We start from the raw sequence: 61,485 nt of genomic DNA, 5'->3' as shown, positions 1-61,485 counted from the left end.
AAGCAGGGCGGGCACAGTCGTAGGCTACGCGTTCTAGCGCCACCGCCATCATAGGAAGCTCTATAGCGCAGTGCCAATTCAAAGCTTATGACAACACATGTGCCGGTATACTGGTGCAGGTGTTTGGTATGGTACGGTATAGTATTCCTTATGCGTTGGCGCACACTCACTGTGGGGGATTGGCCGAGATTTGGATGAAATTAGGCAATCTTTATGAAATACTAAAATTGGTAAAGCTAACTGGAGGAAATGAACAAAAATAAAATGTTTAAGAATTCAAGACAATCTCTTTGTAGCAATTATAAATTCCTCCACGGTTGAGAAAATATCCCTGTGGCACATGTACAGGTGTTTTCGGTTTCATCACCAGTATACTGATGATGAAGCTGAGAAAATGCTTCACATTAAGCCGGTAATGTGCACATTAGATTGCGCGAAAGAATTCAATTTTGTTTTTCCCCTTCCGACAGCTAAATCGAGCGTCTTTTATGCAGGTATGTTGTTGCTATTATCCAGCAAAAAAAAAAAAAAAGAAGAAAAAAAAGTGTGGCTCATACCCACTACGCGAGGAATTGACAAATAATTAGATGGATTATTCCGAGTGATAATATAGAAAATATGTTTTCAGGACTTGCAGGGAATAAATAATCTGGAATAGCAAAATTACCTGTTATAATGACAAGAACAGCAAAACAGTAAGAATCACTCATCAATAATTGAAGAGTGCAAAGAGAAAGACAAGAGATGCAAATTTAACGCGACAATCAGTTGGACTCAATAAGGAATACCTGGATGGCGCAGCAAGCATCCCAGAATCGAGGGTCCAAATGAAAAAAAAAAAACAGTCTGTTAAGTCCAGGCTAAGCCTTAGAAGGGGGAAGTGCCACTATTCTTTTTTTCTTTTTTTTGCAACAGCGAAGCAGCGAGAATATCGAATGAATTATTGAATTCTTGCACCCTCATCCCCAAAACAGCACGGAAGGGTGAGTACCAAACCTAACCTGGCAAGCAAAAGTTCAGGGAAGAAATCCGGCAACGTAATTTTCTGAAGACCGCAAGCCTTCTAGTGTTGAAGAATTCGCTACACCAGGGAAATAAGAGGCGCTTGAAATCTGGAGAGGAGGTGAGTACTTGGTCTGATAACGCTCGCCTAACTTGTTCTTATTCTTGTGTCCAACCACTAGAGCAAGAACACTGCATTCTAGGTCTGCTTCTAAGTTAACGGCTTTCTTCTTCTTTGTCTCTTACGCGCATATTCACTCACCCGATGGAGGTCCTTTCTGATTCCGTACTAATCGTACTGAACGGAGTGCCTCGCTGAATGGCGTAGCAACGATGCCTTGCCAAGCTTTTCTCTTTTTGTTATTCGAATCATTCTCCAACGTTTGCCGTCCGAGTCGCATGTATAGCATTTCACAGCGCTTATGTGCAAACAGACGAGAGTATAGCAGCAACAGCGCAGGAGGATGGTCAGCCACTCTGGTATCGGCTTTCGGTGGAAAAGCAGCGTCACCAGCACTATGTCAGGTCGCCACAGCCTCTGGGAACTGAGTGGGCTACCCCGGTCGCGAAAGTGCCTCTTCATATTTGGCGTCGCATGTGCGATCGTCCTGCTAGCAGTGGTCTCTCAAGAGAGCGAGGTAAGCGACATTACTGACACTGCGCCTCTAGCTGGCCGTGCTGGGTGGCTTCGCACGTTTCCAATCGCATACGCGTGTCTACAACATACCGTGTTTTTTTTTTATTTTAGCTGCACTAATTTTTATTTAGACTGCCTATAGCAGATAGCACAATTCTGATCTTTGATCTAAATAACTCGATGGGGCGGCACGTTACTCGTGCGAGAAATCAAAATGTTCGATTGGTTAATTAACGTAATTACACTAATCGACCTTTTAATTATTTGCTTTACGCCACATATTTCAACGTACTAATTATAGATGCTGAGTTCACACGGCGTATCCCCTTGGAACGATCTCTCTGGACAGCACCAATTACGAGATATTAATTTTCAAAATGTCGGACGAAATGCATTGGCGTTCCAGTTACTTTTGTGCTTTAAAGGGACACTAAAGGTTACTATGAAGTCAAGTTAAAGTGATAGAGCAATGCTCTAGAACGTCTAAGGCGTCAATATAATCGCGAACAGAGCTTTAGTAACCGAGAAATTGAGGTAAATGCATGGCACGATTTGAGACCCCCCAGCGACATTCCGGTACTAGCCCGATGACGAAGCGAAGGCACTCCTCATCATAATTTGTCACTAGTACTTAACTACTCGTATTAAAAAGATCATTTCATTAGGTTATACGACGGAAGAAAATCTACTTGTCTACTTCTATTCGATTCTAAGATGAAATAACATTCTCGCCTTACCCTACAGTAGTATGGGTGGTCGAAAGGTTTCGTTTTCGCTCGACTCTGCGCCGCGCGTGCTTTGGAGTTTCGGTTGTTTCGTTATCGTGTCGTGCTGCGCTGGTTCTACTGGCTTGCGAAACTTCCATTTGGAACAAGCAGCGAGAATGCCACGTCCATGTGATGTCGTGGTATGTTCGAATGGTCCGCGGAACTTGGCTAAGGACAGTTGCAGCGGCGAATCCAGCGTTACTTATCACTGTGTGCCAACGAGTGAACCTCTCCGTTCGAAGTGGTTAAGTGCCTTACCTCTGCCTCAGCGCGTTGGCAAAGAGCCGAAAAAATCGCATAGTGTGCTCGCTGCCCTTTCGTCCAGAGGATTACGAGTTCAACGCCGACTTACTTAAGTCGTGTGGAGTGCCTTGCAAAACAAAACTTTCCCGTAGCGCTGTTTTGTCGGTCTTGCCTGCATTCTCCGAAGCGCAAGAACAACTGCAGGTCGAAGACGGGGCGGTGAGTGCAGCATTTGGATTTCACGAAGGAAAAGCTACAAATGTGCGAATATGTACAGCCATGACATACAGTTGCCGTCGTAGTAGTACGCAACGACGCCGGCAGCGCGAGCCCTCAGCAGCAGGTCACGTTCATCAGTGCTTAAATAGCTGAAGTCGAGCCCAGCATCGCGAGCCAATGTGTCGTTGTTAGGGTCGTCCATTGCAACGAGTGTCAAAGTTGGCGTCATAAAATAAAGAACCAGCGTATCGTCGCGCGCTTTCCCTTCCGCTAGCCACCATAGTTCCGCTTTCGCGCTGCTGTCGGCTCAGTCTTGGCTCTGTTTCTGGCCGCGCGTTTGCGTTTTGCGCAGAAAAGCCGTAGCGCCGTCTGCGGGCACCGTTTCACTCACCGACTGCGCGACGTCACTATGAGATCATGACGTCACCACTCCTCAATCGGAGGGTGGGCGAATTGAACTCCGCTAGAGGTACGCGGACGCTTCAAAACGTATTTTCTCTTAAAATAAGTCTCTTCTTCGAATGAAACAAGCTTTTCGAGGTTTCTGGGATGGTATTGCAACAGTGCACGTTGACTTAATATTAACCTTTAGTGTCCCTTTAATTATGAAACAGCGGTTTCTCAAAAGAGCTTGTTGCTTACGCTTGTTCCTTATTCTGGAAAGCGCTAAACAAACATTGTAGAACAAGGAAATAAGTTTCTTGTTAGTGTCTGTTTGTAGCGCACGCGGCCTTATAACAACTTTAAGGGAAGTAGTTCGCCGGAATAGGAAAATAATTACGAACAGCTTAGCTTGCACATTTACTTCAGCTAGTTGGTGGGACGTTCTAAGTACATAAAGCATGAGCAGACGAGGACAGAGGGGCGAGCGCAATGTCTACCATTATGCGTCTCTCAGCCATCAACTCCTTGAAGTATAATGGACAGAATTCTAGAGACAGTGTATACGAGTGTAGCTACAGTTTACGTGAAACTGGGGCGTTTTCAGTCATAATTAGGCAGCGAAAAGCTTTTTTTTTTTGTATTTTCACCGAGGATGAAGTTGAAATAAATAGTAGTGTTTTTTTTTTCCGTGTTTCGTAAATGGTAATCTATAGTACGGACGTCGAAAAGAACAGGCGAATTCAACTATATATGTGCGCTGGGAAATTAAGAAACACATGAAAATTTCGGAACATTTTTGATTAATATCTTGACATGTTATAATTAATTAAAGGATTGAAACAATATTTGTTCACTAAAAAATAATTGCTCATAAACACTTAACGCACTCTTTTTGAAGCTAAATAAATGCGAATTTTACGCTCACCTAGTCATGTAAGGAATTCTAAAGACGTAAGTTAATTAAAAAAGCTGCTATGAGTAATTTACCAATCTTTCTTTCGTGCAGACTGAACGCAGTGAATTAATGTTTCTGGTTTAGCTTTGTCTTCTTTTCTACACCAGGATGCCCGTTCCGCATACTGCTTGGTCTCGGTGACTGTACTATTGCTGACAGAAGCGCTGCCCACTCAAGTCACAGTCATGATGCCACTTTTTCTCTACATGGAACTCGAGTTGTTCGGGGAGGTGACTGACTACTTCCCGGTAGGTGCTGTACGTAAGGTGCTGTACGCACGCTATTTCAATGCCGGGTGCCTAGGCCTTTGGCCGCAGTGTTGTTCTTGCGGTACAAAAGCGACTTCTTTTCCCGTTAAGCTGGATTCACAGGAGGAACCTAATTCCGCGGACGAGCATGACGTGACTCAGTGCCGCCCAATCACGCCGCACACAAGCACGGAGCAGATAAGCTGGTGGCAGCGCAATTTGCTTGCCGCTCAGCCACGTCTCAGTATCCCGCGCACTTAGCTCGGATTCCTGCTTTACCGGCCAAATAAAGACACAGAGACTGCAAAGAGCGTGTTTCCCGCCGTAAAACGCGCAAGTTGCGTCCCTTGGTATCACCGTATGCGGTTATTGATCCTGCTCGCTGGTAGCCAACCGTCCGATGTTGTCGCCGTGTTGTGAAGGGTTATCATTCGGACGACCGGCTTCGCTACAGATGCGAACAGTTACGGACAAGAGGTCTATGGGGACACCCTGGGGCGATGCATAGCGTGTGCGACACATACCACACGATGCCGGCTTGACGCATGGAAAGGGCTTGATGCAGTCGGCTCTTAAAAGCGGCCCCGCAAGCTCGTCACGATGCCATGGGTACATTTTCTGGTCGTAACGGCCTTGAGTGGGACGAGGCAGAAATGAGGCAGAAAATTGTGCAATAATAACCATTTATTTATTTTATTGTCTGGGACATGTTCAGAAAATTATAAGGCATGCTTGGCGTGTGTGCATGTGTGTGTGTAGAATAGGAGGGGAGGGGGGCCAAATGAACTATGACCACCTGGGCTGCTTTAAAGGGCGCCTAAAGTTAAGTATAGACGAACGTTATCGTATTTAACGTGCCCTCGGTATACTCCCACTTCCGCTGCCCGGAATCGAGCCTGCAACAGAGAGCTGTGCAACAGAACGCCATGCCAACTGAACTGTGCATTGTAGCAAGTGATATTTGGGTGCAATGTTATGAACTGAACGCTGTGCCGAATAATGCGCAGCCCCAGCACAAAGTAGACACCTCCTACCGTCGCTTTAGCTTTAGCAAATTAAATGCACTGCCACATTAAATGAAGCTGACGCGCCCGTCCTTAGTGTTTCACGCTGCAAAGCGTCGAAGCTTAGAAATTCCTACAATGTGTTATGCGCTTAGTTTAACAAAGAAGAGTCGACAATGAGGTGCGAAAAATTTTGTCATCTCTTGCGTATCCCTAAATTGAATCTCTAACGTTAAATAACGCAAATATGACCATATTATATTATTCGAAATTTTGTACTGGCCAATACTTCAGGAGCTGGTAACTTGCCGTAACAGCATAACTGCGTTAATGAATGAGCGTTCGGCGTCGACTGCAAGCAAAATTCTCTGCTTCATCACAGCTATCGTCAGAAAGCAAGCCATTGAACACGATAGGTCTATAGGAGCAACTTCTGCCGGCCAATAAGAAAGAAGGTCCCCGCTCGTCGCAATGGAGGAGCCTGCCCTCGCTGCAGGCAGTCCTAACGGCAGACACTGTTCACCATGCCTGTGAACGCTCTCGCGCGAGCACGGCGTCACCGGCGCAGCGCAAATGTGAAAGACGCTAGATTTCGGCGGCTGGAGATATGGAGTGCTTCTGGTGGCGAGTGACTCGCGCTACGAACACTCGCCGTCTGTTCAACCTCCTGCGATTTCCCTGTCAAGGGCTCCGTCCTGCACCTCCTGGCGGTCGTTCTGATGATGGCGTCCACGGACTCCACCACGCTGGCTACCCACGTCACCTTCTTCGTGCTCAGCATGAGTGGGACGCGGCTTCGCAACCTGCAGCTCACCTGCCTCGCGCTCAGCTGCTTCCTGTCGCTCCTGCTGGAAGAGACGCTGGCGGTGCTGCTGATGGCCAGGCTCATCTGGAAGGCGGTCGAAGTGCTGCAGCAGGAGAGCGTCCAGGTGCTGCACCAGCGCGAGCTCTTCCGCAAGACGGTCACGCGCACGCCCGCCCTCAGCGCCCGGCTGGATATCCGGGAGTCCCTCCTGAGGAACGTAGACGACACTGGTGAGCGATGAAAGCGCTCGAGTTTGACCCCCGATTGCGCAATGCTTCGTGTGCGAGTTACTGTGGGGAAGCATGGCACCATAATGTCCACGCGATGCGCCGATGAGGGGGTTCAACGGTTCGACTGGGACGAGGATGGCGGGAAGTCCGCAGCTCTTAACGGAGTCGCCTGTGAACGACTACTGGTATAGTTCGTGATCAAAGATACGCTATGTCGCGATATTAAAACGCGTTTCTTCACAAAAATAGACACTTTTCACAGCCCCCGGCAACGTATAGCGTTTAGCACTCGAAACCCGCTTACCTCCGGTCACTATTGCTTCGAGCGTGTTTGGTAAACTGGGGACACGCGCTTACTATGGAGATGTCGCCTAATGAACTGCATATTTAGTAAATAACGCTGCATTTTGGCGATTTGGGAGATGAAATGGAACCTATAGATGTAAAAGAAAAGCAAAAAAAAGCAACCAAAGGGAGATAACTTGGCTTAATAAATTAAACGCGTTAAATTACCGTTTCATGATTTCTGAAATTCTTTTCACCAAATACCGTTAACTAATCTCTCTTTATGAAGATCTAGAGTTGCCGGCAAGCACAAGCAGAGACCTTCCTGCTTCTAGAGCGTCTTTGTCACTACTTGAGACTGGTGAGAAGCCTTCAACATCGTCTGGGCAGCGGACCTCTAATTCGGACATCCAACGGCCCGCATCGCTGCCGGTCCTCAACGAGACTGCGGACCAAAAGGCTGTTATCGGGCCAGTCGACAGAGACACCCAGGCCCTAGAGTCGTCTTTGTCGGCCGACAGCAGCTTTCTGACGGGCGAAGATCTTTCGTTTCTATCTGCGACAGCGCGTTCTGACAGAAGATGCACGAAAAACTGCAGTGCCGAAGATGACCTGTCCACGAGCCTGTCTGTTGGCCCGTCACTTTCCGCGAAGCCATTGCGCGTCGTGGACGGCGCCATTTCTGCAGGGGAAGGGGCAAGCTCCGCGGACGTGGACTACAAAACATGCGAGACGGAAAAATCTGTCTCAATCCAGACGCCTGCGGAAGCGTCGGTCTGTACCGTGAACGACAAGGCGTGCAAGGATGACAGTTCCTTCTGCCAAAAGCCGTCAGAAGGCACGAAGGATTCTCAGGCAACGGGCTTGCAAGAGATGGAAGGGTCGAAGGCCGACCGAAACAGGAAGGTCACCTGGAAGCGCATGTTGGGCAGGATGGGACACAGTGCGGCTGGAGCGTTTCCGCCACTGCGTTCGCTGATGGAGAGGTCGATGCTCTCCGAGCCCATCGCCCCCGTGCCGGTGCTGGTGGAGAGCGGCGTCACGGACGGCAGCGCTCTGTCGGCGTCCGCCTCGGTGCGAGGACCGGCGCTCAAATCCGCGCTGCTGTCCCCCAACCGCAGCAGGACGCGCAAGAGGACCACGCTGCTGGAAGACGGCAAGATTTTCTACCCCGGCGAATCTTCGCCGCCGAAGAAACCAGACCAAGAGAAGAAGAGTACGTCTCTTTCCGGGTCTCTTCATTTCTCTTTCGTCCCGTCGAATGTTGTGGCAGATGCGTAAACGTATAAACACGCGTTAGCATAGCCGAACGTGTTTGCTGTACCGTGAGTGTGGATAAATCTGTGACTCTCCGTAGGAATGCGACGAGCTATCGCTGATGCTTTATGACTATAGTTGCAGGAATGAAACCGCTGGATCCGTAATAATGGCTCAGGAATCCCAGGGGGGCGATGCTTTTTGTTTGTAATTATTTGTATGTTTGTGTGCCACAATATGCCGTGCATCTTATGCGAGTGGATGGGTAGAAAAGAAGAAAAAGACACAAATATGCACAAACACCTGGAGCTGTTGTATTCCTCTGTGTCCTCTGTTGTATTTCTCGGTATCCGTCTGAGCTACATGAACCAACTAGACCCATTTATTGCTTTGATAGATTATCGGGAAATGGTGCCAGATGTCCCGTGAAGGAGAGATAGCTACTAAATCTTACGTTGGCACTGGCGCTCTGTTTCAATAGAATGTTCAATATCGCTACATTATTTGGAAACTCACAGTCAAAACGATGCTCTCTTTAGAAGACGGAAACCTTTACTACAGTTAAAACAGGTTCCACTTGAGGAGCGTAGGTGCTCGTTGATTTTATATTAAAAGCACTGTTGGAGCTAGGAATTGTTATGATAGCTTGCTAGGAACTGGTCACGGCAGCCAAATGTTTTATTCGCAAACAGTTTTTACATACCTATTTTAGATTGTGTAACGCAGCATTGACTCTCAAAATTTAACCCTTGCATTTCCGACTGCGCTCGTAAATCAATTTCTGGGAGCAATTTTCTAGCGGTAGCCAGGGCGTGTGTTAAATACTCGTGTTGCAAGCGAAACATCAAATGGACTGTACAATGCATACGGACTTTTTGACGCAAATAAAACCGACCATTTAAGGTGGTAGACAACACAATCTTTTTTTTTTTAATCGGAAGTCAGGATTTAAACAACTTTTCTTTCCCGAATACGTATGTCCTATTTAGCTTAACAAACTATTTAAAGTGCAGAAAATGGTTCATCTTATATTTTGGCAGGTAATATTTTGTCATAAAATTTGGTAAAAGTGCTAGTCGTGCCAGCAGTGATACATAACTAACAAATTTCTGGATTGAGTAAATCTTTGGCATTTCTGTAGCTTAGTGCGAGACCTGTGAAATAAAATAGGATAAACGCATGTGATGAATATTGAGAAAGTAATGTTCGAAAAATTAAGCAAACTGAAAAAAATTGCCAGTTTTTGACAAAATTTATTTGCAAAGTGAGCTGTAAATGGAAAAATATCGCATAATTTATTTTATTCTAGGTCGTTGCACCTATCTCTATGTGATGTGAGTGTACAAAATTTAATATTAAAATGTTCATTAAAAAGTTTATCATAGTTTGCGTAACATGAGGTGTAGCAAACTCTTGTTTTGAGGAAAACGTTAACAAATGTGAAACCACGTGAAAGATTTCAAAAACTACACAGAGGCCGGAAATGCGCCAGCGTCGTAGCTGGAGCTCATGAGATGCACTAGAGTCTCCTTTTGTTTGTGTGCCTGCTCGGCGACAACATAAAATGAAAAATGTGTTTTGAATCATATTTATGTAAAAGAAATAGTACTACATGATTTTCGAATTCGCACTACGAGGGTATGGGTTGGAAAACTCACTGCCACTCCCGATGTAATAATGATAGGAAGATGATTTTTGGCGACACGTTGCTGAATGTTACAACATAGATAAAATGCAAAAACAAAAATAAATTTTGTGAAAAAAAATTAACTTTTGAATGTGGCCTACCACCGTAAGTAAACTAGTATTTCGTACACGAATGTGAACTATAGCGTATCGCCGGCGGTCGACTTGAGCTCTCATGATGCTTTTTGCAGTGCATTTCGTAGGCTAATTAGTTGAGTTTAATTATTCAAACTCTTGAACAGGCGTTCGAAAGCGTAAGTATTGTTCAAAAAAAGAAAAAGAGTGGTGTAAGGGCTTCTCAGAAACACCTGATGCAGCTCTTCATTTTTCAGTGTTTCAGAGAGAGCCCATAAATTCGAAAAGGTAACGTTGCTACAGTGTTACGTTCATGTAATGTAGCACATTTAGGAGCCTTTCTGAAGAATGAAGCTCTCAGCAGAGCCACGAAGAGCCGCCAATGCAGGCACCCAGCTTAAGCAGCGCAATGGAGACAGCCACGCAGGGAAACTTGTCTGTGAAGACAAACAGCCACGATAATCGCAATTCATAGGGGAAACAGTGGAAAGCTGAAGTACTCATGTTCACTTCTCTTACGGTCAGTATGCGGACGTCGTTCGCGAAAACCGGCCTTAATAGCCCTGCTGTCGAGGCGCGCAAACGATTAGTCACAACACGTTTTAGTCATATTTGGCAGGCTTTCTGAACAACCCCGAAATAAGTGGCACATAAATGACCGTACTTTAGTATAGACTTCTAGTCGAAGCCGCCACGGTGTTACATTATAGTACCAACTGCACCGAATGCTTCTGAACACGCACTTCTTCCAGTGGAACTCCTGTGCTAAAATTAAGATTGCTTCTTGTTGGCCTAGTTGGTTCATATTCACAGAAAAGATTAATGCGCGGGAAATTAAGACGAAGACAAGGTAAGAAAGATGAAACAACCGCCTAGTCTACTATTTCTAGCCCTGTCTTCGTCTTCATTTCGTGTTCATTAAAGGCCAACTGCAGCGAAATTTCCAACCGCGTAAAAGGCTTAGTTCAATACAGTGCACACGTATTCTCGCCTGCGTGCTAAATGCGACGTTTGGTAGACGAGCGGAAGCTTCACGAAAAGCTCGCGAAAATAGCCGTCTCGGATACTGAAACTTAAAAGAAAAAAAAAAAAGCTGCCATTACTAGGTCTCGCCGGAAGTGACGCATGACTTAGGGTGCGCGGCTTCTCAGCATGACCTCCAAGATCAGGCCGCGCCCGCGACTATCTGCGGTGCACTGAAAGATCTCGGAGGCCGTATGCTGGGACTTACGTCATAGCGACAGCCACCAGGTGCACGCGCCGTTTGTTTAGGTGCTTTTTAGAGGCTGTTAATAGGCAAACTTTGCAATAGCCAGTTTTGCCTCTTTGTCGAGATTGTTTATCGTATATGTGCTCATTCAGAACAAGTTTAACCAAAGAAAAATTTCGTTGAAGTTGGCCTTACTCTTTCCCTGAAACTAATATACAAAACATTGCATAATTTATCCTAATTTCAATTTCTCAGTTATTAGTACCTTGTGGGCCTGTAGTTTAAAAAGGAGGGGGGGAAATGAAATTTACCCAATAGTTTTATATATATAGTCCTCAAATTGGATGAATGGGAATGCAGCATGACGTGGGGTGAAAAGCAGTTTCAGTTCTTCGCTGTTTATATAGGATCCAAATTGAGTGCGCCGAAATGCGAGCGGGCTGGGATACGGAGTTTTGGGGTAGCTCCCAAACTTGACGGCTGGTTCACAGGGAATCGAAGATTTGAAGTGACCAACCGAGCACGAACGAGGCACACTTGAAGCTGGTGCCAACCTATCGAAAAAGCTTGTCCAAACGTTGGCGCCAGCTTCAAGTTTCCCATAATTAAGTAAACTAAATTATGGGGTTTTACGTGCACAAACCACGATTTGATTACTAGGCACGCCGTAGTTGGAGACTCTGGAATAATTGGAACTACCAGAGGTTGTTAACGTGCACCCAAATCCAAGTACACGGGTGTTTTCGCATTTCGCCCTCATCGAAATGAGGCCGCCGTGGTCGGGCTCAAGTTTCCCTTGTTCGTCCTCAGTTGATTAGTTGGGGTGGCTTGTGCGATGAGCTGATGTGATGAGCGGAAGACCAACCTGTGAATGATAAATTAGTGCAATTATGGGAAACATGAAGTTTGCTTGGAATTCGCTTGGGCAAATAAATGAGACATTTAAAGCGCGTCCCACGTAACTTTAGCCAAACATTCACAATATGCAAACACCACGTAGCTGGACAGAACAAAGCTAATGCTGTTTGCCGTCACTTGCAGATACTCATATTATTTTTTTGCATTGAGGCTAATTACATAACTGGTCTTAATTAACCAATGAGCTTCTCAAATATTGTAATTAGATAAAAAGTGTCAGCGAGAACATTGCAGAGCATCATGAAAAACTCCCGATACAGCTTTCTGTCGCTAAATACGTGCTACATAGAAGTGTTTTTCCGAACGGGAAATAAGCCCGCGAATACACGCAAAATTCCCGCGCGACGGCCCGCTCTAGGCAGTTTGCTTGTATTCGCGGACTTCTTTCACGCTCGGAAAAACACTTTTATGTAGCACGTATTGAGCAGCAGAAAACTTTATCGGGATTTTTTCATGTTGCTCTACAATTTTCTCATTGACACTTTTCGTCTAATTGTAATGTTTGAGAAGTTGATTAATTAACGCTAATTAAGTACTTAGACGGAATGAAAAAAAAATAATCTGAGTATCTCCAAGTGACGGCAAACAGCATTAGCTTTGTTCTGTCCAGCTATGTAGCATTTGCATACGTTTAAAGTTTGGCTAAAGTTACGTAGGGCATTTTGTATATTATTTGACATATGTGTGTAATACCGCTCGCAACCAAATTTCCTGAAAAACAGGAGCAGTTTGTAAATGAGAAGCAGCTCCTTTCGGGTATCCGGGTCACCGATGCAATGACACTCAAGAAAAAGGGGAACAAACATCACCAGATGCGCATGCTATGTCGTATTCGTTCGATGCGTTCGTATTCGACAGATGCGAGAAGGAGAGGTGCAACACCGCGCATTGTTTTTAAGGGCTGCAGAGATGGTGAGACTGACCATATAATTAAACAAAACAGTTCGTGTATAGGCTGCATAAATATAGAGACAATTATTATTAAATGACTGGACATTTTGGAGCAGGAGTAAGCAGTCCCGTGTTTGAGCTCAGATTTAATACTTTCCATAATTCTTTATTATGTTTTGAATACTGTAGGAGAAAAGAAAGAAAGCTGCTTAGAATTAGTTGTTTAGAATTAGAACTTCATTTCGGCCGCAATATAGTTACCTGTGCACACATGCTGTTAGGAAGTTTGGCCAAATAGCTCCTTTCGCTTATCGTTAAGGCGTCTTAGTGTGTTGTTATACCATGGGGAAAATCACCGTTCGCTTACCGTGACATAGCGAATGTAAGTGCTCCGTGAGTTCCGCGAAAAAAAGAACCAGTTGACTTCCACGGACTGTTTTGAAAGCTTAAAGCGAATGAAGTACAATATTTTGGAGGTTTGCTGTTTCTGCTCTGGTATAGTATTGTACAGGCTAATGGTAGAGGCTGACAAGTTTCTCAACCTTTGATGGGCTCGACGAACTAAACGACGAGCTAGACGAACCTTGGAGAACATCGCTAGGGCCAGGCAAATGAACGAGTGGAGACGCATTGTCGAGACGCGAAGAAAACACGAGATCGAGCGCACTAGTTTATTTTTTTTTCTCTCTAGCCGCATACAAGCTCTTTGAAATTGAATGTAAGGCACGTAGAGACGATATTGCTCCCGATAACATCATTTGAGGTTGCTGATGCCAGATCTAGCCATTGGTCAATACTCAGTGCTCAATAAGTGCTCAATACAAGTATTTCAAGTAATTTGACAGGACTAAGGGCGATGTGCTTTTAATCACTCATGGCTACAGTCTACCACGTAAAAAAATCTGGTTCTATAAACGCGAAACACCCTGCATAGTAATGATATCAAATGGTTGGCTACTATCACGTAGCCTAGTGATTAGTCGAATAAACAGCATCACGTCCACCTTTTTTTTTTCAGCGTCCACTAAGTCGTTGGGCTTATCTCCATTTCAGGAAAACTGTTCGTGCCTGAAGAGGACCGACATGAAGTGAGGGAAATATACTTTTGGAAAAAAGAGTAAGCATCGAAAAATTGCTCCATCTCTTTTGTAAAACTCGGGATGCCTTTTAATTTGGCGTGTGCATACGATCCAAAACGAAGCAAATGTACGACACTGACTTTCGGTGATTTTACGGTTCTTTGGCTCCGGTGTTCCGCTGTTCTTGAATATGGAATGAAAGAGACTGGCATTCTACCGGTAATGTCAAGCACGAGCACACTGTGTCCCTTCCCGTTTCCTGGAGCGATGCAAATCTTTTAGGATGAAATGTGCACATCAACGCTTCCTCCACAATATAACAGAATTATGTTCACGAATCTTAGGAGCATTGATTATGTACTGAACTGGTCGGCAACTGATTCCGTGAGCGATCGATTGGATGATAACTGGGCCTATAATGACTCCTAGGTTCACTAGGCATACATGCGCTACATTTACTCATGTTTCATTAAAAAGATCAGACTGCTCTCGCTGAGTTCAGTGAAAATTGGTTCATTATTTTTTTTTTGCAAATTTTGGACGCATTTCACGAAGTATTGAGATGCGGAATGACGTAAACGACCCTTGCACGTTTTCGCGGCGCCAATCACCTATAGAATACTATTATGACTGCCTCAGAAGCTCGCCGTTATTCCTTGAAAGGCTTTGCAACTTGAAAGACCGGTAATTAGGGAAAAGGGAAGGGTTTGGTGACGGTAATTAGGTAGGAATACCCGCACGCTTTGCTTTGTTGCATGTAGAAATGCCATGCTGGACACTATTTCTTTAGCAGCATGAGGATAAAAAATAACCATAACGCATTACTGGATACAACAAAAGAGGCGCAGAAGCGAAGGACCTGATTAAAAATTGTTGTTTGGATTGTTGCGAACGCAAAAAGTCAACAAAGTTGATGTCCCGTGTTTCCCGTACTCTATGACGTACTTTTCAGGCGGTATCACACTATACACAAAAAGCTTCTCCTCAGTGTGGTCGTCATGTGCGGTCTGGCATCTATAATGAACCTGACGAGCAATGGAGGCAACCTCGAATTTTTGCTTTACTTCAAGAGGTAGGTCATTGCTATGCATCTTACCTACACGACATCTTTTCTGCCTGCCACCTTGAAGTATACGCTATATGTATTGTATTGTTTGGTCCCAATGTGCAATGTGCTCGACAGTATCGTTGACAAACTCAACCATTACTGGTCTACATAAGGGTATTGTTTAGTACGCCTAACCCAGTCGTGTATAGAAAAAAATTTATTTATTTATTTATTTATTTATTTATTTATATGCATTACCTCAAATATCTGCTGGATAAACTTTATATAAAAGTGACGCCGAGTACACAAATGAACAGAAACGCAGAATAACCTCCAGCAGCAAGCTCAGAAATCAGTAACTTATCAAAACAGCAAGATAAAGAAACGCAGAAATCGGCCTCTATACAACGTTTGAAATAAAGAAAAGTAAAATGAAAACAAGAAACAAAGAAATAAGTATTGGATATGGAAATCGACAAGGACGGAATGTATTGTACAGAAAGGGTGGTAACAAGTTAACAGGTATATAACTTGGTAAGTAAAAAGGCGCAGAACTTCATAAACAACACTATATCACCGGCAGAAACATGGCAAAGAAAATGCCTCAGATATTGCAAGCAGATCACGTAATCAGGCGAGAAGTGATTCGGTGACAGACTTAAGACGTGCAGAATGAACGTGAACAATGATTCCGATAATAATTGCTCCGATAAGAATGCACACCGGCCATGTATAGGATGCATGTTGGTCATTAAGATCGCCTAACATGTGCGAAATACTGCGGGGACTACTTTTAATTGGCGCCAGTTCAAGGGACACTTTTCCACGACACGTGACAATACTGAGACTGAACACCCACTGATCTCTACCGTTATGCTGATACTGTAGGTGCAGAGGCCGAAGAAGCTGAAATAGGTACACTTGTGACAAATAGTAGCAACTGGTAGACGCAACCAGCGAACGTCAATGAAGTTTAGAGCAAGTAAAGGTATCTGAAAAATGGTTGTTAGCAGTGCTTGAATCTTTCGTGTGACTTTGGCAAGGTTTGGTGCTTTGTGCATTTGGTTTGCCAGTGTGGCTGAATATGCAGTTTTGAGAAGGTATAAGCATTGCAAGCAAGCGCTCACCAGTTATAGGCAAGTATTTATTTCCCGTACTGGATATGTGGATATGTATGCATGTCCTATTACTGCATCAGTTTCTGACCTATTTGGAGCATGCTCATGACATGTATGACGTGACGTGGCGGGCGAATATTAGAAGTTTCGAATAGGAACCGAAAATTAAATCCTTAACTATTCGTATTCGACAATGAACTATTTGGTACTTCTGAATATTTGAAACTAACCAAATATTTAGCGACAACCGACTCCTAATGTATGGTTACTGTTCTCCATCTTCTAAACAAAGTACCGCACATTATCAGAAGAGAAACAAAGAGAAATATTCTTTCGAAGGAATGCAGAAACAAGATGGATAATGCAAGTTTTGTTTACGATTTCGCGGCAGAAGTCTACGTGACATTCTGAGAGTATTGGTTGTAGCCTTTCACTTAATGATTTGGCAGTCTAGTCATGTAGCAGTTTTATCTTTTATGCGAAGACCAGATATGTTTTTTTCTTACAACTGACCCTTTCACGTGTGCTTACGGCACACAAGTCCTTCGGCAGCATTGCTTTTTTTTTTAACCACAACTTTCCGTTTTATTTCCGGCAACCATTTACTTAGCGCATTTGTAAAGCTCTTTTCTATACAGCAGCCATTCATTCGAAAGCGTGTTTGCGAGCATGCTCTAAAGATACTGAGAGACTATTCGTGCACTTTTTAATGACAAGTAGTAACTTTGTGTTTAAATCTGATTCTTTGTTCCTGATAGTACGCTGTTGCTATTTTTTCTTTAGTTTTTTTTATGGGAGGGGCGGGGAGGGCTAGTCAGTACAGGTGCCGTACTTAAGTAAGCACCAAAAAAGTTCCTGCTGTTAATATGCATATACGTCTGCGGCTGACTATTCGATAGTCGATTCGATGTTCGATAGCTACTATTCGTATTCGATTGGTTTTAGGAAACGCGGGTCTTCGCTCGACTCTAATAGATAGCTAACAAGTGGAGTGGGTGATTAGTTACCCTCATGTGCACTTACACCGTAAATGTAACACACTAATGTCCTGCAATAACGAGTACAATTTACCAGCGCTTGAACCTCACCTACCGACTTTAAAATCCGTAGTTAGTGGATATAATCCGGTAATCATATTGAGGACCCTTACCCCTGTGTGAGATAAGTAAACATACGTTACAAATACGGCGACTTCCTTGACAGAGACATAAAACGTTAGGAAATACAATGGCTTCCTCTGTACAATCACTTGTGAGGCTAGCGACTACTGGTTATTAAAAAAAGGGGGAAACAGAAAAGGGAAAACGAAAGACACTCAGTCGCGCGCTTGAATATGGTCAGCCTTGTTGAATTTTGTTCTCTCGCTGTATCTGCTTACCGAGTAGTGCATCCGTACCTTGAGAGAGTAGCCACTTACGCACTCCCGAGTGACATGAACTAGTTCAACTGGGCCGATGACTTAAGCATGTGCCCATACAGTTATTAGTCCAGCTTGTCAAGTTGCCCTGTAAAATGCCTCATGACCGTGGCTATAAGAACTTGAGCGGTGTTGCCTCTCCTAGTCTCAATGAAGCAGCTTTTGCTCTTGTCTTACCAAGATGTGAGCTGTGAAATACGATGACTGCTTAGAATCACCACGCTGATTTTCCTGTTCAGAAGCTTTCATGCGCGTATTTCTTGAACAGTAGCCAACTGGCATGAAATGAAGTTATGGCTTGCTGCTCCATACCACACACAAATGGCAAGATGCAGTCTGCAATATTTGCTACATCGGGGGAGAGCACGATGCCAGTAGTCGATAGTCGACTAACGTTACACCGTTATATAACCATCCGTCAATAATCTATATCGATAGTCTAATCACGATACCCTGAAGTGATCGCTACAAGCCGTGCTTTCCGAAAGATGGCCTCAACTTCTCTCTTCCTAAGCTTGCGAGTCATCGTTTGTAAAAACTATCTGAGATGGGTGAAACCTAGATAATGTGAGTCAAAGTAGGGTGCATGTTCCGCTTCATTGAATGTAGGAGATTGCCAGTAGTTTCTTCTTTCACTTGACGCTCAATTCACTCGTGGGAAAAATACATGTGGGAAGTCTTCCCAAAAGACTTCTCACATCTGCTTGGGTAGTTTATGGCACAGCATGCAGGTATTTTAGGGGAAGGAAAGAATGAAGGCCGACTGCCCGTGCATGCGAAGTGCCGCTGCAAAGTCGCGAAGCGTCGACTTCCGGGACCAGGCAGCCGCTTACTTCCGGTGGCTTAAGTAGAAGGATGTCGACGCGTCATCCAGCTCCCTGTAATAGAGATCGTGTAAATAGCTCATCCATATCGGCCATGGAACGGCTCGTATATTGTTGGCAGAATCGAAAGACATGCAGGCGGCAGCGCTGGTGTTCGCTGGTCAGCTTTGAGAGGCGAATGTCGCGACATTTTTGTCTGTCGTTTTTTCTGAAGTCAAGAGGTGAAGACGCGCACAATATATATATATATATATATATATATATATATATATATATATATATATATATATATATATATATATATATATATATATATATATATATATATATACAGAACGCTGAAAAGAAAATAAATCAGTTTCGGCCCATAGCTCCTTCCTCAACAACATGCCATTCTGAGAATGGTTTAATTTACAAAGAAAGAATAAACTCCAACGATTTCCCTTTTCAAATTTCGCGCCGGAACTGTGGCACCACTGACGTCAGCTTGAAATCATGGATTCCATAGTATATTCGCGTATTTGCGCCGCCCATGCGCCACAAAGCATCGCAAACGTTGCTAATTATAGTGAACGATTCGCTCTTAGCAGATCAATGACGTCACATTAAGGTGGCCCGCAAGTAAAAAGTCAATACGTAGCCACGTATCTTTCGTTAGTGTGTAATTTCTTACTTACCAAGCCTCTTATGACTGTAAGGACGGCCTATTTGCAACTACCTTGGGGTTATCATCTTAGCCAACTTCATGTTTTAAAACAATGCTTTCTTTCTCTGCTTCGCCACTTTGCGGTGGCTGACTGCTGCTGTCTTGCTGAGTAAATGACTTGGGCCAACGAGTATATGAAATTGGCAATGTGCCACTTGATATGCTTCCATTCCGCAGAATTCGTACATGCAACTATGACACAAGAGATATAGAAGCCTTAAATATATTTAGATATCTGCCGTTCTTTGTGCATCACCTACATTCTACCCCGTCGACAAGCACCACACATCACCTTCGTCATCGTGTGTCATAGCTAATCAGACAGACGATGACTCTGGGCTGCATGTATCATCCACATCTGCTGCTACCTCTACAACTCAAACAAGCCTCGCGTCATGTAAATTTCAACATCACTTTGGATTCGCGTATTTTCTCATCATTGTATGCCCGTAAAAGGGTTAGAGCGAGCGTTGTCTCAACAGTTGCTACGCAGCTACCTTCACAAAACAACTATGTTTCACTAATTCACAATGACCTCACTTATGGCTCTTTCTCTGCCCTCTTAGGAATTTTGGTCAAGATTCCATCATATCGGCGCAAAACTGGTGGATGCTCTTCCTCCCTATGGAGCTCCTTGCATTCCTCCTCCACTGGCAGTTCATGTGGAACACGTTTCTTCACCACTTGTGCGTATTCACTTTCTCCGCAGATGTACTGTAATGGCTCCAGTTTTTCGGAAGATGTCTCATGCTGGAATGCCATTTGTGAGAAATTGCAATTACGTTATTATGTTGTCTAATATAAGAGCGCCTTTAGGACATATCTATAGCACCATATTGTCAAAAAAAAAAAAGCTGTCTTTCTTAGTGCTGCGTTGTTACACCGCAGGCTTGGAAGCTTTTGGGTGTGACCGTAGCTCGAAGGATAAGTAGAAAGATGGGTCTAATAACGCTGAAAGAAAATTATGGACAACAAATTGGCTACGCGGTGTAACAAGAGACTAGGAGGAGCCTATCATGACAGCTCAAGTGCGCGTTATACCCGTATGCGAAACCAAATGCCCGCGTGTCGCATGTTGCGATCACCTCATGGTTGAACACTGGGCGCTGCTCCTCGGATGATGCGAATTTTCAGCAGCCCTTGATCCTACTCGTTATTATTTTGTGTCTCACACAAAAATGTAGCCGGGCTCCGCGACGCTGTCTCCGGTGACAGAAGTGAACATGTTGGCTACGTCGGCCGCCGTAAAGTCTTTTCGTTTTTTCCCCGTCCATCTACGCGCAAGCTTTGCCGCCGTGACGGTAGAGCCGGCCAGATCTCGTGCATGCGCAGTTGGCTCGGCATGGCGACACCGTAGCATTCGCAGTGAAAAACGTACTCGCGCATGCATAGATACCTGACAGGGGTAACGGATCGCGAATCACGGTATGCTATCAACTCTCTCTATAGTTAGATGCAACGCTGCAGAAGGTATACAGCTACTTGCGCGCTTTGCGTATTCACGTGAAAAAACTAGTGCATCATGCATTAGAAGAACAACAGAATTGAACGTTACACTCTTCCAGGTAATAATTAACGTTACACTTAAAGAAAGTTATGCACTAACGAATAATTACGCCAGTTCTGCGCAATTATGTTGTATTGCTCTCTTTTCACTGGCACTTTTCGCCCTCTTTGTTCTGTTTCACCAATGTTTCACAATTGCTTTCGAGAAAGAATTCTTCTTGCCTTGGTTGATGTTTGAATTATACCACGTGTTCTACAATGTTCATACGTGCAACACCTCCGAGATCTCACAACAAGGCGTCCGAATGCATCTGAGCGCAGGCGCACTCCCGAGCGCGGGAACATAAACGTCACTGTGTCCGTGGTTGCAAAGCGGCAGCTACACGCCATCGATGCATCGGAGCGGGGATGAACGCCACGCTACCTAGGACGTGACCCGGAGGCGTATATTGAAAATCTGGAAGGCACAGCGCCTTAACAACTGTAGTTGAACGCGATTGCCTGAAACGCCGCCGGCGGACTCTCTGGCGTCGTAATTCCCACAGCAGTGAGGATTATTGCCTTTGCGTATCGTCCCCAATAGGTTAGGTTTGGCTAGGTTAGGATTAGGTTAGGTTAAGGTTAAGGTCAGGTCAGTCAGGTTAGGTTAGGTTACGTTTGGTTAAGGTTAGGTTAAGTTAGGTTAGCCCGAAAGGCTTTAGGTTGGCAAGGCGTACTCTCCAAGCGGTTGCAAGGGTGTCGAGCGTCGCCGGCGGCGTTTCTGCCAATCGCGTTCAACTGCGGTTGCCAAGGCGCTGTGCCTTCTAGAATTTGCAATATATGCGACCCGGAGTTCGACACTATTGGCGCTGTTGACATGCCTCAAATGCTATACATATACTGACCGTCGCCTGGTACCTGCTTTGTTCGCGGCGCCGCTTGCCATTTTACAGATATCTTTGTTACGACACTCAAAAGACACTGCGGGAAGTTCACTCGGTGCGTATATTCCAGTCATTACATGTAAAAATGAAGGGAGTTATCCACGCAATGTGTCGAACTGACATCGTTTGGATTCACAGTTGTATGTCATAATCGTTTGGCTCCGAAAAACACTGAGTGGTGTTTTTTGATATGGAACTTCTTGAGGCAGCTCCTACAGCGTTGCACCTTAAGTATGTATATGAAACGGAATATAATATATTCAACGAATTGGAATTCAGAAGAAAGAAAATAAGGGCTCTGCACGTTCAACAACAGGCCGACAGTGCAGCATATAGGTTTTTTGCCGACGAATTTTTTGTCTTAATAATCCAAGTTTGAATAACGAGAGCCCATGTAAATCGTTGTGTTAGGAAAAAAACGATTTGTGAAGTACTGCGTTAAGTCTAATTCAGAAGTAGATACAGATAAGTTGGGGACTCGTTTTGTGCAAACAGAGCATCCTAAATGGGGCCAATTGGTTTTTCCCCGAGTCATATATTTCAAAGCCTAGCCGCAAAATCTATAGCGAAATTGCAGATATAGTCGTGTCCAGCCATAATATCCTAGTGTTCGCAGAGACCGAGCGCAAAAGCGCTTGGAGTTTTGTTTTTGCGATAACGGGAGCACTAACTGGTTTGGCACCCCAGCACGGGCTAGTTTCTTTCTCCGCATTCAACATTAAGTTCCCCGATTTGTCCCGCACAGTTACATATTTGGCCTTCGCACCATCGCGGGAACTTCAAGTTTCCGAATCCTTTCAGTGGGCGTGGAAGGTTGTGGCGGCCAGATTGTGGTGGCGCGGTGGCGAAATCAAACACAAGTGTGAAGATTATTCTTTATGCTGTGGACGTATTTGTAATGATTACTTTCAATACAAATTCTTTTTGCTCTTCCTCCATGACTTCCACGAAGTCGCGCCCACGCTATCGCCGGGTACGTGCATTAGGTGAAACAGATGATAAGAAATTAGTATAGTTGTACGAAAACAATTTCTTTTTTTTTTAAATAAAGGCCCCCGGACTCAAACCTCGTCATTTGAATTCAAACAAGCCAGCTTTTTTGACCGAAAGAAGAAGGCTTGAGGTGATCAAACGGTGGCCGAGCAAGGAATGTCGCTGCAGGCAACGTTTCGACGTGGGGCACTGACGAAGACACGTACCTTTGTTGAAACGCTGGCTCGAGCGACGTTTCCTTGCTCTGTACCACTGTTTGTCTTTCGCGTGTTCTATTATGGGACTCATAAGAATTGCTGCTTGGTTTATATGCAACAATGACATGCACAGAAGCTGAGCTGATTTACATATTTAAAGAAATGCCATTTAACGCACCCTGCGTATTGTTACAAGTGTGCACCTTCTCACTGTTCCTTTCTAGTGATGCGCCTCAAACGTCCGCGACGAGTGTTGCCATCAAGTTGCACATCCAGAAGTGGAGAAAAGACCTAGGTGTGTTAAGGTAATTAGGCCTGTGGGCCTCGAGTGATAACCCGGTCTGGTGCATCAGTCTCTTCCACGCTGTGAAGGCGTGCAGGTATGCGCACACAAGCATACACCATTATTTTATTTTTCCATTAGGCCTTTTGTTCACACAGTCACCTCCAAACTATTCGTACTGTTTGACTCAGCATTTCATTGTAATCAACATTTTACGGGATTCGTTGATAGTTATCCGCCATTATAACGTAGTCAAACAGTACCTAGTTTTTCGTTTTGAGGGATACATATTTTCCTTTCTTACTTTATGGCGTATATTGAATAAATCACTTCCACGTAAATCTTGCACCATTCATTGTATTGCCTCACTAAAGACCCATAAGTGAGGACTCAACCGTTCGTTTTATCACCCCGACGTGACCAGCATGAAAACATACAACGCACTGTCATTGTGATAAGCAATTCTCTGGGCCCATATAAAAAATACGTTAAAACTGGGCATATCTATCTATCTATCTATCTATCTATCTATCTATCTATCTATCTATCTATCTATCTATCTATCTATCTCTCTATCTCTATCTATCTATCTATCTATCTATCTATCTATCTATCTATCTATCTATCTATCTATCTATCTATCTATCTATCTATCTATCTATCTCAAATACCCTCAAGGTCCGAAAGCGTTACAAAAAGGAGTGGTGAAAATACATACCCTTTCAATTTAACAAAAATCATGGTAAAGATCCGACTTGAAGTGGATACAGGCCGTGATGAGAGCGATAGAAACAGGAAGGTGGTTCCAGTGGACTCTTGTCCTAGGGATCAAAGATCCGTTAATCAAGTTCGTAAGGTAAGCAGGCCAATCGTTTCTTAACAGATAGTTTTAGCGTGTCCGGTATCCTGCTGAGCAGAGGCGAAAACGTAAAAGGCCTGCACGGTGCACCCACCTGGTGGCGTAGAGATCAACCAGAGAAACAGCTAATATTGCAGTAACATAGGATATTTCAGTTTGCTGCTGGAGTAAATTTTCGGCAGCAGCGTAATCGTATTGCTGCTGAAAATTTACATCAGCATGTAGCGAAGTAGAATACACTTGGTTACTGTAATATTGGTTATGTGTTTATGTAATTGAGTGCTGCTCCACCATGTGGCTGCACTGTGTAGGCCGTTTACGTGTGCGCCTCCGCTCATCCGGTAAAACGCCCAGTCCGCTTGCGTTCACCCAAATACTGGACACGCTAAATCTCTCTGACGTAGCATTCTGACCTTGGTGAAATGTTAGTAGGATGAGATAAAATTGGTTCTTTCTAAACAGGATTATAATGATATATTTTGACAGAGAGATGCGGGAATACTCACAACGCGTTGAAAGATCGAGCAGGTTTAATCTGGTCTTCCTCGACGTGACACTGGCACGACGCGATTAAGTGGATGGAACGTAACAAGTGTCTAGATTTCGAACGATTTCAAGCGTGTTCACAAGGTTAGGCTGACCGGGGTCATGAATGGCAGGTGCATATACTAATTTTCATCGAACGAGTGTTTTGCAAAAGTTAGGTTAAAGGGCCCCTCACCAGGCTACATAGAAAACTTGAGTTATGCGTTAGAAGTTGTTACAGGCCCTCTAAGTAGTGTTCTGCGGCAAGAATTTTTCAAATTAGTGTACTAATAGCAGAGATAGAAATATTTGAAGAGCCGCGAACCCATGATTTCAGGAGGCGAGCGCCACCGCCAACATGGACACTCTCTCCGCTTGCCCCGCTAGCCTCCGCAAGCTTAATTCCTTCCCTGTGTTCTCTCAAGCCGTAGCCGGAGGATCGCGTGACGAATACGTCATGGGCGCCTCGTTCGTTCTTTTTTTTCGCTCTCTCGCGTTTTTGCTGAGTGGCGCACTTCCAGTGATGGTCTCGCACGCGAGCTGTTGCATTTGTATCGTTCCGCGCTGCGGATGATATTGCTCGCTCTGCGCGAGAACAACTGATTAGCGGTATAAGACAGCTCCACAATCACGAGCGCTGAGGCAGACGCGAGAGGATGAAAGAACATGATCGTGGCGCTGAAACATGCTAGAAAGTGACACACTTTCGTTCTCTGCACGCGCGACTGCATGACGTGGAAACGAGCAGACGAATCGAAAGTACATCTCTCTTGCTACGGTACGAAATAAAACGAAAACACACAGGCAGTTGCTTTGTATGTTCTATTATTTCTGTCAAATTTAATTCGTCTATTGAAGCAACAGATTAATGAAGTGACTTATGTTACCTTAAATAATTCTTGAAGTTACGTGTCAATGTGAGCGACGTCACAGCACCCTTGTGACGTCGCACTGGTGCGATTGATGTCGACTCTCCGGCTGGGAGCGCAACGCCCGCAAGGGGAAATGCAAACGGCGTTTGCTTTGAAATTTAAGCTCTTTCCGTGGCGGGTTGTGATGTAACACTTAGTAGACACAATTGTTTGCGCGCATATTATGCACTATGCTTGTCAGGGCAGCATGGCCAGACCTGGTGAGGGGCCCTTCAAGGGAAGTCAGTACAGAGTTGGAATTCCGCCGCAGATAGCCGTAAATGCGGTTGGTGCTGTTAGAATTGTAGTCGTCCTGGGCATGCCATGAGCGGTAGTTCATAACTTTAAGACCAAAGTACTTCTAGCACGTCATAGGTAACAGAGGCAAACCACTGAGAGTACGGTTCAGCGCAGTGTCGATGTGAAATCAACGACATACTATCGAGCTCAATATGAACGTATAGGCTCACGCTCAGTAGGCGCAAGCACGTGGGAAATCGCTCACCGAGGTTGGAGAGCGGCGCCGATGGGCGCTGTCTTCTCAAGTTAAAGAGAGAGGGTTCCACTGTTCTTTTTTCCAATAGGTGTCCTTCATGCCCGCCTTTACCCTATCTCCCAATTCGCAAAATCTGGACCTCACTCTCTCACGAAAGCGATAAGGATAGACGGTGGCCGCCTCTTGTGCGATTCTATACGTCAATTAACTTCAACCGGTGAAATATTGAAGATAAGGGGCAGTGAGTTCTCACCGACGCTTATATTGCGGATACTGCAATCGCACGCAGGAATGCAGAAAAAGCGGCGAAGGCAGGCATTGAGCAGTAATCCAGACACTTACGTGACGACGCATCAAGAGGCGGTAAATGAAGCATACAATTCTGAGATGACGGCTGTTTTCAGTTACAGAAACTTTGATGATAGCCAGGTCGCACAAAAGGTGGCCACTAATCTGTTAAGATTATTTTCCTGATAAAAAAATTTTGTCCTCAAGTCTGGGAGAGAGCGCGAAAGCAAGCATGAAGGTGCGATGTTCAAAGAACTAACAACAGAACCCTCTCCCTTTAAGTTAGGAACATGGTGACAATCGGCGCTACTATCCAATCTGGGACAGCGCTCTGCCTCGCGCTCGCTCGTTGTAGCTCATACTGAGCGCGATAGTACTTGTAATCAGTTTACAGTTTTCTATATTTAGCTTCCTATCCTATTCGGACACCTCTTATATATGGTCAATGCAGTGTTGGAGCTTATTACAGCCAGATGTGTCAGTCATTTTGTGATACAGAACGCAGTCATCCGCCGATAGTTTAATTAACGACAATATGAGGCAGTTAGGAAGGTCATTAATATAGATCGCAAAGAGGAGTCGTTCAACAACCGACACCATCCGCACGCCAATTGTTCACCCAGTGCGCCTGTACGCCTGTTTTTTAGTATAATTGTTTCATGCGTGACAGTATATTATTCGCGAATACGGCCTGCCAATGGCCCAAAACACTTATGAACAGAATGCTTTGCGAATTTGGCCCCTGTTCTGTTCATCATGACTGAATGATGTGCAGAATCACCGCTAAGTGATGCGAAATAATTTCTCTCTTCCGTGCCATTGCGCGAGCAAGCGAAGTTTCTGTGCTTTTATTATTTTTTTATGAGGTTTTGCCTGCCTAATTCACGATCTGATTATGAGGCATGCCGTAACGGAGGACTCCGCAAATTTGGGCCTACTGCGGTTCTTTAACGTGCACCTAAATCTAAGTACAGGGGTGTTCTCGCATTTCGCCCCCTTCCGCACTTTTAAGAGATTCTCTAATGCTTCGGTCAATATATTTTCTGATCATTAATAACTTTATAATCCTGCGGCTATGCCGTTGGCGGATTCAATGCAGGTCTCCTAGGATGGACCACTGAAGTGTGCGATCTTGTCTTATCTTTCTGTGCCGGAAACTGCGTGAATTTACTAACATTTTTTTTGTACTCCTCAGCCTCCTAAAGGCTTTTGTTTTTCTTCGAAGCGACCATCAATCAAACGAAAATCATCTGGTCTTGCAGGGTGGCAGAGTTCGTGCCAGCAGTGCTGATCGTAATTTGGTTGGGCATATACGTCGCATCGGTCTCAGGGATGATCCTAAATACACCGTGCGTACCTTCAGATAAACTGCATGAGAAATTATTATTGATTAAGTGGCGTTTTGTACGTGCTCATTCTGGTGTCGTTCATTGTTCTTTGATTCCTGTGTTCACACATTATTTTAGTAGAGAAAGAAAAAATCCAGTCACAGAGTTACCATGGCACTTGTATACAATTTCCAATGGTTACTCATGGCTAACAGGTCATAACTGACCTTCTTACGCCAATGATGTCAAAACGACTTAATCGTGTAATCAGTTCAAACACAGTACAACCTCGCGTCGTCGATATTATAAAGTAATCCGGCTAAATTTTCCGCACTGGCTTGATACAAAAGACCCTGAAAACGCGTGAAATTTTGATTTTGCATGGAACTTAGAAACACACTGCAAGATTTTTATGTTGTGCATATCTATTTAACAGGGTAAGTAAAAACAGAGAATCGTAGATGGTGTTCAAACCAATGTTGGTCGTGAGCTATGGTCTATCAACACAACTACCGAGATGTCTGTAAATGAATCTGCTTTAAAGTTTTGAAGTATTTTTCCAAGAAAATGATTCGAATAGAAGTATATTTGACGTACGCAAGGAAGTGCGTGTTCTGAAGATAATATTTATTCCTCATATCAGGATATCACGCTTAAAAGCGCATTAGAATGCAAGCAGTTTTCTTCACTGTGGTACTTTTTCGTGCAATCTCAAGTTCTTACAGAATTTAACGCGGAAGATGTGGTCATTCTGGGTTTGGCCGCGCATGATATGAACATACAATGAAGTCATAATGGCCCATGCAGCAACATTGACTTTTGCAGCTACCGACACGCCGACGCACACTTCTAATTCTAATCAGAAATTGGTAACACTGGTCATGAAACTTAATGAATTAATCAATTTCTACCATATCGATAGAAGTTTACCCTACGTTATGCTTATTCAAAGAATTGTTCACAATGGCGCTTTTGCCTCAAACACCGCTGCCACTGCCGAAAGCACTGCTTGAAGACCACAACGTCTCCATTCGAATATTGTCTGGCTTTTCGAGTATTTTCATTTAAAACAATAAAATTTTTTGTTGGTTCTATCTGAGGACGTAGATAAGAAGCAGACAAGCATGGATGGGCACAGTTTGGGTTTGACCGGGCGCAGGCGCGGGAATCGTCGTGGGCCAAGTCAGTTCATTTAACATTCGTTTCCTTTTCTTGAAAGAAAAAACGATAGAATAAATTCTGAGGTTTTACGTTTACAAGGCACGCCGTTGTCGGGGGCTTGGGTTGCTGGGGTTGTTTAACTTTCACCAAAAAAAAAAAAGTTGATTACGGGGTTTTGCGTGCCAAAATCACGATCTGATTATGGGGCGCACAGTAAGTTTGGGCCACCTGGGGTACATTAACGTGCGCCTAAATTTAAGAACACGGGTGTTTTCGCATTTAGCCCCATCTAAATGCGGCCGCCGTGGCCGGGATTCGATCCCGCGACCTCGTGCTTAGCAGCCCGACACCATAGCCACTAAGCATCCACGGCGGGTATTTAACGTGCACCCAATGCATGGCACACGAGCGTTTCCTTGCGTTCCGGCCCCATCGGAATGCCGCCGCGTGGATCGAACCCACGACCTCAGGCTAGGCGGCACAACGTCATTGCTACATGGGCGATTGCGGCGGGTCTCTTTTTCCTGAAGTATGGCGGTGGTTGGAGAGGTGAGGAGCTACGAACGCTACAAGCTGTGTGATCAGGGCCTGTTCTTGCCCTGATCACACAACGTATACTTGTGCATTATGGCTATTCATTCTAGCTCTTTATCAGCGTCGCTGTTAATTATCGCCGCGATATATGAAACACCAAATCTGATTCGAATGTGGTCTGCCACTCACCGCGTGTAAAAGCTTTATTGGCACCTTCTTTTACGAGCAACAAAACAGCACCACATCAGAGACAGTGGCGGCGTGAAATGAAATAAACTCGTAAAGGAAGTTGAGTAAACAATCATTTAAATTGAATGATGGTCCGCAGGGGTGGTCATTCAGAGCACGTCGATGATTTCAGTACTAGCTACCTTTCTCCATTTTATTGACTTATCGGGCCTGTCAATTTTGCGTAATAGTTCACTCCACCCGCACGGTGGAAAGAAGTAATTAATAAATGAAAAATGAGGCGTCCACCCAGAAGTAGCTAAGTGCTACAAAGGAAACCTGTATTGGTTCTTCGAAAGTTTCCTCATTTTCCCTTTATTAATGACTTCTCTCCACCTTGCGGATTTCCGCAGAACTATTACATCAAACTCTTGCCTTTGCTTCGAGTTGTTGACAAGTGGGTCATTCCACGTCAACTGTTCTAACCTTGGCGCTCGACAATCAGCGATTTCTTTGAAAAAAAATTGAGGACTATCTGTTTAAAGCAAGAAGTATTTCTGTAAAATATTCTTGCGAAAAAAAAATTTTCAGCACCGCTAGGAACATGTGAAGTTTTTTTAGAAAGCGCGAAAGTATGAATCGTAAAACGCATTGTCAAAAAATTTTCTCTTCTTAAATTAGGCGAGCACACAATTTTTCCTTGAGAATGAAGATATGCTTTTCACCTAAAAAAAAGGTGTTATCGATCTTTACGTTGCCGTGAGTTTTTTATACGGCACTAGATATGCAAAATTTGGTGCATATGGGGATTTTTTTTGCAGAAAGATAACTTTTACCGAAAGGTTATATTTTGTAGTAACTAATTGCCAGCAAGTTGTACTGTAAGTGAAAAATAATTTGGGACGAATATGACATGAAATGGCCTGTATAGCTGGCGACAAAGTTGCAAGAAAGTTAGTTTTAGCCTATGTTTAGTCGTAAATTTTAGCATTGAGGTGGTCTGCGTAAAAATACACTAAATAGTGTATTGATTAGAAGCATTCATTGTATACAAAAAGAGAAACTTTTATCAAATTACTTTTTGTTTTAAGCAAGAAAAACATTTATGAATTTGTGTTATACCGGTCTCTGTGCTTGCACGTGTTTCCCCTTCGTAGGAAAGCGTCCTAGCGGTAAGTAGAACTTGCGCGGACGCAAAATTTCCTGAGTCGATGGAGGAACATCTAGACATGATAATCAGCTCCTCAAGTTTTTGCTTGAGTGCTTTATTTGAAATTATTAGCCTAGCCAATAAAAAACGCGAGCCCCAATCGAGCGCATTTAACAGGATGTCGCCGTACAGCGACGGCTGCATAGCGTCGTCATGCGGCATCGGAAAGTTACGCCAGTGAGTACAGAGCGCAGTTACGTACACTAAGATTTAGAAATGGGCGAAAACTTTGTGAATAAGAAAACAATCCGTTGCTTTATTGCGGCAAATATGTAGCAAATATCAGACAACAGAATCGTGTTCTGGCGACCATGTTGGCGATGATGTTAGAGGAGTGATGTCGACTCGTCATTAAATGTTTTGGCATGCTTAAGTTCAAACTACTGCATTTAAAAAGATGATGTAAAGAAATTAATACGTTTAGTTGCTCGCCCTCTCTGTCTTTCTTGTAGTTGAATGTTAAATTAAGACCGAATGAGGCAGTCCGCTGACCTTTGGGAAGCGCCGGATTTAACATCCAGTCTGCGATAACGGAAGAAAAATATGGCAAGGCTCGTTCGAGCTATCGACTGTAAAAATGTTGCGCCTGGAATCAGCGGCTCTGCAGCTCGCCGGAGCAGATGGGTGCGAAGTTTGAACTTGCATTCTTACGAACCACCGGAAGTGTGTGCTGCTGACTCGCGTCAAAACAAAGCCGACGAAACTTCTGTAGCAGTTTTAGTGAAGCAGACACGCTCCGGTTTTTTTCCGTGGCACGTTGAAGAAGACGATGAAGACCCGCGCCGTGGTTGCTTGAGTGTATATGTTGCTGGCTGACACTCACCCTCACAGACCCAACTTTCAAGCTTACACACCCCACTCAAAAGCCAGCTTTTTTCGCGAACTAGATTTTTTGCGAAAAAGACACCGGCGGAAAAATCTTATCTCACTTTTCAGAGACCGAAGGTAGCTGCGAAAGCTTCGTGAGCGCGGTTGCTATGGCTGTGTTGACATTTGGGGTAACCGTCCCAGTGCTCTTTTGCGAAAAACAGCACGTGAGATCCGCCACACTCTCTGCCATACGTTCGGGCTGGTCGGGGCCTGTCCTGGGTTCGCTTCCTCCATGTCGGATACCATAAACGTGTGCCAAATAAATAGCATGCGTTTTTTTATTCCTGCTTTCCGACATATGCAAAAATGAGTGCGACAACTCTAAACACGGATGTACAAGAAGCCTATTAAGTACAACCACGAAGAAAAGTATCTGATGTTGTTCTTATTCTATAACGCAAAAGTGGCACAGTCAAAACTGTAATCCTCTAGGCGGATCTGGATGAGTCTTTCCACGCTTCAGCATATATAGTCTGACTTCTCTGGCAGATATCACCCATAAAAGTTCTGATGTCTTGCTAGAGCCACTACAGAAATTCATTGTAGCTGCAGGTACCGGAAATATTTGCACTTGAAATCTCCGTACCTTTATTTAAAGCAATTATTGTAGCCTTTTAATGCCTAAGAGACGTCATTCTTACCTTATTCTAAACATTTTTGCAAGAAGACCACCAGGGGAAGTGTAAGCATTGAAACCTACTAGGTTTTTTGTGAAAAAATATAACGCATCTGAGAAGCATAGGAGCGCGTTTTAGGGTTACAGCCGCAACCTATTTACAGTCGATAACTCGAACGAGCGTTGCCATTTTTTCTTTAGTTATCGCAGACTGGATGTTAAATCCGGCGCTTCCCATAGGTCAGCGGACTGCCTCATTCGGTCTGAATTTAACATTTAACTACAAGAAAGAGAGAGAGGGCGAGCAACTAAACGTATTTATTTCTTTACATCATCTTTTTAAATGCAGTAATTTGAACTTAAGCAAGCCAAAACATTTAATGACGAGTCGACATCACTCCTTTAACATCATTGCCAACATGGTCGCCAGAACACGATTGTGTTGTCTGATATTTTATACATATTTGCCGTAATAAAGCAACACATTGTTTTCTTATTCACAAAGTTTTCGCCCACTTCTAAATTTTAGTGTACCTAAGTGCACTCTGTACACACCAGCGTAACTTTCCGATGCCGCATGACGACGCTATGCAGGCCGTCGGTGTACTGCGACATCCCGTTAAATGCGCTCTATTGGGGCTCGCGTTTTTTATTGGCTAGGTTAATTTTTTCTAATAAAGCATTCAAGAAAAACTTGAGGAGCTGATTATCATGTCTAGACGTTCCTCCATCGACTCAGGAAATTTCGCGTCCGCGCAAGTTCTACTTACCGCTAGGACGCTTTCCTACGAGGGGGAACACGTGCAGGCAGAGACCGGCATAACACAAATTCAAGAATGTTTTCTTGCTTAAAACAAAAAGTAATTTGATAAAAGTTTCTCCGTTTGTACAAAATGAATGTTTCTAATAAATACACTATTTAGCGTATTTTTACCCAGACCATCTCAATGCTAAAATAACGACTAAACATAGGCTAAAACTAACTTTCTTGCAATTTTGTCGCCCGCTGCACAGGCCCATTTCACGTTATATTCGTCCCAACTTATTTATCACTTACAGTAAAACTTACTGGCAATTAGTTACTGTGAAATATAACCTTTCAGTAAAGTTATCTTTCTGTAAAAAAATTCCGAATATGCACCAAATTTTGTATATTTAGTGACGCATAAAAAACTCACGGGAACGTAAAGATCGATAACACCTTTTTTAAGTGAAAAGCAACTTATCTTCATTCTCAAGGAACAATCGTGTGCTCGCCTAATTTAAGAAGAGAAAATTTTTTGAGAATGCGTTTTACGACTCGTACTTTCGAGCTTTCAAAAAAACTTCGCATGTTCGTACGGTGCTGAAAATTCTTTTTCGCAAAATTATTTTACAGAAAGACTTCTTGCTTCAAATAGATAGTCCTCATTTTTTTTCAAGGAAAGTGCTGATGGTCGAGCGCCAAGGTTGGGACACTTGACGTGGAATGACCCCAATTCGGACTCGCCTTGCCATCTGCTAGCCGCCTGGTTAGCTCAGATGGTGGAGCGGCAGCCCCGGAAAGGCGGTGGTCGTGGGCTCAAGTCCCGGACCAGGACGAAATTTTCTTCAACTACGAGGCTTTTCTTTGGAGGAACCCGTATGGATTTCCTTTGTAGCACTTAGCAGCGTTTGGGTGTACGTCTCATTTTCTGAGGTGTGATGGAAATGCTGTTTTTATGATAGGCCTTGAAGCAATCTTGTATATGCTTTTTGCACGCGCTCATTGACTGACGTTGGGTAAAACAGGTAGCTTCCGCAATACAGAAGCTTTTATATGTCCTATAAGCTATAACATATATTCTGAGAAAATATACGAGGAACTTTTTTATTCCAGGCAAAATCTGTCATTTTACTGGAACAAACAATGGTAAAAGAACGTTATGTATGCAACTTGTTTTTTCACGAATGGGCCATCGTTGCACTTAGCGGGTAATGCTTGCTATCTCCGTTCGCAAAAGCCAGTTGCGCGGCTTTGGCTGCGCATGTGTGATTTGCAGAGTCTACGAAAAGCTCGAATTAGATTTTATTGTCATCGTGGCCCTGTTCTCACTGCCTTGGACCTGGTGCGGCAAGCCACCTACAGCGGGCCTCCGCTTCATTGTGCAAAGGCTGCCCTGGGGAGCTGTCATCACATATGGAGGCACCTTCACGCTCTCTTTCATCGTCAAGGTAGTCTGTGTGTCGCTGGTTGAATGTAATTTCTTTCTCGCGCATAGCACTGGCACACTCGCCGAACTTTCAAGACGAAAACAACGAGAAGTACGCTTGCTGGGACCCTATACCGTAAAACTATTCCAATATGTTTTTATTCCAATCTCCTGACGTCAAATTTGCATAACCACCGACGCAAGCATCGGGTGGTCACTCGCAGAGTTGTCTGAGCAGACCAATCAAGCGCTCTTCTCGTTTATATAGGAGGTCACTTTTGTTTGCGTGAAAAACGAATAACATTGCCTACACTGAGCGGCTTGTCTTATCTAAGGCGGGGAGCACGCTCAAGTGGAGAGGGATTCGTTGGGGCCGAGTCACAGAACTGAAAATCGATAACCGGGTGAAGAGGGTGGTGCCGGCGTCTGTGATTTGTCCGCTTTCCCTTACTTAGCTTACGGTGGCTCGTCGACAATCGCGGCGGCATGCAACGGAAGCTTAAGAATGAGGCTAAAACGGATCATCAGCAAAGAAGAGCTGGCAGAACGAGGCTGTAAGCGTGCCGAAAATGCTCGTAAACGTTACACGGCCACGCAAAAAGATTTATTATACGCAAATAAACCCATGCTATCCGGCAGGCGCGAGTAGCCAGTGCCTGAACGATTGGCGGCAGCCATCTTTTATTCGTTTCGGAACGGGGCAGCCTGCAGCTATTCAGAAGGAAATTCAGTTTTGTTCGGCATAATAATGCATCTTTATCGCGTACACGTGACTTTGACGCGGTGATTCTTGCAGTTTCGTGACGTCGCGTGACAGGCAGGTGAAGTGGGTGCAGCCAGAAAACTTTTGACCAATAGCCGAGGGCTAATGGCGAAAAGGTGTCGAATCAGAAATAAATATATTTGTTTTCTTCGGTCAAATCATGCATAATCAGTATGTACACGTCATATCAAATGGGGAGCTATCGCGGTTTCGTGACGTGGCGTGACAGACAGGTGAAGTGGGGGGGGGGGGGTCCAAAAAAGTTTTTCACCAATCGCGGAGGGCTGATTAGAGAATTGGAATAGAAAAGTTTGGAATAGTTTTGCGTTATAGCGCCCCTGGGCTCGTGTTCGCAACATTTAACTTTCTTTTGTAAGAACGTTTCCCGATTGGTCGGCGTTCTGGCGCCTACCACAAGTGGTTGGCATATACAAGCCAATTGCGTTGTTGGACGTAATATCAGTGAATATAGCAGGCAAATGAGAAACATCACTTACGAACTTATGAATTCGGCCCGTGGGGAGGCCTTCCGTTCGTTAGTGTCGTTTGTTATTGGTTTTCAACTTCGGTTAAACTATGCCCAACATCCCGATTGGCTGTCATCGGCTCGTACAAACAGTCCTAGCGTAAGACCGTTGTTGTGAACACGACTCCGAGCCGAATTCACGAAAATGTTCTTGCGCTGGAATTTCTCATTACAGCGAATTCTAGCCGATCGTGATGCTGGACGTATTGCTACTATTAGCCAAGGGGCTTGGTCAGTTCGCAAAGAGCACTTACGGAAGAAATTCCTTTTTTTTAGTTTGGCCCGTGGTGTTTTGTTACGCTGTACAAATTTAGCCTTTGTGGAAGAAACACATGCAAGTGAAATAGAGAATACAGTTCTGCGTATTGTGTGTTTGTTAATGTATGTTTGTGTGCTTGTGCTGAGGAGGGGGGAGAGGGGTGTTACTTTTCTCAGGCAGAAACAGACCAATTGATCCTGAAAGAATTGCTTTTTAGAATATTTTCTCGACTTATTCCTCATTCTTGAATTTGTTAATTAGGTAAGCTGGAGAGTTTAAAGCAATATAAAACAAATAATGGCATACTTGTTTTCCTATGTGCTACTGTCTTACTCTTTTTCATTGTAGAGCAGCAAGTTTGCAGTCTGGCTGAGAGACCATCTCATAAGTCTTCAAGCTTACAGCAGACCATTGTCGCAAGCATCTCTAACCGTTTGCGCCGCCTTCATGACTGAATTGTTCAGCAGCCGCCATACTGTGCGGATCCTCTTGCCCGTGGCGACTGAAGCCGTGAGTTTGACGACCTCTCTTGCATATCAAGCATTACAGGAAGAGAACACACACACACACACACACACACACACACACACACACACACACACACACACACACACACACACACACACACACACACACACACACACACACACACACACACACACACACACACACACACACACACACACACACACACACACACACACACACACACACACACACACACACACACACACACACACACACACACACACACACACACACACACACACACACACACACACACACACACACACACACACACTATATATATATATATATATATATATAATGCACGTTGTAGTGGTTGACTGCGCAATAATTTTAGCACCTTGGGTCCTTTAATGTGGACCTATATCTAAGTCCCCAAGCATTTCTGCAATTCGCCGTCACAGAAAATCGGCCGCCAATGAGTACTACGATTATCATCACTTCACAACTGCTTACTGAAAATTGCATATTGCCTCCAAAGCAGCGGTACACAGCGTCGTCAGCTAGTTAATGACGGGGAGCCGACGTGCTCAACATTTTGTCAACACAATCCTCAAAAGCCAAGTATCACTTAACTGCAATATCACGAGCGTGCGTTTTCAGACAGAAGGTTTCCATCGAGTGCACCGCGTTATCGCTCAATCTATCCATTACGATTAATAATTGCTTCTGTGTCGCAGTAAGCGAACTTTTGCTCCTCGTCGTTTCACATACCGGCGTGACGCGGCTCAGCGTGCTATGCATTGTTCGGTTTCACACGATCCTTGAATGTTGCGAAACGCCGCTTGCAGGCCTTGGTCCGGCCCTGCAACCCCCTGTACTACGCACTGCCGGTCACCGTGGCGGCTTCGAGCTCCATGGTGTTCCCGACGGCACGTGTCACTATCGCCTTGCTGAATGAGCTGACCGACATCGGACCACTGTCTATGGTTAGTTTGGACCTTTCATTGTGGGATCTTTCATTGTGGGACCTTTCATTGTGGGATGTGGGGCCTTCAATTCTCTCAAATTCTTCCGCACAGGAGTAGTCCTCTATGGGTCCACGAAAAGCATGTAGTGAAATGCATAGGCGCTACCCCCTCATCCCCCCTTCCCCATATTGTGCCTTGAATACAGCCTAACGGAATGGCACTATAAGGCCAGGGGTATTATAATGAGGTTATTCTGGCTTGTAGTCTCTTTTCAGAGTATTTTTGAAGATACAATCCTTGAAGCAGTTTGAACGCATCGAATGCACTTTGTGCGCAGAGCACGTCTTATGGTCATCTTGGTCAAATATTTCTCCCGACGCATCAATATCGGCCAGATTCAAAGAATAGCATCGAATGCACTATGCGCGCAGAGCACGTCTTATGATCATCTTGGACAAATATTTCTCCCGACGCATCAACATCGGCCAGATTCAAAGAATAGCCTCTGCTCGCTGCCTCGCTGAGGTGCTGGCTTTCTCTGCCGCCGTTGGTAACGACAGGCTTAGGTTGGTAATATCAGGTGTAAAGTGATTGGCAAATGGTTGATATAGTTCTCGCGACACAGCTGCGGCAAGGTGTCCGCGCGAGTGCTCTTGCGACGCCGTCGCAGAGTGCATGCAAACCTGTCGCAAGGTAAGGCATGTATATATCTGGACTATAGGTAAATAAATAGGAAAAAATTAAGTGGTCACTCAATGTCATACGTATCCGATGCGAACGTTTCATCTGCACAAGGTCGTATGCATGGTAAGGATAGCACCAGACTTAGACGAGCGGTGAGCTCAGGACGAGGGAAAGCACGATACAGGTTTGTATTGGTCAGTATGCTCGTAACTAGGTTAAAAAAGCTTTTGATAAGTTCCTGCGGCAGTATGCTGTTTCAGCAGTGTCTGTGAAGAACCAAACAAGAACCAAAATTTCGAACAAGTGTGATATCCTTTGAAACAGATCTTCGTACTAATTTGTAAGAGTGACTAGAAGAGAATATATTTTTTTAGATTTTTGTTTGTTTTGTATCTTTCTTATCTGTTCACTTAGAAGACGCGTATTGCGCGCTCTTCATGACACACAAGGAAATTCCCTTGTGCGTATCTCTACTTTAGAGGGGCAAGCAAGCAGGTCTGCGTTCAGGACATATCAGGATGCAAGCACGCGTTCGTTAAAGTCATGTACGTATGCGTTAAACTACATTATTAGAGTCAAGGTGACTAATTTTCGCATTAAGCAGCTACAAAGTGAACTTGAAGAAGCTTACTCATCGATCAAGTATGTCTATTTTGTGGGACCAATGAAACTGCAATGTGTGGCCGGTGTGTGCATGTGTTAATCCGTTCTGCGTGAAAAAGAAAAACTGCAACAAAAAAAGAACGTTTTAATATATTCTTGCGTAGCGTTCAGATTTCACAACTTTTATTGAAATGGATTTCAAACCTTCTGAATGACGCGTTACTGAAGGCAATGGTCGGGCTAATATAATTCCTTCTTAAACTGGTTAACGTGGTGGACAAAAATGTATTCCGTATGCCATGCTACCACGCAAACGGTGGTTTTCCTCTCGATTGTTCTTCAACGAACGTGATTAGCAATTCATGTAGCTTTAACGAAAAATAAAAAGCGCTAAACAAGTTGGTATGTTCGCGCTAGTTGCATTACTTTTCGATGTTGCTGTCCGCGAGCATTTCGTGGTGACATATTAGACGTGCCACATTGCACACTGCACAAGTTAGAATTGCGTAAACTGCGGCTGCATTCACAAAGTTTTTTGTTCGTAAGTGCTCTTTGCTACTGGCCGGCTGCCTTCGCTAATAATATGTTCGGTAGCAGGATTCGCTGAAATATTTTCTTGCGAATAGTTCCAGCGCCAGAGCCTTGTTGTGAGTACCGGCCTTGGCCTCCCGAGGCGTCGACACGAGTTCACGTTATGTAAAGCAATTGCATTGACAAGTTGATTTGTACAGATGTGGATAATTCCATGTGATACAGTTGCAATACTCAGGTCCTCATGTATATGGCCTCTTTAACGTAGAAGAACACTCTGAATTTACAGGCTTCACAAATAAAGGCACGTATTCACAAAAGCTCTTACTCTAATATTGTTCGTAAGAAAATTTCAGCAAATCATGGTGCTGGAAATATTATTATGGAAGCCGGCTGGCCAATGGGAGAAAGCACTTAAGAATGAAAAGTGTTCTTAATTTGGCCCCAGATTCGAACCGACAAAGCCGCTCGGTAATGAAGCGGATTGTTTGTTTGCATGGACGCACCTTATGCTACGGTTTTTTGCTTGTTCCTGCACAGCAGACCTCAATATGATGAGTCTACGACCGTAACGCATAAGGAACCGAGCATCTTATCCTGCAGAGCTATTATAGTATTGTAGCAGAATTTAAGAAATAAACAAAATACAAACCTCGTACATTTGCTGATGTGCTTCATATTTTCGCAGCTGCTGTACGGGATTCTGCTGAAGGCGTTAATTGTCATCTGCGCCTTGATCAGCGTGGACACTTTAGGCCATCAGGTGTTTAACTGGTCAGCACTACCGGCCTGGATGCTCTCGCAACACCTAAACACATCTGGCGACTGGCTGGCGAGCCCAAGGCGGCCTTCGACGCCGGTTTATGTTCAACAGCTCGACCCACCTGTTCTGTGATTGCGTCGTTTCGCGTTATATTTGGTTTCTTAGCATCAATAAGAAATCACGCTGTGTAACCTAATCTATGCACTTAAAGTAATATAACATTACGAGAGACTTGGAAGAATTTCCAATTGCCGCTTTTCAGCGCTACGAGTATTGCGCCTACTTTAGGTCCAATATAGTTGAAGTGGAAAGACCTCAGCTCAACTCGCGTAACGAACGATAGCTTAGGAGTTCGCTACACAAACATCGGAGCGAGTGCAGCTTTCCTTTTACTTAACAAAAACTCGATCACCGCCTTAAGTTTGTCTTCTTCTTTGGTAGTAATAGCTGAATTCGCAATCACACAGTACCGATACGCTTAACTGAATCGTTGGAATTGCTTTTCAGTAGCCATTGAGTAAATGTGAGCAGACGCAGGAAAGGGTTCCGTCGTTATTACAGACAAGAAGAAACCAAAAGCAGTTTGCATTTCAGCGGACAAAAGTCGTCCTTTCTTTTTTTTTTTTCGCCCTGCGGCCATGAAGGTTTTGCGTCTGCAGCGGCAAAAGCGACACAAGGAGGACAGCTAGAGCTCAGCCTGTTCCTTTCAAATTGTGAGGGTATTAAAACCAGAAGAGGAGGGGGAGGGGGTCTGCCCGGCCCTCTTGTCAACGGCGCCCTTGCAACGCGCAAGTGGTTCCGCACGGAAGTGGCGGCATAAACTCGCACCGCTCGCGCGGTCTATTTGACCCAGAAACGGCGCGGTCTCCCACTTCACTGATTTCGGCGCAATTGATGCGGAAGCTGCGGGCCTAGTGTGCGCGCTGCACCGGCCGGTCTCGACGCGACGGAGAAGGGGCGGCGCTGGCCCATTGTGTTCTATCCGGAGAGAAAGGCGCGCGACAACTCGTTGTTAGCCGCTGTCTGCAGCCTCGAGCGGCGCAGCGTCTACTTGCGCGCTGCTTTCCGCTCCGAGTCCCACGCACCGTTTGTTCGTGCGAGAAAATGTCGAAGCGCGGATACCGCCACGCCGAGCTTTCGCTTTGTGCGATTGCGTGCGACGATTGTTGGGAGGTTGGCGCTCTTCGGTCGTCAGCTTTACGTAGTCTATTGCGACACGTAACACCAGCACCTGGTACAGCGTTTGTTTCGACGAATGTCATGTGTACTCTATACAGGGCTTGGGGGCGGTGAAGGAACGTGAGAGCGGAGCGTTAATTCGTGTGGTATGTATGCATCAGCGCGCGCGCTGCATGGTGCTCGTCAAAATATGTTTTGATGCGGATGCTCCTGAAGTGTGCTCTTGAATTGAAAGGTCGATTGGCGCTTAAGCGGGGCGTGCTGCCGTACTGTACACTCGCTCAGCGAATGTAAGGGTTACCCGTGAATAGCTTTTCCGAACTGCACTGGCACCCTAAACTTTACCGCTATTGTTGCTTCTAATTTTCGTGTGGTGTGCAATTCTGCTCGTAATTCAATCCTCAGGCAACAGCGAAGACTGTGATGTTGGTTTGGGCTGCAGTGCAGTTCCTAAACCAATGGGAGGCTCCTTCCGTTTGCTCACGGGTGCACGCATGCTGAGGGGATGACTAGGCAGTATGATTATAGGAACAATCTGTTTAATTCGTAGGTACCCCAGAGGTTCACAGCTGGATTATTTGGCGAGGCCTCTTGCTGCTTCCTTCAGTGCCTTATTGATCAGCCGTAGTGCCCGTGTCCGTACCCGTATCCGTGGTTGATGTGTGTGTGGTAGTAGAACTTGCGTCCCACTGGGTGGTATCCGTAGCCGCCGTGGCCGTAACCACCTCCATAGCCGCCGTAGCCTCCGTAGTGGTAGCCGGCCATCGCGACGGCGATCAGTGCGGCAAGCAGGAAGAGCTGCAGAAATGTTCATCACACAAAAGATACAGACGCTTGCACCATCGGCGCTGTTTGTGCAACCATCCTTGTAGAGAGAAACCGATGTCAGGTTTGTAAAGCATGCCTCGAGGAAAATTTGTAGCGACACAATTTTACATTTCCGATATCTGTAGTTAGATCAGGTGTTCTTTCTTTTTCAAAATCAAATTAATCTGCGGCTAAATTTTTATATTAAAATGCTGTGCGCATAATATATATTAGTCACCTAGTACTCTCACATGCGCAATGGTGCCTTAGGAAGCTTTATGTATTGCGCATTTCAGTCTATCGTTGCAAAATGTGTGACACGTCGTGAAGCAGTGGATAATATACAGTTAAACTGCATTCAGTAATATGTGCCCGGCAGCTTCTATGGAGAAAAAAGAAAAGTGAGCGAACCTCAATGGTGCTGAATTCAAGAAGCTTTTCGTGCTCTTTGCCATTAGCTAGCCACCTTCGTTAATAACACGTCGAGCTTGCCTGTAATTGGCTCTTACGAACACATCTTGCGTAAGAGCTCTTTGCGAATACGGGACTAGGGCCCGAATTCGCAACGCTTTTCGTTCGTAAGAGTTGAGAGAGGCACACTGTAAAAATTACATCCTTAAGGGTGTTGTTCGCTTGTAACACGGGAAACACCCCTACCGTTAAGGTCTTGCAAAAAGAAGTTGAGGCAAGATCAAATTGTTGGCGGAAACCAATAATGGCATCTTGTTTGCCAACTTTTTCTTGCTAGTAAAAATAATGACTGCTGTGCCAGGCGACATAATAAGTGCTTTCAATAAAGTTTCATATCTATCCCTGTGAAATTCTCCTGTCGGATATTTCTTTGCGCCCAAGGCTGTCGGAATGATTACATACCTTTCAACTACATGTTTTGTCATCGCACGTCTAGTTAGAGCTCCATTGTCGTCCTCTATAAATGTTTTTAAGGATATAACGCTAGGGGTGTTACCTGCGTGAGAAGCAAACACTTTTAAAGGCGTAAACATTTTTACAGTGTACGTGCCAATATTTCTAAGGATAGACGCCTACATCTCCTTGTCATTGGCCAGTCGCCTACGCCGTTAAAGCGCCCAGAATCAGGATCCTGTAGAATTTTCTCTTGCAAACAGTTGAAGTGTAGAAACTCTTTATGAATATCGGCCCTGTGCCCATATTCATAAAAACCTCTTACGCTAGAATTGTTTGTAAGATCATTTTCTAGCAAATCCTGATGCTGGGCATAATATTAGCGAACGCCACCAGCTCAAGGTAAACAGCACTTAGGAACGAACGGCTTTGTGAATTCGGCCCATGGACCTGTATTCATAAAAAAGCTTTTACGTTGAAATTGTTCGTGAGGAAGATGCCAGCCAATTCTGATACCGAGCATAATACTAGCGAACGAAGCCAGCCAATAGCAAAACACACTTGCTAACAAAAGGCTTTCTTAATTCGGACCCGGGGCCAGTCTTCACAAAAAAATATCTTACGCTACAAGCACGTACAAGCACGATTATCGTAGGAACCAATTCCAGCAAATCTTGATGACTTACCTTCATTGGCGTAGGCGGCCGGTTAATGGCAAAGATCACTTACGGACGAAAAGCTTTTTGAAATAGACCTTTGTTTCACGGGCTTTAAAGAAGCACAACTTTTCTCCTTTTAACATAGAACGACAATACAGAGAAACGACGTGCTATAAACAATGTGCCCGAATTTCACGCGAAGCAAAATTCACACTGAGATGCAGTCTCAACGCTCATCCATGATGCTATATTACTCGTCTATCGAGACTACTATCAACCCTTTAATACCGACAATGGAAAGCGATTACCTGCGTAGCATTGCGCTCGAATTTGGCGATATCTCGTTTAGTCCTGCTTGACAGCTGTCTACGCACACTCCAGCCACTCCCCAAAAGCACTGTGTTCTCGCATTTCGCTTGAGCTCAGGTTTAAGGGCCCCGGTGCGCTCTTTCGATATAACATTGCACTACTCGATTACGAAGGTGACGGAACTGCGCGAGCGCAAGGGGAACACCGTTGCGCACGCGCGGCCCTCCTAATCGGCGCAAGTCCTGTCGTCGTCTTACTGTCGCGTGTGGCGTAAAATGAAAAAAAGAAAGGTAAGCGACGGTTCAAGTGGTGGCCCCAGCGCGAAGCGTGGCGCATGCGTTGAGCTAGCGCCTCTGAGCACAGCTGCGCGAAGTGGCGCACACCCTTACCGTGTAGAACTTCATCGTGCCGCTCGCTGAGGGCGATCCGTCCGGCTTCCTGAGGAGACAGTGATAGACGGAGTGCGGAACAATGGGCCTTTATATATCAAGAGCGAGGCGGGTCTGCCCGGAGCTGCTGACCAAACAGGTCGCTCTTGTTCCCGCCCGGGCCAATTCTAGGATTGTGGGCGCGCGAGTTTGGGGCACAACAGCCCTCGCAGCCGACGTCTCGCGCCAATGGGCATGGGACCCACGGCGAGAGACGGGCCGTTCCCGCAGACCGCACATCACGGCGCGCGGTTAGCCGAGGCTGAAGGGAAGGAAGGTTGCCCGCGCGGCTTTCGGCGACGTCTATGCGAGAGGCGGGTGCTCTTTCTGATACAGTGTTCACCGGCCGGCTGCACGTTTCAAGGTGTATTAATTTAAAGGTCCGTATCAGAAGGGCACATAACGACAATAATAATAATATTTGGGATTTTACGTGCCAAAACCACTTTCTGATTATGAGGCACGCCGTAGTGGAGGACTCCGGAAATTTTGACCACCTGGGGTTCTTTAACGTGCACCTAAATCTAAGCACACGGGTGTTTTCGCATTTCGCCCCCATCGAAACGCGGCCGCCGTGGCCGGGATTCGATCCCGCGACCTCGTGCTCAGCAGCCCAACACCATAGCCACTGAACAACCACGGCGGGTACATAACGAGAAAGACAAAAAAAAAAAAGAAAAAGAAAAAAAAAGAAAAAAAGCTTCTGGGCTTCTTTACATTCATCGGTGCACGAGGCTGCCTGTAGGCACATTTTCGCTGCTACCTAGTGGCAGGTTAAACGCTCCAAGGAAGCAGCTTGAACAGCATCCAAAGCGACTGACACGCAAGCTGTGCTTTCTGGTGGCATACACCTGTAATGGACCCAACACCACTTGCCACGTTCAAGGAGGAATTGAACGCCCTTGACCAAAATTGCACGCATCCCATATTCAGCAGCAATATTATTCGCCGCTTGGGAAGGTCGGCTAGAACTGACGAGTGGAGGCCGAACTTTGCTATAGCACGTTTTTTTTTGTTTTTTTTTTTCAAAATCAACCGACAGAGAGAAAAAAGGACCACTACACCTAAGCTCTAGACGCTCAAATACTAATCTTTATTGGAAGTATATGAAAGATTATATGCACGGCAGGTTAAATATTACTGAAGTTATTACGAAAAAAAAACAGCAAAAGAAGCAGAAATCTCTACCAGAATCGCGGTTCGTGCGAAAGAACCGTGCGCGCGGGCCATGGCGAAGTGAGCGGCCGCGCCTCTAGGCGTCGGCTTCACAGTGCGTCAGCACCTTTGGCGGTGGCACACGGAAAGGAAGCGCCGTCGTCCTTGATAAGCGATATGCTCGACGCGCTGTTGAGAGCGCTGCGATATGATAGCGCACAAGCGCAGTCACGTGGCTTTATTTCGTATTCGAGGGCTCTCTTCAAACGCAAAAAAAAAAAAAAATCGCCACGCGGCATGTGCGTTGCCACAAAAAATTGTATCGGTAATTTCTGAACCACATCTACAACGCAACGAAACACATTTGGCGCTAAAGTTAAAGATTTTGCATAATTAATGTTGGTTAATTAACTAATCAAGCGGAATACAGAAAAAAAAAATACTCTAAGGAGCGCCACATGACGGCAAACCATATGCCGTTGGTTTCATTCAGCTACGGCTAACCACTTTTTTTTAAACTCCTTGGCACAATCATCATACCTTGGTGGTGAAGCCACATCACACCACCGAGGTATGATGATTAATCACCAACTAGCCCAACTTTCCCCATTACTGTCCTTGGCGCTAGTTATGTGGAACACCATGTATATGGGCCATTGGGTACGTGCCGCTGGGTGGGTATCTGATACTTCTTGTGTGCCCATTCTTGGCAAATCTTCCATGAACAGCTATGTGGCGTTCTGACACAAAGGATAAAGAATTCTTAAATTCGTTTACACATGTGTCGTAGTTCTCTCTGCATCACCTCTCATCGCCATTCTTGCCTCGACAAGCATACATAGTCTTCGTCCGCTGACATCGCTGCGTCGACCTCCCACACTGTGCGTCTGCCTGATTCAGTGTTTGGATTTCGGCATAGCTTGTCAACGATGTAGTGCCTAAGCATAAAAATTTCAACCTGCGTTCAATGCGCGTTGGTCTGCATAATTTCTATTTGCCCCCTCTGACTTGTCTTGCCCGCCTCGACGAACTCTAGATACCTTTTTGAGAGTTCACAGGACATTACTTGAATGTCGTATCTTGCGGCCCACCAAAGAAGGGGAACCAAAGCGCATAACTTTTTTCAACAGTATCATCGTAGGTTGTCAGCTATTAGAATTTCCTCTCGTGTGAGTCTTCGTTCTTGGTCAGGGTCACAATTGACGTGGAGCATCCGGTGAAGATGGTCTAGCAGAGCACTTTCAATAGCCAATCGGGTCTTAAGGTGCTGGACGCGAATTACAGGCACCGGTAGATACGTCATGAATTTTATTTCTCTTTATGTACTACCCTCAGAGCCATATGAAATTAAATGGGGGAATTGTTACAAAGTATTGAAATAAAACAACAAAACAAACGAGCAAGTGCGGTGAGTTCTGGTAACGTAATAATTTTCCTGGTTATACAATGTTAGCTAATTGTGTCAAGATAAAGCTTGTTATCAGTGATGGCTATACGACACTTGAGGGAAGGTGGTTGCATTCCTGAGATGTACAGGGAATGAAAGACTGAAAGAAAGACTTCTGGTAACATGATTCAATTCCTATACCTTAGTACGGTGATCGACGTGCTTTAAAATGTAGTTAGGCCGCAGTGCGAAGCCGTTGTGAAGTGTGGTGTTACGGAAAATTTTATGAAATAGCGAAAGACGGGTGTCATCGCGGCGGTTAGCTAATGAAAAAAGTGCTAGGTTAGTTTTCAGTGAGGTTATGCTCGTGGTACGGTTATAGTTAATATAGTTGGGGCAGCCCAGTGCGTAAGTCTTTGTACAAAGGTTTCCTCCAGCCGACATTGATTTCAGGGAACAGAACAGACGAAAGAAGGAATTAACGCCCGCTTGCGTCCCAACAGAGACACTATTTTTGGGCTATATAAGCAGAGAGCTGAAGGAGGGACGGGATTTCTGGCGTAGAGATAGAATATTTCTGCACGCGGCACTGCATCTGACCGTGTCTCTCCACCCAATGTACTCGTGTGCAATCACTACACCCTCGTAAAATGTACATGCATGCGTGGTATAACGAAGCTGTCATAGAATCCCGTACGTCGAGAAATTGGCGGGCTATCTAGCGGAGCCAGCATGGCATAATTGCTAGGCAGCCGTGGCCCGAATTTAGCCATTTTCTTGAACGTTACGTAATCTTGGCGCGAACTTAAGCGTCGTCATGGCGGGGAAATTCTTGTCCTCGTGCGTGTGTGTGTGTCTGTGCGTCTTTTTGAGTATGGGGTAAACAATGTGAACTTGAATGCAACCTTGTTTGTTTTAGGAAATATCAAACGCTGGTTGCTGTGCTTAGCATCGCATTACTTCACTATGTTCACTGTATATGTTCAAGACGTTTTATCATGCCTTAAAAGTGTTTCCTGTTTGCTTGTAACAGCGGGAACGGACACCATTCAAGTGAAGCAGACCTTCACTTTTTGTGTCGGGCCACTACTGTATTATATATGAAGAGGGAATAGAAGGAAAAATGCAAAGGAAAAGTGTGTGCGCGCGAGGGGATACTGTTCAAAGAGATTCTGGTTACGAATCCATAGCTTCTATTCCAGGTAGTCCTGTTTTCTCCTAGGTGAACAGCTAATGCTGCTGAGCTCCAGATACACAAATTGATGGAAATGACCAAGATCATTACCGGAATCGTCCAACTTCACTTCGCAATGGTCTGCGTTTATAAGCACACACCAATACTGTCGCAACACATCACAATTCAGATTAGAGAGCCCCCGGGGAAACGATACAGTGCAACGCCAATGCCGTCAACACATGGACACCCTGCCAGAGCTATAGCTGTGGAGAGCGCCGAGCCAAGTGAAAGGAACAATAGGCAAGCTGCGTGGGTAACAAAACGATGAAGCAGAGAAACTCAAAGGCGGATGAGGGCTACGACTACGCAAAAAATTCGTAGATGCAGTAGAGCTCGGAGAGAACCAGGAACAAGAAAACGCGCGGGGAAAAAAAAAGTTTTGCCCGTTTAAGGGTGCTGGTTTGTCCCGTGACTAGAGCGCTTACCCTTAAAGGGCCCCTCACCAGGCCCCATAGCAAATTTTGGTTATACGCTACAAGTTGTTACGTGTCCTCTAGGGAGCGTTCTGCCACTAAAAGTTTTTCAAATGGGCGCGTTACTAGCCGAGATAGAAATATTTCCGTGTCGCGAACCCATGATATCGGGAGGCGAGCTTCACCGCAAACGTAGACGCTCTCTCCACCTGCCCCGTCTAGCCTCCGCAAGCGAAATTTCTTCCCTGCGTTCTCCCATACCGGAACTCGAGGATGGCGTGACACATACGTCACGGGCCCCGCCTTCATTTTTTTTTCTTCTCGCTGTTTTGCAGCGCGGCGCACTTCCGTTGACGGCGTCGCGTGCGAGCTGTTCCGATTGTCTCGTTTCGCGCAGCACACGATTTTGCGCGCTGTGCACGAGGACACCTTACTAGCGGTATAAGTCTGTGCTACATAAATACTGAGGCAGACACGAGTGGATTACATAGCATGATGCCGCGCTGGAACGCAGTAGAAAATGACATAGCTTCGGTGTCTGCGCGCGCGACTGCACGACGTGGGAACAAGCAGACGAAACGGAAGTACATCTCTTGCTGCGGTGCGAAGTAAAACAAGAACATTCAGACATTAGGTTTGTGTGTTTCATTATTTCCCTAAGCTTTAATTCGTTTATTCTAGCAACAGATTACACAAATCGCAGATGTTGGCTTGAATAATTTTCGAAGTCGCGTGTCACCACGAGCGACGTCACAGCGCCAACGCGTACGTGTACGTAAGCGCACTATTACGTGCACGTCATCCTCTGGCTTGGAACGCGGCGGCCGCGAGGAGAAGGGAGAACGGCGTTTGGTTTGAAATGTCAGATATTTCTGCGGCGCGTAGCGATGTAATGCTTTGCAGACACGATCGTTATCGCGCATTGTATGCTCTGCGCTTGTAAGCTCAAAATGGCCAGACCTGGTGAGGCTTTAAGGCTGTCAAAAAAAGTTTACTGTACACGACAGCAATCTTAAACCATACACCTCCGATCAGAGTAGCGGTAACTGACAAGTGTACAATTATTCCGACCACCCGATGCGCACGGAAAAGTATGGCGCGAGTTTGACGGCGACAGCAACTCGAGCTGGCTTCAAGCAGGTTTTCGTGTCGCCTGTCGCCACGCTTGGCTCAAGGATAGTTGGCAATGAGAAAAACTTCCCTTGACTCATTAACAATGAAATCTTGTCCATTCAAGCTACGAGCGCTAGCCATGGGACAAACCAGCACCTTTAAGCGTACAAACATTTTAACTGAGCACAACATCGGTAGGTATTTTATACCATCACCCCGCCATGACGCTCGCAATGCCCAGGGCCCCGTATTCACACACACACAAAAAAACTTACGCTAGAAATGTTCCCAATACAAAATTTCAGCCAATCCTTATGCTGGACTTATTATTAACGAACGCGGCCAGCCAGTGGCAAAGAGAACTCTTTCGTTACCACGTGAAAGTGACCGTTTATCGGGTGTGTAAGGAAATCGTTCTCTTGCCTTCGCAGGTAACGCTTCAGCATGTATTACTTAATAAAATATTTTCGCAGACTAAATGGTGTTTCCAGTGATGCAAGTTAAAAATATTTGCTATATGTTTCACAAAACTAAACGAAAGCAATATTTTTTAGCAGTTCATAAAGTTACGACAAATATATTATACTTGTGAAGCAACTGAAGGTAATGGGAATTCAGAATATGTGCTTATCGGACAGGTGATACAAGAACTGAATAATGCAACAAGCTGAACATTTCGGAAGCCAGGGTACGTAGCCTAGTATCCGAATTTTCATCCTGTTTGTATATAGCTAGTATGTGCGAACAACAGTGTTGTATAGTTTTACTGGCTACGGTTACAAATTTCTCGCCAATTCAACGTTTTCTCAGGTTCGGTAAGTTTTGACGGCGACCGTACGTATTCTGTGTATCGGGGGAACCCTGGCAGTTCTTTCGAGGAACTTCTATGAGTCTTAGAAGTCGCTCCAACAAACAATCCAGGTTTTTTACGCAAGACACCCATTTAAGCCGTATGCCTGCAACCTTGCGTGCACGTAAGCCACATTGTTCCTACAGTCAACTTCAAATTTCAACCCGCTGCAACGGTCACTTTAACAGCAATCAATGCGGAGGCTAGGCGGACCCACTTGCCGCGTCGATCCCTTTTCTTGAGACAGGTTGTGGTGTGGAACGGGGAGGAATGGATACTTTTTTCTGCGTTAAGTGCCTCGCTGTAAAAATAAAAAAAAAAGAATAAAAGAAAAAGAAAACGAAAGAGAAGGAAAGGAAACGGGCATCTTCCTCGTCATTTTTCTTTTGGCTACTTCAAGATGATGCCCCGCGCGTTGTAACCACCGACAACCTTGAACGTCTATATGAAACAGCCAACTGCGATGTTGGATAAATAGTAATACAAGGCAGGGGTAATGCAACGATTCTGTTCCAGTGCTATTCATTTTCTGACTCCGCCCGCGGACCGAGCGGCGCTCGGCCCACGTTGGCGCCAGAGGACGGCCGGCCACGGACGGTACGTGTGTGATAAGAAAGGAATAGAATACAGCAAAATTAATCTTTGCATTAAGCCGGCCCAGGGAGCAACATTTACGACTAGTAGCACTGTTTCCTCTAGGTGGTTCCAGCATCTCATGCCACTACCAGCGCTCGGCACACTGCATGCTTAACAGGTGGTCTGCCCTGCAGCCATACTTGTGGAGTATTTCACATACGCTACTTCAACGACGGCGCCGCGATAAAGTAAAGGAAATCGTGACACGAGCATCAACTACAGGAGATGAACAGCACTTGTCGCCGTGTTTCAAGTGAAAATAAAGGTAATCCATGTTCTGAACTGTTCTTGCCGTGTTCATTTCGAACATACTGAAAAACGGTTTTAAAAAGTGGAAGGCTGTTTTCACTGCTCACGCGTTCGTGGGAAAAAAAGAGTTAAGAGGCCCTACAACAGTTTTTAACATAGCGAAAAATCGAGTACTAGACGCAAGTCAGTGCTGTCGTAAACTAGAACCAAGGATTATTCACTTGCACGCAGCAGGCAATGTTCCATGGAGCACTGAGGTTCGCTCATTGCTCTCATGTGGCTTCTTGGAATGCAACCCGCCTATCAGTCTACTTGATGGCGCAATCGAGACACTTTACGGTTTTCGGTACGATTTCTGATTACGTTAGAAAAGATGGTCCTGCAGAAAAATAAATATAAATAACAGCAATAAATCTTCAGCAGTGTTATCACTCTTCAAACTAGTTAGCTCTATAGAAAACCAATAAAAACAAAGGCTACTGTATATAAAAACACAATAACATTTCACTTCTCCACTTCTGGTCTGCAGCGGCTGCAGTGGTATGATTTATTTCGCCTCATCCGTAGTGCAAGAACACGTAATTGCTTGAGTTTCGTTGACTGCCATACTTAACTTGCATTAGCCTACTCTGGTGTGCGTTTGTACTTATATGATTACTTTGCAAACATTTGGGAACATATTAACACAGGGCCAGGTGTTACCGTTGGTAATTGTAGGCATGCTGTGTAATTATAGGCCTGTCGAACACCATGTAGACTTGTTGCGCTTGCTATATGTACGAGCTCAACGGAAGACGCTTCAACAACCGTGGTTCCCACGGTGTTCCCAAGATTACGACGCATCTGTTCTGCATACACATTGAACGCAAAGGTGAATACACTTGTATGATGTTTCACACCAAGTGAAAGTTTTGCGCTGATCTCCAGCAAATATTCTTAGAGTGCATTGGACAGCGTCTGTGTAACCGTTCGCAATGTCAGCAACCTGGGATATCCGAAAATGGGTATCTCTCGTCCTATCAGAGGGTGAGGAATGCGCGCCTCCGTTAGCGCTTTTTTGATGCACGCAGCCAAGCCGCCAAATCGAGCCCACGACCGCTAACGAACACACGATTGCACCCATTTCATCCTTGCAAGCGCATTGCTTTCCATAGATGTAAAAAAACTAAATAACAAAAAATAAAAGAAGAACCATGCAGTTATTGCTTGCGGTATCAAGTAGGACATACGCTCCTGAATCAGCAGTAAAATATGGCGCCTCAGAACTGCCACGTGTTCTACTTTAAGCTGAATCTTCGGCTCGCTACACTGTGTGTTACGACATTGCTGTCTGAAATTTTAGCGTTGGTTCTGCGTTACCTGTCCATGTGGGAGTATATAGTCCAGGAGAGAACAGCAGAGTTTGGCAAGACGCTAGCGCGGACGTCGTAAATAGTAGCCGTCACGTTATCAGCGGAAAAACAAAAGAAACACAACATGAAGCGGCGGGGCATTGATAGGTATTTAACCTCACCCCTCTTTCTGCATGTACGGTGTGGTAGAAGGAACATGGGCAAGGCGGAAGGGCAATGATTTTCAATAACTCTACTAGAATACTTCTTGCTGGCAGAGATTCCCAGTGTGATTCCCTTCGAGCCCCAATGAATTCCACATATTTCTTAAAGGCAGAAGTACTTCCACAATTTTGTTAAATACATTCAATAATTTTTTTTTTGTTTTTCTTTTGGGGGGGGGGGGCATTAAATCATAAAGACGTACCAATGAGCCTGTCATACTGCTAGTCATTTGCAGAAGAATGGCAGAAGAAGGATATTCGTGACACTGAAGAAATAGACCTGATATATTAAGATCTGTACGCTTTGGTTTTTCCGTGCAGACATCATTTTGTTGATGTAGTTTAATTATTCAGCAAGTCTTCTCTCTTGTATAGGTCATGCGGCAGCACGATAGAGGGCGTACAAAGTCAAAGAACGAACTTTCTATTACTAACTGGTGGTTGACCCGCTGCGCTGACATGTTGAAACAGAATGTACGCAAATGCTGGTCTGCAGCCGCCGTGTTTCTTGCAATACAGTTTTTAAGTTCGCACAGAAGCCGTGTCCGCCACGCCTGATACTGAGTAAATCAGAGGAAGTCAAAATGTGGGTTCGCTGAGATTTTATTTTCGGCGAAGGAACATTCTAAAACAGGAAATTTTTGGCCCAGAAACAGCGAAACTTAGCGTCATCCCGTCGTGTCTTCAGCCGTGGTATCCGTGTCCGTAACCAAATCCACCGAGTCCGTATCCGCCGTATCCGTGCTTGATATGCGTGTGGTAGGCGAACGCGCGGCCCACTGGGTAGCCGTATCCGTGTCCACCGTAGCCGCCGTAGCCGCCGTAGCCGCCGTAGCCGCCGTAGCCGCCATAGCCGCCGTAGCCACCATAGCCTCCGTAGCCGCCGTATCCACCGTAGCCACCCAATCCGCCATATCCGCCGTAACCGCCGTATCCTCCAAAGTATCCGGCAAATGCGGTGGCAACGAGGGCGAAGAAGACGATGGCGATCTGCACGAGGCATTGATGAAGATGTCAAAGCAGTGGCACTCAGTAAAGCGACTACTTTGCAACGTCGCTGAGCGGATATTGAAGTTAAAGCTCATTCGTGAACATTCGACAGTCGACAGGCTGTGACTGCGCAGTTTTATATAAGACGCAAAGGCAGCAGGATGTGAGCTTACGAAGGCGTGTAAATATAGCAACACATGGTGGCGCTGATAGCGCTTGTATAGGTCATGTGTTCGTTCGTCTCCTGTATGATGTCTCAATTCAGTTTGTAGTGGGTCTGTGCAGCTCTGCCCGTTATGCAAGTTGTCGGACCCTTTGAGGCGTTCATTTAAACCTGGTACTCAAATTGGTGCTCGTCAACTCATGCTGACAGGCAGTCGTCGCTGCTAGTTTGCTTATTTGGTTTGGAACCAAAATAACGCCTACCAGAAATACTATTTAGGCAAATAACCAGTAGAGTTTTGAGAGAAAATGGCGAGGGTAGCTGCGGTTGATTTCTTTGTTATGAGCCTGTTATTGATTTACTCATTTTAGTATCGTCTTATAAATGGTCAGATAAACAAAACAAAAAGTGATGCCTTTGATCCATGCTGTAGAACTAAGCGGTCCAAACCGGAGGACAACCGTTATTTGTTCAAAATAAGCAGAATATACAGCTAATGGCGTCCCCAGTCAGTAGCCTTAATTGTTACTGGTACTAGCATGTAAATAATTTAGAAGGAATGAATACACGTAAGAAGTATTAGTTAGATGCGTAGTGATTCACGTTTTAATAATTGAGCGAGTGTAGGACCCGTATTTACAAAGTTTTGCGCTAAAGCTGCTAGCCAGACTATATGCGAGCCAATCGCGAAGGAGCGCCCCAGTAGCAAACAACACTCAGGAACGAAAATCATTGTGAATTGCGCCCCGGGTTATTCGTGGCATGTAGTCGGTCTGCCAGCTTAAAGAGCCCATTTCCATAAAGACAACTCAGTAGGCATGCGAAAGCTTGTACACTTTCCCGCTGATGGAAAGGAATAGATTATGGGTGCTGTCGAGCGAGTATAATTCTGCAGGCAAAAGGTTCCCGTTATAACTTAACCGGAGAGTTACATATTGCTTCTAAGTTGCATTGACTTTTCTATGAAAATGGGAAGAGAAACAAGATAAATTGAGAGCAACGCGGCGCTTTTGACTCAGAGAGCTCCCTTAACGCTAGGTCAGGAGTTAAGGAAGCATGCTCTGCACAGAAAAGACAGCAAGCTACTGGAAGTGGAAAGCCAGGACTAAACAAGGACTAAGAAAAGGTGAAAACCGCCGCGCAGCATATAAGCTAACTGAGCGCCAAAATCGTGCGGCGAACTGGATGCATGTTCGCCGTACGACGGGAGTATCCAGTGCGGGGGAAGCAAGGTCAGCCATCTTCCAAGTGCACGTATTCCACACGAGTCGGCGGCTGCAAGCGAAGCGGGCGGAGTCACGGGTCTTACCAGGGACCTCATGGTTGGGCTTGCTACTGGCTCTGCTGGCAGTGACACGACTTGAGCACTCACCGGAGGCCTTTTTATACAGCGGTTTTCTCCCCCGGTACCGCCTCCCTTCAGGGCCCAGGGTTCCCTCGCAAAGAAGTCGTTCCAGCCGGTCTGCATTCTGCACATGTCCCGGAGAGAGAGAGAGAGAAAAGAAAGAAACACGTTTCGCGACTTCTTTTGTATCCAGCACAGGTCGACGCGTGGAGTCGGCCACACGGAGGTACACGTCACGCTAAATGTGATCGAAAAAAAAGAAAAAAAAAAAAGAAGCCGACCGCCGTTCGCGCAAGGTGGGTGTTCGGAAAGTGGGGGTAACCTTATCCTCGTAATTTAGGGTTCCGGTCGCCCCCGGGGCGTTTGCACGCACTCGTGCGGGTCTCTATTTTAGTTTTCCCTCCCCTTCCAGATTCTTGCTGGCTGGAGCGTGAAGGTTATGCAAGCCTTTCTTCACGCCATCTACGGCGAACCACGCGAAGAGGGGGGGGGGGGAGTGAAGTGCTCTTCAATCACGACTAGCTCAGAACACGCGGCTCGGTTTCAAACTTACGACTGGACTGGTTTCTGGCGGCACTGGGAATTGGGCAACCCTTTTTTTGTGTGCGTGAGGGGAGGTGGGGGGGGGGGGAGACGGAGTTATTGTTGTATAGGCCACGCAAATGCCGAAAAAATTGTCTTTCATCATTTTGTTCATGCCAGATGCGTGAGCGACGACTGCCGATAGTCGAGTCCAACCCGACCCGAGCTTCTATGCCAAGTTATGGGATGCCTAGTCTGGTTTGCCAGTCATTGCAAGGTACGGGGACGGTTGACCCTTGCACGAACAGCAGACCTACGCAAGAGAGTGAGTCAACTTCGCCTCTCACTTTCCCAGCACTGCATTCGATCAACTGTGAAATTTTGTTCCCCCTGTTCAGCAGTTTTGGTGCACCAAACTGCTGAACCAAACCAGGTGCCAAACCAGGTGCCAGTACCAGCGAGTTTTCATGCTATACTATACTGAAAGTGTGAAAGTGAAGCGGTAGAAAATGGATAGTCTCAAACTGCATCACTAAGCTATCGAAAGCAAAGTGAAGGTTGCATGTAAATGTAAACAATAAATGAAGAAAGCAGGGTGTGTCAGCATTCATGTTAATCATAAACACACACACGCACGCACACACACACGCGCGCACACACACGCACACACGCACGCACGCACGCTACGCACAAATTACCAGACTTCAGCGATTCTGCCTGCTGTTCTTGCATTGCATTGCTTTAGCCTGTGTACACTGTTTTAGGTGTGTGAATTGCGTCTGTCGGAATAAATCTCAAGTAGCGGAGTGCGAATATTATTTTTCGAATATTATTATTTCAAATACGCATCAATTAAAATATATGTTATTCAATATCTTCGATTATTTAGTTGTGAGTGAATTAACAAGGTCAGTAGAAATATTTTGACCTGTCAACCTCAGAAAAAGTCAGTACCTCTGGCTTCTCCACGTGGCCGTAGTAAGACGACCACGAACCTTGATGAACTAACACATTGTGTTTATGCAAAAGCGGCCCAGTTGAATGGACTTACGCCGTCATTTTGTGTGTGTGTGTGTGTGTGTGTGTGTGTGTGTGTGTGTGTGTGTGTGTGTGTGTGTGTGTGTGTGTGCGTGTGCGTGTGCGTGTGTGTGCTCGCTTTTTTATTTTCATTAGCAGAAATGTATACCGTGCTAGGTCTGATTGTTGAAGCCGGTATTTCAGAAGTATTTCCTATCTAATGAGATTCAGTAGGTTCGATATTCAAACGCTCCCTTTCTTCTGGAGCTCTTCACTTCTGCGTTTACCATACCTAACAGATGAACTTTGTAATGAAAATGGATGCGCTGGATGGATGAGCTGGTGTTTGTGCGACTAAAATGGTTGCGCACGCCGATGTGCGCAAGCGTGGCCTCCGAGACCCACGAACTTCATGTGCGCTGCATCGACCTCGTAGCGCACTCAGCGCTTTGTTGGAAATCACGCACGCGGTGCTCGCAATGGTGCCCCTGCTCCAGCGGCACACTGCACGCTTAGTCGTAGTAAACTCTTTCTAAAGTATACCACAACTAAGCTCTTGGATTCTAAATCTTTTACTGTACGGGTGAGAACTTGAACGCACGTTAAGCTCAGACAGAAGGCCGTTATCCGGCGGCGCTTTCTCATTGCATCCATTATACGCTTTAAAGAACAGACGAGGCGTACTTAATTACTGTCAGTAATACGTCACTCGTGAGCAGTATTCATTACAAGTTCAAGGCTATTAGCGTAACTTCGTATACACTGACTACAAAGGCTACGCAGGCGTCATGAACGGATTACTTCAGCTCCGCTTTCGGTGCCCTTATTTATTTTTTTCGGTTATGACATCAACTTCCCGCTAACAGAGAAGGGCAAACGAAACAATAATCTATTATGATTATTGTAAGTATTGTGCACTGTACAGTCACTCACTGGGCTTTTTCGATTTTCCACTTCTGGCTACCCGCGGGCTGCCAGAACCTGCCAGGACGATTTTGGTCTGGCTGCTCTTTCGAAGTTCTCTGGCTAGCAGACGACTAAAAGAGGCGATGGGCGCTCGCCGCCATCTTTGCGGGGACTTCACGGATTGCAACGCGGACACTTGAGGACTTAAATTTACCTCGCTCAGCCAACTGTCTACGGTCGTCTTCGGATTTCCCAACTTCTAGCGTTATCTTTTTAGGTGCTAACGCACTGTTCCGCATTGCGAAGCGGTGTCATACGAGCAGTGGTGAAACATTTGAAGGTTTTGTGTGTATATGCGTGTGTGTTCCCAAGGCTTCTGTTCGTGGCGGTGATCAGCGCGCCGCGCTCTCATGCGTGCATGTTTCTGCATCGTGTTCCACGCAAGTTGTAGACGCTCATTCACACATACTTCGGTACATTTTCGGTTCGTCTTTCTCTGGTGGTGTTCCTTTTCACATATATCGTGTATGTATGCGGAGATATCTCCTTTTTCTGCAGTTAGCGAAGGCGTTGCAGCTAGCCCGTGTTCACTCCGTCTCTCCTTCGTATGCTTGGGTGGCAGCTCGAAACCGATATGTGTCCGAAATGCAGGCCGTTGATGTAAGAATGCACTGGTTGAGTAATAGGCACACGTACATTAGACACACGTACAGTCGACCAAAAAAGTTGCGGACCACTGGGTCTCAGAAAATGCTAAATATACGAGCTGCATTTAAAGGTAGCCAGTAAAACGGTACATCATAATGTTGTTCGCATATACCAGTAAAGGCTGGAAATCGGAATACCAGGCTGCATTTGGAGGTTGCGGATATATTCCGCTTTTTGTCAGGTCTCTTGGTCCGTAAACTTTTTTGGTCGACTGTACATTGGCTTATTGCTCTCATGATCGCTACCAATGTTGTTTTTCGTGTAACTTTTCGCTGGTCACAGGCAGCGTGCATTTTCACGCGCCAGTCGCGTCCCCAGCTTCTTAGGGTCAAAATGAGAAGCACCATCAGCCATGACAAACTTTCTGAAACCGAAGCCCAAGCAGGTCGGTACGAAATTTTATGCGTGTAAGACGTCCCCGATATCCTGCTTTTTCATGTCTTGTGAAGTGATGACACAACGCCAACTCATCAATGTCGCCGGTGGGCGACGTGATCGCTGCGAGCAGGGATCCTCGAGTTATCGCTTTCAAGGATACAATCACTTACGCACGATTTCGCGTCTTGTCCCTGGCCGCGTCGGAGGCCATCTGTTGCGCTGCACAAGGTGAGGCTGGTCCAGTGCAGAGTCGCGCGAAATCGCGCGAAAGTGATCGCATCTCTGAATGCAACTATATATTTTCAAGCTGGCAACGCATAAATGGGCCGACTACGCCGAGCGCGCGACGGTCTCGTCGCGCGCTGCCAAGCTGGTAGCATGTTTACATTCGGCCAGCTGTCCCGGCGTTCGATTTTGCAAACTTCGGGCAGGTTAGGGCTGTCTAGGGATTGCAGCCCACGTGACTTCCTATCAGGACAGGAACTAGCTGGCTGCCATCTGGCTGTCAGCGGGCTGCCAGAACTCCGAAAGTCGAAGATGCCCACTCACCACGGAAAAAGATAACTGCCTAAATTTTATTCTGCAATTTCCACAAGCTATGGGAAATTGGTAGCTAAATTCTGAGTTTGGCCACATAGGACGTTTTTTTTTCTTTTAAGGAGTGATTTGTTATTAGGCATTTTATTTGTTTTCGGCATCAGTATTCATAACTTGGATGTATGCCGTATTTGATCTACGGAAATTAACGAGCAAAACTTTATCCACTTACTATATTCTTACGGACGTTCCCAACCTCCTTTGTTTAGTTTACGTGCCTATCTATCGACTACTATCGACTACTGTTTCCCTCTTTTATTACGCCTTAACTTTAACACAGTGCAGGGTCGCAAACCGGAATCTTTTCGGGTTAACCTCCCTGCTTTCCTCATCCCGTTTATCTGTCTCTCAGTCTATCTCTACTGTTGACTCAAGAATATATAGGTTAGAACGAGGTCTCGTATTCTGTACCCCTCCATTTACTATTCCATTAATCTGCTTGCATTGTGTCTTGCGTCGAATAGCCGATCGGAATTTTTAAAAATTATTTACCATTTCACTTCACATTCGTTTCGCCCTTCGTCATGGGCTCGAACGCCGTCGAGCTGCCCTTATTTCGGGTATCGGCCACTCGCCGCAATGTATGATAAGTAAAATAAACTAGAAGACAAAGTGGACCGTTACAAAATACGGCCCACGCATGCAGCAGTTTAAGGAAATCAAAGCCGAAGGAGCCACATAACTTCTGTTGCCTCGAGGCAGCACTTTCTTCCCCAACCATTCTTTAGCGCATGAGACTGGACGACCTTCAGAGGTTGCCATTGGTCCAAGTTTGTGAGCGTTAGGACACGAATTTGACCATGAAACATGTATTTCTCCGTGCTTGGTGTGGGAAGCGCGAGTTTCAAATTTCATTCCTCACCTCAATTTCAATTCGTTGACCGTTTGACCAGTTGCTTGAGACAAACGGCATTCTGGAGGCTTGTTTTTTTTTCTTCGTCTTTTTCTTTCTTTTTTCTAGCAACCGCTGCTGGTCATGCAGAGTAGTTCTACGCATTTCAATTTTATTAGTGTTGTTTTTGTGAAAACGCATACGTTGTCTCTTCTTTTTTTTTATCTCTCTTTTGGAAGCCCGATATGTGAAGCAATCTCAGAGAACGCTCCCTCGGACATTAGAGTTTCCTTTCTGTTCTTTCTTTGTTTTACGGCGATGAAGGACAACATATCAACTATTACTGACCGCAGGCTTCACATGGAAAAGTAAAAACTGTTTGCGTCCAGTTGGCAAGCGGGCACTAATAAGCGATTGCTCTCAGTGAACGTGCAATGTTTAATTGGCATACGTCCTTCGTCAAGGCTCACCGCTTCCGAAAACTTGCGCCCATGCGTTCTCGCAATAGTGCCCCAGTCGTAGTGTACCCAGGAGAGGCTGCGGCTTTGCGGGGGCTGCGGGCGTGTTCGAATGTCACCCTCCAAACTTTTCGATGTGGAGCAAGTGATAAGGAGATAATGTGTATATAGCACGCATTTGTCGCTCAGATGCGGGTCGCTCCAGTCGCTCGTTGGTTGGGACACGACCGCGCCAAGTCCGTTAAGTTCTTCGTTTACTTAATGCGAACAGGCGCCTATCACGCCGCGCAGCAGTGGCCGCACCACAACGTCTCGGCGGTAATAGCACTTAAGTAACATGGTGCTTTAGCACACCACATGTTCGAAAAATAGTTGCCAGATAGCCTTTTTGTTTAGAGTCACAGTTTCTGTGAACGATTTGTTTGTGTTAGCTGAGCTAAGAACCCAGATAGGCAACGTTTGGGATACCTACGTTGTACGAAGTCGAGGTAGCTCTCATTTCCTTTTACGTCTGATTTTTGTATTAGTGCGTGTTAGCGTCACCGATGAAAGTTGTACCACGAACTTAACCTGATGTAGGTTCAAGTTGTCGCATGAAATATATGATAAAATTATGTCACTGATACATGGGAGATATAAACAGTCGTCTGTTTCGAACTATGTAATCAGAGCCAGGCACTATGCACACAGCTTTTTTTTTTCTTTTTTTTTTCCGGAAGAAACAGTTGGTTTAGGTACACGCGAGCCACTGTTCCGCACACAAGATGGCACTAATTTATTTGGCAATGAACTAACTGATTACATGCAATTTTCTTTAACTTTTATCGGAAACAACATCACGACATCGTGAAAGGGATCCTAGAGCTTTTAACAAGTTTTGAGAAGGATATCGCAAATGATCAGCCGAATAAAGATGCTTGTCAAATATTCCGCCATTACATTTATATTTTCTTACGATTTCAATGGCATAGTCTACAATGAGCAGTGGTGTCGATATTGTAATATTGCGATTAATTGAACGGAAAATAACTGCCTCTGTTTTTATTAAAATTAAAAGTTGAGCTAGTTACGTGTGACCAATTTTGGAGGCTTCTTAAAATGTCGTTTGCTTCA

At 45.2% G+C, this 61,485-nt stretch overlaps 3 protein-coding genes across 3 annotated transcripts; 1 reads left to right on the top strand and 2 right to left on the bottom strand.

Annotated features, from left to right (window-relative positions):
* The first annotated feature begins 973 nt into the window (after positions 1–973).
* Positions 974–41,318, top strand: LOC142576631 (Na(+)/citrate cotransporter-like). The gene is made up of 12 exons (XM_075686843.1): positions 974–1,123; positions 4,315–4,455; positions 6,146–6,494; positions 13,870–13,933; positions 14,848–14,967; positions 19,575–19,694; positions 22,852–22,932; positions 27,252–27,338; positions 33,898–34,069; positions 35,944–36,105; positions 36,915–37,052; positions 39,541–41,318. The coding sequence occupies exons 2-12, from the start codon at positions 4,393–4,395 to the stop codon at positions 39,745–39,747; spliced, it is 1,563 nt and encodes a 520-aa protein (XP_075542958.1). The 5' UTR covers positions 974–1,123; positions 4,315–4,392; the 3' UTR covers positions 39,748–41,318.
* Positions 41,318–44,252, bottom strand: LOC142576638 (uncharacterized). The gene is made up of 2 exons (XM_075686855.1): positions 43,823–44,252; positions 41,318–41,592 (listed from the first exon to the last, which is right to left on the bottom strand). The coding sequence occupies exons 1-2, from the start codon at positions 43,835–43,837 to the stop codon at positions 41,413–41,415; spliced, it is 195 nt and encodes a 64-aa protein (XP_075542970.1). The 5' UTR covers positions 43,838–44,252; the 3' UTR covers positions 41,318–41,412.
* An 8,797-nt stretch (positions 44,253–53,049) lies between these two features.
* LOC142573998 (uncharacterized) lies at positions 53,050–54,930 on the bottom strand. Its single transcript, XM_075683200.1, has 2 exons — positions 54,919–54,930; positions 53,050–53,446 (listed from the first exon to the last, which is right to left on the bottom strand). Exons 1-2 carry the CDS (start codon positions 54,928–54,930, stop codon positions 53,141–53,143), a joined length of 318 nt encoding a protein of 105 aa, XP_075539315.1. The 3' UTR covers positions 53,050–53,140.
* Between the last annotated feature and the right edge of the window lie 6,555 nt (positions 54,931–61,485).

Source organism: Dermacentor variabilis, chromosome 1, assembly GCF_050947875.1.
Source record: "Dermacentor variabilis isolate Ectoservices chromosome 1, ASM5094787v1, whole genome shotgun sequence".
NCBI lineage: Eukaryota > Metazoa > Arthropoda > Arachnida > Ixodida > Ixodidae > Dermacentor > Dermacentor variabilis.
Note: the sequence above shows the minus strand (reverse complement) of the source record. Positions and strands in the feature narration are given on the sequence as shown.

Excerpts from the sequence above, each read along its gene's own strand:
- LOC142576631 (XM_075686843.1), top strand. The coding sequence starts at position 4,393 with ATGATGCCACTTTTTCTCTACATGGAACTCGAGTTGTTCGGGGAGGTG. Across the intron at positions 4,456-6,145 it reads AGGTGACTGACTACTTCCCG|GGCTCCGTCCTGCACCTCCT; the intron begins GTAGGTGCTGTA and ends TTCCCTGTCAAG. Across the intron at positions 37,053-39,540 it reads ACATCGGACCACTGTCTATG|CTGCTGTACGGGATTCTGCT; the intron begins GTTAGTTTGGAC and ends ATATTTTCGCAG.